The sequence below is a fragment of the Gymnogyps californianus genome, chromosome 14 (genome assembly GCF_018139145.2).
Source record: "Gymnogyps californianus isolate 813 chromosome 14, ASM1813914v2, whole genome shotgun sequence".
NCBI classification, from domain to species: domain Eukaryota; kingdom Metazoa; phylum Chordata; class Aves; order Accipitriformes; family Cathartidae; genus Gymnogyps; species Gymnogyps californianus.
This window is the reverse complement of record NC_059484.1, coordinates 15,037,767-15,105,088: the sequence shown is the minus strand read 5'-3', so window position 1 is coordinate 15,105,088 and position 67,322 is coordinate 15,037,767. Positions and strand designations below refer to the sequence as shown.

General features: G+C 55.7%; 4 protein-coding genes across 4 annotated transcripts in view; 2 read left to right on the top strand and 2 right to left on the bottom strand.

Annotated features, from left to right (window-relative positions):
• Positions 1–7,484: 7,484 nt before the first annotated feature.
• On the top strand, positions 7,485–29,062 carry TCOF1 (treacle ribosome biogenesis factor 1). Its single transcript, XM_050905458.1, has 17 exons — positions 7,485–7,595; positions 8,181–8,236; positions 11,028–11,170; positions 11,896–12,002; positions 12,282–12,633; positions 13,457–13,551; positions 14,016–14,240; positions 14,866–15,135; positions 19,288–19,451; positions 19,613–19,769; positions 22,438–22,687; positions 22,941–23,020; positions 23,756–23,984; positions 25,085–25,651; positions 27,333–27,433; positions 27,991–28,027; positions 28,488–29,062. The coding sequence occupies exons 1-16, from the start codon at positions 7,485–7,487 to the stop codon at positions 28,021–28,023; spliced, it is 2,940 nt and encodes a 979-aa protein (XP_050761415.1). The 3' UTR covers positions 28,024–28,027; positions 28,488–29,062.
• An 863-nt stretch (positions 29,063–29,925) lies between these two features.
• Positions 29,926–34,651, bottom strand: CD74 (CD74 molecule). The gene is made up of 9 exons (XM_050905181.1): positions 34,571–34,651; positions 32,912–33,087; positions 32,706–32,797; positions 32,557–32,610; positions 32,229–32,324; positions 31,891–31,981; positions 31,277–31,465; positions 30,816–30,893; positions 29,926–30,619 (listed from the first exon to the last, which is right to left on the bottom strand). Exons 1-8 carry the CDS (start codon positions 34,639–34,641, stop codon positions 30,832–30,834), a joined length of 831 nt encoding a protein of 276 aa, XP_050761138.1. The 5' UTR covers positions 34,642–34,651; the 3' UTR covers positions 29,926–30,619; positions 30,816–30,831.
• Positions 34,652–40,314: 5,663 nt separating this feature from the next.
• RPS14 (ribosomal protein S14) lies at positions 40,315–42,478 on the bottom strand. Its single transcript, XM_050905246.1, has 4 exons — positions 42,327–42,478; positions 41,805–41,966; positions 41,228–41,304; positions 40,315–40,425 (listed from the first exon to the last, which is right to left on the bottom strand). Exons 1-4 carry the CDS (start codon positions 42,473–42,475, stop codon positions 40,358–40,360), a joined length of 456 nt encoding a protein of 151 aa, XP_050761203.1. The 5' UTR covers positions 42,476–42,478; the 3' UTR covers positions 40,315–40,357.
• An 18,849-nt stretch (positions 42,479–61,327) lies between these two features.
• Positions 61,328–67,322, top strand: part of NDST1 (N-deacetylase and N-sulfotransferase 1) — a 9,705-nt gene continuing 3,710 nt past the window's right edge. Inside the window, 11 exon segments of the mRNA XM_050905428.1 lie at positions 61,328–62,167; positions 62,775–63,257; positions 63,388–63,475; positions 63,704–63,858; positions 65,005–65,190; positions 65,577–65,705; positions 65,882–66,064; positions 66,424–66,520; positions 66,674–66,742; positions 66,745–66,796; positions 67,293–67,322. The exon segment at positions 67,293–67,322 is cut by the window's right edge and continues 145 nt beyond it. Of these exon segments, the coding sequence (XP_050761385.1) occupies positions 61,658–62,167; positions 62,775–63,257; positions 63,388–63,475; positions 63,704–63,858; positions 65,005–65,190; positions 65,577–65,705; positions 65,882–66,064; positions 66,424–66,520; positions 66,674–66,742; positions 66,745–66,796; positions 67,293–67,322 (1,982 nt within the window). The 5' untranslated portion in view covers positions 61,328–61,657.

The following is a 67,322-nucleotide window of genomic DNA, read 5'->3' as shown; positions in this document are numbered from 1 at the left end:
CAAGTCATTCAGATTGGGTTGCTTTAAGGCACTCCTTCCTTCCCAGTTTAGGTGGCTGGAAATCTCCTACCCAATTCCCAACCCACCCAAATCTCAGCTAGAAAATCAGGCCACACCAGCCTCTAAGACAGAGGGAGATTCATTCAGCTTTATTGGAAAGCCTTTTCAAGTATGTCCAGATTCCTAATGAAACTTGGATAAAACCCCAGAGATTAATAACAGTGCAGGGCTTTTTTGGATACTAGGGTTTTTTCTGTTTCCAAGAGAAACATATATATGTGCTTTGGTGGAATCTCTGCATACATTTTTTGGCAGAAAAGCAAAAATAAATCCCTTTACTGCAATAACCCTCGAGCAAGATAAGGCAAGAATCTGTTTGCAATTCCCATGTATTGTTGTCATACGCAGATAAACAGGCATCTCTGGCCGTGCTGTCCCCTCGGCAAGGCAGGGAGGACAGGGACTAACATTGCTCCAGGAGTCCACCTCTGCTGTCCACATCGGCGCAGGTCCAAGCCTGGTCCTCTTCCATGTTACTTCTACACAAGCACGTGTGTACGTGTTGTTCCTGCATGCAACTTGAACTTTTCTGGTACTTCAGAGTTACATCAATCTGGAGAACGTGGCTGGAGCCAGTGTGGGGCTGCATCCCACCCGAGCAGAGGCAGTGAACCACCTCCCCTCCTGTGGCTGCCTGTCCCAGGCAGGGCCAGGGCGTTCGGTCTGCAGCTGGCCAGGATGGCTCGGCACTCACGCTTTTGGAGGATGAGGATGCTGTAAGGATGACCATCACCCCAGCCTCGGCTGCTCATGCCGCAAGCATCAGGAAGGGCTGGCATCACCACGGCATGAGGCAAGGCTCGTGCTGCATGTTCTCGCGCACGTCTCCCCTGCCTTCAGACTGAGCCCTGCCAAACGAGGGTAGACCTTTGCAGGGTCTCATGTCCCTTGTAGGTTTTACCCTCAACCCGCAGCCGCTTGGACAAGGGGTGCAGGTCACGGGGAGGCCGTGTTCTTCACAGCCCTCCTCCTTCTGAGGCAAAGCACCTAATGAACGGGCCCTTCGTAACTGCCCAGAGCACTAATGCATCTGGCATCCGTCCGCTCCCCTCCCTTAACCACTGTGGCTTTTTCCATCTTCATAAGCAGGGAAAGCAATCACCATAACGAATGTCTCTAAAGCTCTCACCACGGCACTCGGGATGTGCTAAACGAAATAAACACACATCAAGAGCCCATTAATGGCGCTCTCCTTGTGCCCAGCAGCCACGGTCAGGCACGAGGGGGACCGGGAAGGGATGCTAATGTACAAAGCAGAAACCCTCCGAAAAAGAGAACTGAATTTTTACCTATTTTTTTCCCCTTTTTTCTCCTGTTTTCAGATCGCTGCATCTCCACCGCTGGCACATGGCTGCACCCATGCCAGGACGGTGCTGGCAGGGGAGGGCAGTGGGACACGCTGCTGCAGAGTGATGCTCCTCGCAGTGCACCCTCCCCTGGGTGACCCATTCTGCCCAGCCATCCTACCCTGGCAAGCTTTCCTCTCTTTCCCAGCCTCCCAGACATAATGCACGGGGGATTTCGGAGCAAACTGGCTGGCTGTGGGTGGTGGTTATGGTCAGGGACTGTGGGGCAGAGACCCCCGGGCTGGGGGAGCATATGCTCCTGGTCTGGTGGGAGCATGAGCAAGAGCCGACTGTTCCAGGGCAAAGTTATAGGGTACAGCCATGCTAGCAGGGCAGCTCACTAGTGAAAAACAAGGGGTTGTTCCTCCTCTCTCAGGCTCGTATTGGGCCACTTAACCAGGAGCAAGAGTTTTGATCTGGTCAGAATTGAGCTGAGAAAGCTCAGGATGCTGGAAAGGCACAAGCCATGGTGCAGGTCCACAGCACGACCCCGGTGTGAGCGCTCCCTGCCTCTTCCCGCTCCCTCCTTCCCCTTCTTTGCCTGCTGCATGGCTTTTGACTTAAGTTAAAGCAGCAAAGGATGCCTGACGGGAGAAAAATAATACCCCAGACCTCTGGCTTCGTGAACGCAAACACAGCCCCCTTCCCCTCTCCTCCCAGGTACAGCTGCTGAAATCTGGATAAACGCAGCGGAGCTGTTGTGGCTGTTGGTGTTGGCCGTGCTGCACCGCGAGGCTGCCAGGCCTTTTAACGGGGATACGCTTACAAACGAGAGCAGGAGCCTGGGGGAAAGCAGGACTGGGATGGGGGTTGATTAATAATAACAGCCCTTCTGCTCGCTGCATCAATGTATATCAGATCTACTACCAAAAAAAAAAGAGAAATTAAATGGCTTAATGCTACTAGCTCTTCAGTGCCAGCGCTGAATAACTGCCATGTTAGTAGACACACAGGCAGTTAGACATAGCCAGAGATACACTTCCTATCTAGATTGTTAAAATTAAGCATATTGCAACCAAATTTGAATGTCACGTCTTCTGCTTGTTGGAGTTCTCAAATCTGTTCTTTCAGCTACCGAAATTAAAAGACTGCTTTATATTCTGCAGGCTTAGAGGTGACTTTTTTCCCCACAATTAATTAGTTTGAAACTAACAGGGCTGGGTCACTATGAGTTTCAGTGATGGAGCTGTTGGGATATGTTTTTAATTTTTTTTTTTTCACTTCTGAGCTGCTCCTTCTCATCTGGCAGCAGACTGCCAGTGAATGAGCCAATATTATTCGATGCCTGCCTGATAGCTTAGGTGAAATGATCTGATCACCCCAAGCAAAGCCCCAGCAGCAAGTGGCCACATCACAGAAACCCCCCTCAGCCTTGGCTCCGTGGATCTGTCCCGGCCATGGGGCTGAGGAAGAGGCAGGCGTGGGGACACAGCCCGGCTTCCAAGAGCGGCCAAGGGCTAAGCTGGAGGTGGCAGGAAGGGCTGTGCTGCACCAGGTCGGGTTCTCTCAATTCTGTTCTTCCACCTTGTGCGGAAATCCTATTAACGTAACATGGGAATTGAGTGTAATTTATAACCCCTACATCCCCAAAGGCAGTGGCGGACCAGATGTTTCAAAGCTAGCTGCTGGTTTCGCCACTGGTAAAGCACTGCAGGTTCGGTTTTGCCTCCACAAACGCAGCTGGTTAATGAATTAATATGACTTGAACACCCAGGTCCTGGAGGGCACCTGCCACCAGGCTGGCGTGGATGCCTAAAGCACCCTAAGTGTATTTGCAAAATTGTAGGCAGAAAGCTGCCCAAGCGAGGCCGAGCCGCAGCGGGGCCGTGTACACAAAACAATGCCATGATTCATCCGAGATTGCCATAACCCATCGCGTTTCATCAGGATGCTGTGGCATTTAAAATGGCATTTCCTCCCATCTGCTGTGCATTAGCAGACAAAGAAAAAGGAGGAGGGGGGAGAGAACAGCAAAACAAAGGGGGGGAGAAAAAAACGGGATTCCTGACTCAGACTGTTCCCAAAGCAGCTCCTCGTCCTTGCAAAGCCCTAGCACACCCCGCCGGGCAGAGGGCAGTGCAACTGGCTGTGGACAATTTTGCCTCCAACACTGCCTGGGGCCTGGCGGCAGCCCAGGACGCATTCCCTGGGCGTGTGGTGAGAGATGCTGATATCAGCGATGACTCAAAGCCCCGCAGAGCAGCACCTGGCAACCCTCTCTCCGCACACCCAGAGCTGCCAAACCAGGGGCACCAGTGAACAAATCCCCTCAAGCTAACTACTGTGGTGGCTTTATTTTTCCTTGGTCGTTTCCTCTTCTTCTCCATCCCTCCTCAGATTTTCCTTTGCTTCCTTCCTCCCTTCCCTGCCTCATCTTCCCTTGGAAATGAGAACCCCTTCCTCTGTCCCTATGTCTCCCTTCACCGCTCCCCCTCTCTCTGCCTGTGCTCCCACCTCCTCTCCTCACTGTCCCTTCACACCTTTCATCTCCATCTCTCTCTTGCACTCCCCCTGCCCTGACCCATCCCCACCTCCTCCGATACTCTCTCCTCCTCAGCCCAGGTGGCACCCCCAGGGTGCTTTCCAGGAGGGAGAGAGCTCAAAGCCCTCTTGGCAGGGCTCTCAGAGCAGGGAAATTCAGCTCAGCTTCTGAACCGGGCCATGAAGATTATCCTCCTAAACGTGGCTCACACTTTCAGCCAACGGTCTGACTCGTGAGTCACATCGCAGTTACCTGCTGGAGGTAACATGGGTCCTGTCCCTGGTCACCCATCTCACCCCTTGGCTGGGGGATCCTGCTCTGGAGCTGAGGCAGAAGGGGCAACGTGCCTGCAGCTCACGCTCTGGCTGGTATCAGCAGCCATGAAATGGGTCAGGCGAGGAGCTGCACCAGGTGAGAAACAGCTACAATGCCTTTTCTGTTGTCTCTGCTCCACCACCACGGTGTAAAGACCAGCAGCCAGAGGCAGAAACTTCCTCGGCAAACAGCTTGGGATCCCCCAGTATCCAGACCCCATAGGTGCTACATACTACCCTGGCATCCCTGCGGATCACAGTCCCTTCATTCTGCAACCCCAAACAGGCATAAGCAACCCCATGTGCACCAAACAAAAAGGTTGGACCACGATGTGTCCCCCGCTGCTACAACACACTATATGCCAAAAACTTATGGGTGGACAAATACATTAAACTGAAGCTTGCAGAGCAGCAAAGTGTCCCTGCAAGCCCAAGGGTCCAGCAGACGTGCCTAGAGGCTGTCAGCTCCCATCGGGCACAACGGAGGAAGGACAGCGCTCTCCAGCCTGCAAGCACGCTCCCTGAACCCGGGTTTGGCCCGGACACAAGCAGTCATTCAGAACGGAATAGGTGTGGACAAGTTTGACCCCAAGCAATAACCAAAGAGCATGTGAAAGTGGCAGCGAGCAAAGCTCTTGGCTTGTACAGCTGAGGGCAGGGACGGGGCTGTGCGGTTATTAGCAGACTGAGCTGAGCTAGCTACTCAATTACAGCTGTTTTATCCCCTGTCTGGATTTGAAACAGCTTCCTCCAATCTCTTCGTGACTCAGTGTCTTGGCATGGAGAACGCATGCCCGAGAGGTTAGCTTTTGAAATCCACCAGGGACGTTTCACCTTCCTAAAATAAAGAGTGGGCAAAGTATTTTCAACCTCCCTCCAAAAAATGCACACACACAAAAAAATCACTCCTTAGTAAGTGTATGTTGTTGGGGCTCAGCTGGCTTTGGGCTGGGGTAGATTTTCCTATTTATAATCATGCAGCTGTTTGCTGACTGAATAGCTCTATTTATTATTTGGCATGTTTACTAACCGCCTCAAATACCTTCTCTACCTGTAATTGTGGTGCAGCATACATTTTTTTTGTTTTTCCCCCAGATTTCTTCATTCAAGTGGGTTGTGTTACTCCCAGGCCCCGCGCTGTGGTTTGCTAAGGGTATTCATGGTTTGAGGGTATGAAGCGTTGGACTCAAGTGACCCTAAACTGTAGCGGACCTGCAAAGAGACACTTGGGGGAAAAAAATGGAGTCAATTTTTCAAGCCGTTTGTCCATGGGCACTCAGGGCTTTAAGATACTCTCTATTTGCCTTTCTTGAGAGCAGTCTCTCCTGAATGTGTTTCCTCCCATCTATGCTCATCTATCTTCTTCCCTTCCATGCTCTACTGAAACGGGTCAAAGCCAAACCCTTTATGCTTTCTAGAGTATGTGAGTCCTGAGTCTCGGGAGAGGAGAGGAGGCCTTAAAACGCAACACGGCAGGGGCTTGTTGGACTCTCGGTACCCCAATACTAGGGGAAGCTAATGCAGCCGGTTTCCCCAGGCACCCCACAAAGCACGGAAAGAACGGGGAGCTCTGGAAAAGCTGGCGGTACACCTCCCACCCAGACCCAGCACCCTGCCACCATGCCCTGCAGGACTTTGCTGCCCTGTCCTGCCTGTAACACGAGCTGATGGGTCTGCCTGTATTGTCCCACCCCTGAGAGTCCTCAGGACCCACTCGCCCTCCTTTGTCTCTGTGCTGGCATCTTGATGACTTGCTAATCCGGTCACCTGCCATCCTCCCAGCCCTCCTCCTGCCAGCGCTAAATGTCCCATCCACCCTCCATTCAGACCGATCTAAACAGCGCTGTTGCCATTCCCTGCAACCACGCAGGGCTCCTTTAATGGTGTGACATTTGTTTGGGAGAGCTTCATTGCCCAGGAGGGACCCTCAGCTTCTTTCTGCCTGAGGCCTGGGCAGCACCTCCTGTAATCACCAGGCTCCTGGTGGGAGCTGGCAGAGATAGGGGTGGAGGAGGGTTGGTTTGGCGTTAAGATTTGGGCTTTTTTTATAAACAAAGCAAACTGAGTGGTTCCTGGAGGTATAAAACCACTCCAGACCATGTCAAAGTATGTCCAAATCTCTTTATCAGTATACCTGCAGCAGGCAGTGCCCTTTGTGGACCACAGGGGCTGAATCTCCACCCAACCTCATTTTCAGAGGCCCCTGAAGTCAGCTTCTCCATGCTCTGCCCCAGGCAGCCTCTGTCCGCTCAGCCCTGGCGCACAGCCTCCCCAGGAGACACCCTGCACTGCTCTCTGCCCCAGGATGCTTTTCTTGACTCTTCCTCTCAGGTTCGGAGAACCAGGTCTCCAAACCAGGCCACCGGCTGATCAGACCTCGCACCTCAGGTTGTCTCAGAGCAGCGGCAGTCGCGCTAGGACACCGTCCCGGGGCCAGCCACCCCGTCGCGGCGTGTGCCGCGGCCACATTTACGCCGAGCGTCAATGACCGTTTGTGCAGGGGGAGGTCAGTCCCAGAAAGGACTAGCCAGGTCTGCGTTTCATTTACAGGAGCTGTAAAACTGCCACCTGGCCAGCGGCTTTACGGCTTTGGATGATGCTGGTGTCAAAGATGTTTGGTGCAGGAGCCAGCTGGAACCCAGCCAGTTTTATATTTAATCTTGCCTATGAATACAAATAAAGGGTCTGTATTTTGAGTGAGCAACAGGCGCACCACGGACATTATTAAACCTTCCAAAAATAAACCTCTGCCAAAGTGAAGGGAGCCAGATTTTTCCTGGAAAGTATCAGCGCGGGCCGGGGGGTGGTAACGGCACAGCCCCTCTGCCGCATGGCCCCCCTCCAACAGCTGCTCTGCGTCAGGAGCTCCTTCTTCCCTCTCGCTGTTTGCTTATTTTAGCCCCAAAAATGCCTAAGCAGCTCCTCAGAGCAGCTTAATGCCCACTCAACACTAAATCAGCCCTGAGGGTCCAGCTCCGGAGTGCTGTAGGAGCGAGGCCCCTGTGTTCACTGCTGGAAAACTGAGTGGATGTTGCTGAAAAGATCACCGCCCCGTCCACCTCCCGTCGGCTAGCGGCCCGTCCTCCTCGCTGCCTCTCTCCTCGCCCCCATCTCCCACCGGGGAGGCTGTGATGGAGCCCAGGCCCAGGCGCGGCGCCGCCATGAGGTGACCACCCCACCCCCGGCACTACATTTCCCAGAGGGCCGCGCGGGCGGAAGCGGATGTGACGTCGCGGCCGCACGGCACGCGGCGCCCCCAGGCTGCGCCGAGCGGGCCGCGCCATGGCGGCGGACGGCCGCGGGGGGCGGGAGTTGCTCGCCCTCATCCACCAGCACCTGCTCCGCGGCGGCTACGCCCGGGCGGCCCGCGAGCTCCAGGCGCAGATCGGGCAGGTAACGGGCAGCAAGGCCCGGGCCGGGGGGAAAGGCAGCGGGGCCTCGGGGGCGGGGGGGGGCCGGCCCCGGAGCCCGGCCCTCGGCGGGGCCGGAGGGCCCGGTCCCCCTTGCTCCCTCACCACCCACCGGGCCTGCGCTGGGGGTGCCGGGCCCGCCGTGGGCCCATGGGCCCGCGGCTCCGCGCCAGCCCAGGGCTCCGCGCTGGCCCCACGTGCTGGCCCGGCCCCGAGTGGGTCCCCCCGGTGCCCGCGGGTTGGCCCGGCCCCGAGCCGGCCGGGGAGAAGGGCTGAGGCCGGCAGCCCCCCGGATAAAGCCGTCCCGTACCGGGGGGCAGCTGCTCCCCGAACACGTGCTGCTGCGGGTGAAGTCCCGCCGAGAGGAGGACGCGGCCTGGGTGCAGCGGGACGGGCCGCCGGCGGGGAGCGGGGGGGGGGGCTTTACTGGGAGCGTGTGTCTGCGGGGAGGTGACGTTCCCGTTTTCCTGGGGACTCCTGGAGGGGCCTCTGCGGTCTCTACTTCTGTCTGGTGGTCGCATCCTGAAACAGGGCCGATGCCTGACGTGTCTTCCCTCTGCTTTCACAGAAATTGCTCCCTTCCCTCTCGACCTCTCTCGAAGACATCTTTACCCACTGGGAAAAGTAAGTCGAAGGAGGAAACGGCTATCAAATAGATTCCAGAGTGTGTTAACATCCAGGCTGCATGGCACGTGTGATCTTTATTTACTGGAATTTCCCTTTGTCAGAGTATTTCCGGTGCTAACTGTGCTCAGCAGACTTTCCTCCTAGCCTCTGGTTTCAGACCGATTCGTTTCAGATGTTAAAGATTACTTTGGTTTAAAATTTCCTGAGCTTGGAGATAAGTTGTTATTTTGAGCAGCTGATGCTGTTCTTGCTGGTTGGGGTTAATACTGGAGTATTGTGAGGCTCAGAGTCGCGCTTTACTGGCAGAAATCTTTTCCCCGGTTCTGTTTCACTTTCTTTTTAAAGCCACGTGCTTTGCAGGTATATTGACCCAATAACAGAGAATTGGAGCAGATGTTGAAAGGCCAAGGCTCTTACAGGGACTTAAACCTTGGCATAGATCGCGTATCTTCTGACTCAGAGAAAGTCTCTTGGTTTCAGCATGTCCTTTCAAGCCCTTACATGCTCAGCCTGACACCTTCCCGCGTAGTTATTCCACCGAGTACCCCACGTGAAGGTCTGCAGTGTGGAGCCTTCCCATCTGTGGGGTGAAACGACCTTGGCACCCACCCTGTGCACTTCTCGCTTTGGTTTGATGCTGGAGCGCAGCGCTGCGGAGGTCTGGTGGCAGCCGCAGAGCCGGGTTATCGGGGAATCAGTGGAGCTGGGCTTCTGTGCCCATGTTGAGGAACGCTGGAGTGAAGATGCTCCTCAGCATGGCCATGCCAGCAGCCTCGGGAAGCAGGTGTTTGCTTGAAAGGTGTCTTCTGCTAGAACGCCTCGTGCCTTGGTGCTACCGTGGTTCTTGCTCTTGTGTCTCCATGATTTTCTTACTTGAGCAGGAGAAAGACTGGATCCAGTCGAGGATGTGGCAGTGTAGAAACAGGCTTGTAGTTCCTCCCTTTAACAATTTATTGCTCTCTTGGGTATTGATGGTGACCTTTCTCTGTGCTAGTTATCCTGGGTGCTACAGCAAACCCTTCCAGAAGCTATTGCTTTTAATGCTTGGGGGGCAACAGGGCACTCGCATCACATTTAATTCCTTTTTCTGTAGTGTCACCCTTCTGTTGTGGTCCCACCCCACAAGTACACCTTTTATTCCTGGTCCCTCTGAGTTATGCCTGGTTTGGAGTCAAAGTGAGGGATGTATTGACCAGTAGTTTTGTTTATCCAGAAGGTTCCCTGCCTAGCTGGAGTGCTCTCGTGTGGGTGAATTGTGATTCTTTCATCTTGTCGCTTCGTAGGCTTTTAGCCCCAAAATGCCTTTCCTCCGACTGCGCTGTGGCTCTTGCCCATCTAACTGAGGCCGTCCTTGGTGCTCTCCTTCAGAAACTCTTACAAAGTGAACCTAACTTGCAGTTACTTAAGAGTGGCTTCCCTCCAGGGCTACGTTTATTCTCTGAGGATGCTGGGAGGGGGCGGAAGGGTGCCTGGGGGCAGGGGGAAGCTGGACCACCTCAGCCCCAGGAGCAGCTGGAGCCCTGCAGCCCTCAAATGCTCTGGGCTACTGTAGGGCCAGCGCCTGCAGGCACCGCTGTTTTCCCCCACACAAGTATCCCTGAGCCCCTGGTCACTCACGACAAATTCTCAGAGTAGTCTCTGTTGTGCTGTCAGTTGCCACTGAATCAGGAAGGCGTTGGAGTGTCGTAGCTGCCTGTGTGGCTTGCTCTATTATGTTGTTAAAAGGGATTATTACAGTAGTTCACAGCACTTTGTAATAGCAAATGTGCCTTCGGCCTAGCCTGCTTGCAAAAAGCTTGCCGTTACAGCTACACTACTGAAACACTCATAATAAGCACAATCTCTACTGGCCAAATCGTTAAACTAACCTTATTTTTAAATTAGATGAACAAATAAAATAAGCTAAACTGGCAGAAAAGCAAGGGTTTTTTTTTCGCCTCTGATAATTGTGGGTGTCTCGGGGCTTTTACCAACTTAAAAGTACTGCATGTGTGAATCACTCACAGACGTGTGCCCAGCCAATGTTATGCTCGTAATAAAGTGAATGTATTACCTATGTTTTCAGTTGAAAATTAATGATAACTTTAGCCACATCTGTTCTGCTGGTACAGGCAGGATTCAGAGTCTGGAAGCATCTTTCTCCAGCTTCATGTTTTAACCCAATTGAACAGCTTAAGTGTTTAATGCTCGTCTGTGGCCTCTTCCTCCCCTTCTTTCAACACATATTCTGTAGGTCCAGCCACTTCCTTTCTTAAATCTCTCTGCAGCCTGACTTTTCTGTCCTTTTGGCCTGTAGCCCAAGTTCAAATGGCTTTTGCAGCCTTTAGATTCACTTCTCATGGCCTCATGGAATACCAAGACCTGTTTGGGGATTGCTGCCCTAGCCCTGGGACTCCATTGATTGACTGTCTGGCTATAGCTGCCTCTTGGAGACGGAATTTGTTCTGTAGGATGCCTTTGCTCTGTGGTGAGCACTAGCCTGACCAAATATGTTTTTACTTCTCTGCTAAAGGAAGAAAGACTCTGCCTAGGACACAGGAAAAAAGTCTATGTTCAGTATCTCCTCTGAGTATCGCAAGGATATGTTGCTCTCAGGAGTTGCCTGAGGAGGACTGGAGATGTCCCTTGCAGGTTAGAGAAGTATTTCTCCCACCCCCTTAGGAGCTGTAGAGGAATGACAGTGCGTGTCCTTAGGCTGGAGCCTGACCTGAGAGTGGATGAATAACTTTATTCCAATTTGTTCGAGATTTTTTTTTTCCCCATTTTGACGCAAATTCTGTTCCCTCAGAACTCCCTCGAATTCCAGGAGAAGAAAGGTGAGTGATGAGGAGGCAGCCATCCCAGAAAAGATCAGAGTTCCTGATCCTGTGAGCAGCTCTGAGAGCTCAGAGAAAGAAGAGGATGAGAAAGAGAAAGCGAAAGCTGCAAACGGTAGGAGCCTTTCATCTCGCTGGCGTTGACAGAGTAGGACTGGAGGGTTGTGTAGGAGCAGCCCGACTTGTTTGGCTAGAGAAAATGATTGTAAAGTGATGGCTAGTCCCTTGTGCCCTTAGAAAAATAGGACAACTAATTTAGCACCCCCTTCTCATGTGGAGTTTCTGAAGAGCGCAGATGTCTGCTGAAGCTAGAAAAAACCTGTTATGATTCATTGGGAAGGGATGGGTGTTGTCACTTGGATGAAGCCTTGGGAACCTAATGCTGCCCACTATGGAGCACCTTCTAGCTGGCGCCAGGTGTGTGTTGGGCCAGCAAAGGCAGGCCTGTTTCATGGATGAAGGAAGGCCTTGTTGGTCTGGAAAGCCAGTGCCCTCTGTCTGAGGCGGGGATAGATACCTGGTGCAGCTGATGTGGGAGGCGTTGGCTTGCATATTCTTAACAAAAACCCATGTGTCTGATACATTTTGGCTCAGTCTTGTCTGCTGTAGACCAGCCATTGGAAACATGCAGATCTTGGCAGGTTCCTTGTCTTGGTGGTGGGGAGAAGGACGGGGTGGAGGAGCAAGGCACTCTCCTGTCGCAAGGACAGCGGTGGTGATGTTGGGGCAGGTGTGGAGATGGGACCCTGCCCTGCCTGCTGGGGCCTTCCTGCAAACCAGAGGCCATCTTGATGTGAGAGATGCGCTCACACGACTTCTCTGTGGCTCTCTCCTGTGCAGCAGCCAGCCTTTCCCTGGCCACGAACTCAGGAGTGACTGCAGAAAGCAGCGAAGATGATGACTCCTCATCAGAAGAGGAGACACCAGCTGGAAAAGATGCAATTACGGTAAGGCAATTCTTCTCTTGGCTTTGAAGGCTGATAGTACTCTGAGGCCAGGACTGTCCCAGAGTCGTTGGCATGTGTAGAATTGTGGGCTGGGGTGGAATTCATGTTTAAATGACCCTCCTATGCTGGCATAAGCCTTCTCTTATATATCTGTCCCCCAAGTGCTTCCCTAAAGAGCTCTATGGCTTGCCCGGCTACCAGATTGCTGTTTAAGGTATGTTGTGTCCAATTTAGCTCCTCATCTGTCTATAGGCTTCTAATTTCTTTTGTTTCCTGTAGGTGACACCAGCTGTGGTGAGTGGCAAAGCTGCCAACTCCCTGCATTCTCCTAACAAACCCGCTGCCCCAGCAGGCAAAGCAGCGGTGCTCTCTGCTGCGAACAGAACTGTGGTCTCAAATAAGCAGCAGCCCAGTACACCAGCTGTGTCTGCAGCTCCGGCCAAGGCTGGGCAGAAACTGCTCAGTTCTGGGAAGCCTGGACATGCCGCAACAGCCGTGGCCAAAATAGGTCAAAGCAAAGCACCAGTAACGACCAAAGCACCGGAAAGCTCCAGCAGCAGCAGCAGCTCCTCATCAGAGAGTGAGGAGGAAAAAGAGACACCGACTGCAAAGGTCCCAGCCCCGAAAGTGGGTAAGGAGCCTGCGGCGTGTGGTAAATGCATGTGTGCTCCAGCTTTGCTGCGAATCGGGTCTGAGCTGTGCCTTCAGCGTGTTCCTTTCAGCTCCCTTGATGGAAGGCTCAGAGCAATGCTTGTTCCTTGGGGAGGCTGTAAGAATACTGCAAAGCAGCCAGCTCCGGAGCTCTGTGGGATGAATCCAGCATGCTTGCTCCCATTTCAAGCGGTAGATTCTGTGCTAAGATGTCTGTCTGGCAGCACCCAGCGCTACCGAGGTTGGAGGTAACAGCGTAGTGTATCTGGAGGAGATGCAGTACTAATACTGCAGATGCTTTCAGCTTTTTGGAAGGGCACTGCAGCATCTTCTCTTTACTGCCAATTGCAAAGTGATTTTTTGGGGGTTTTGAAGTCTTTAGGGAAATCTTCTACTGCTTTGAAGTGTGTGTGCTGGGGGGGGGTTGAGGAATAGATCGTAGAAGCTCTGAAGATGGTCCTTCTCTTGGCTCTTCTTCAGAGGAGGTCCATCCAGGCTGGGTGCCCCTGCAGGGAGCTGTGTGTGGCTGGGCAGCTCCCTGTAGGGTCAGAGGGTGGCCAGGAAGGATTTCCCATCTCTGCCTGCACTCGAGGGAGTGGTGTTTGTGGGCCAACGTTTGTCTGGAGAAGCTGTTCCCAGCAGGCCACTGATGCTTTCAGCAAGGCTAGGCCCTCTTCCCTGCAAATCCCCTTAGCCCTCTCTGCAGCTTGTTTTGTTTTCCTGACTTCAAAAGCTGCATTAGCATCACGCTCTGGGAGCTCAGAGCAGGCAGCAGCTGTGACATCGCCTCGCTTGTGTTTCAGAGCCGAAGCAGGCGGCTGGGGCTGCTGAGAGCAGCAGTGAGGAATCAAGTGATGAGACATCCTCTGAGGAGGAGCTTGCAACTCCAGCGGTTCAGGTAACCTCTCCAACCCAGGGTCCTTGTCTCTAGGAAATCACTTCCCTTCCCTTGAAGGAGAGAGGAAATGCTGCAATGCTGTCGTCTGATAACACCCCTTCCCTGGGTGTGTGGGATCCCCAAACCCAAGGCCAGAGAAACACGCTGTGTGGCTGAGAGCCTCGCTAACCCCTGCCAGCATCAACCATTCCATCCCAGTTTCTCCTAGCGCCTGAAGTTGAGGGAGATCCTTTGATCTGTAGGAGGTGATTGGTGTGCAACTCCACAGGTGTAGTCAGGCAGTCTGTGGAGGAGGTGGCTTGCTTCAGATACTCCACAGCCCATGGGTCTGAACAAGCCTATCCTGGTCAAAGTTAGCAAGATAGCCTTCTTTAAAACAGATTCCATGCAGTTACAGCTCTCAACCGTTTTCTCCTGAGATGTTACCTGATTCTCCTGTTCCCTTTTGTTCCCCCTGTTCCCAGGCAAAACCAGCTGTGAAAACAGTGCAGGTTAATGCAGCACCTGTGAAAAGTGCACCTGCTGCTCCAGCATCCCTCAAGAAGAATGCAGTGAAGCAAACAGCACTGACACCAAACCAGGCCAAACCTGCATCTACAACGGTTCCTGGGGCTGTAAAGCCCGATAACACATCAGAGAGCAGCGACTCATCAGACAGCGAAGACGAGGAACCCCCATCAGTAACCCAAGTGCGTCTATCTGAGAGTCTATCTCTCCTTGCACGCCTCTCCGGGGCTAGGAATTGCAGTGAAAAGAAAATTTTGTAAATGCATGTAGTGTATAGCAAAGTCATGTTGGGAGTGGGAGGAAAGAGGCATGGGGTGTTTAAAGGCACCTCAATGTCTTTGCTCTGAGCTTTAATCAAGCCATTGTGCCTTTCTTAAAAAAAAATTTATCAGTACTTTTAAATAAAAAAACCCCAGCAATTCTTTTCCCACCTGAAGAGGCAAATTGTAATGGTTGAATTTGCCTCTCAGCTATAAATTGTAATAAATAGTGCCTAATTTGTCAAACTGTAGTGCAGCTTAGCTTCCCTGCTGTGGAGAGTGCAAAGTGCTGCAGTGTACCTCACTGGAGGGGACTGGTGGTATCAGCAGGCTGATGAAGAGTGTCTGGTCTTGCTTTCTCATCTTGGGAGACTAGCCCCGCACAGCTAGATGAAAGGATGCCTTGTGTCCTGCCAGTTGCTAATCTTCCTTCAGCATTTGCCTTTCCCAGGGGGCTCTGAAATCTCTTCCCTTGATTACAGTCTGAGCAAATGAATTATGCTGCTGTGGGATTTGCCTTGTTTCACGCTATTCTTGTCTTGTCCAGACAAAGCCACCTCAAAAATCCTCACAGGCCACCCCATCCCCAGCGAAACCCACGCCAGCAACATCACTCTCCGGCAAAGCGGCTCCGGCAAAAACACTTCCACTGTCCCAAGGGAAGCCAGCACCAAAACCAGCAGTACCAAAGCAGGCCAAAACCACACCAGGAAGGACTGCTGCTCCCATGAAGCCTGCTGAAAGTACGAAGCCAGTGGAGAGCTCTGAATCCTCAGGCAGTGAAGAGGAGGATCTCCCTGTGCCTGTCAGCCAGAAGGTAGGTGATACCGCATTCAGCTCAGTGCCAAGGGATGGGATATGCAAGACAATTGTTCAGCCCTTAAACGCTCCTACTGATCTCCTTGAAACACCAGTAGCATGTAGTCTGTTGTATCTCAGTCCCTCAGAGAAGGAAGATCTTTCTTTCTATTTGGACACGGGTATAGCCTGACTCTTCTCAGCCAGCCATACCAGAGGAGGGTGGGGGGTAACCTATTCGATACCAACTGTTTCACTCCACTCATGCCTTGCCCCTCTGGAGTGGGCCTTGTGTGCAGGGTCACAGATAGCTTGATCTTGGCTCTCCTGTGAGGGTTTGTTTAGACCTCTCTTGAGAGAAGGACCATGAACTCAGACTGGACTCAGACTTAGGTGGCTGAACTCATAGGGAAGCAAATCCCTTCCTGAGAGCATCCTTAGGCACATTGTACAGAGACCTTCAGCATTGACTCTGAGCTGCAGGGCCCTTTGGAAAGTGCCCTGAAAGCGGCATTTTGGAGATGGCAGCTATTATCTGCAAGGGAGGAGGGGAAGCCGGGGGCAGAGCCTCACGTGTCCGTGCAAGGAGGCTCTTTGTCAACACGTCCTTTCACTATTGACAGGCAGGAGCCGGAGAGGCTCTGCATTTTTGTCTTTATAGCCTTGGTCTGCTAAGGTGGGTGGTGGGGGATGCATCTCTAACAGTTGCCTCTGTGCTGCTCTCTTCCTGCGTGATTATATGTGAAGATTCGGTTCTGGGTGGCAGGAGCAGCTATTCTGATAGCTGTGCCATGGGGTCCCGCTGTAAAACCATTGAGACTCGTCCGTTCTAGCAGGGTTGTAGGTGAAGGACATGCTGGGGTAGGTTTGTTTCCCCTCAGTGTTGATTTGAAGCTAGCACCAGCAGGTAGCCACCTTGCCGACAGCTATTTAACCACTTCAGCATCTTCCCTCTTGCAAACTGGTGATTACCCCTCAACAGCCAGTCAGCAAGGAAGAGCTTGTCGTCAAGGGAGCTCTATTTTTGCCAAACAGGCTGTTTCTTCCCGTGTGAGTAGCCTACGGGCAGAGACCACGAGTGAAGCCTGAAGATAAACCATTAGGCTTAGCTGTGTCCACAGTCCTGTCCTCCCAGTCAAACTCTTCTTAGCTCATCCTCACCATCTGCTACTTGGGCATATGCTAACCACTGACTTACTGTATCCTGCAACTTCCTCTGGCTTCTGTGCAAGATCCAAACAGATACAAAGCGTTGGAAGCTGCTTCATCTTTCCCTGTGGGGGTGGATTAGCACAATTAAAATGAACATCATGCCTAAATTGAACTGCTTAATTGGTATGTTTACCCCTGAAGACTCAGGAATATTTAGTCAAAGAAGTTGACAAGGTGTTTGCATATTTGGGGGGGGGAAGGATGGTGATGGGGGACAGTCTGGATTGACCTTAAAGAAGCTGCGAGCTGCTTTACTTTTGGAACTGCTAATTCCACTCTGCTTCCTGTTTCCTGGACGTTTTGGGCCAAAGATGGCACTCAAGCCCTCTATGGACAGGCTTTGGCTTCTGCTTACCAGGACTCGGTGTGAGATGCACATGCTTGCGTGTGGTGGGAACCTGCATCTTCCTTGAGCATCCCAGGAAAACCTGTGCAGGCTGCACTGGTAGAAGTTGTGCCTGCAAGTTTTTATCTTGGACCACAGGCCCTGCGGGGAGAGGCCAAATCTCCCAAGAGATGGAGGGTCTCTTTCCCTCCCTGAACCCTGTCCCCGCTCCCTTGCAGGTGACAGTTGTACCTTTGCTGTGTCGTGACACAGCTGAGATGCTGGTCCCAGTCCTGATACGCTGGCCGTGCTTCCGCGGTGCACAGGCAGCGATGGAGTGTGATTGTTACAACGTGCTCAGCGCACGTGGCTCAGTGTTGTTTCCCCCTCTTGTCATGCAGTGCTGCATGATGCAAATGGACCCAGCGGAGTGGCAGATGGGTTGTGCAGGAGCTGAGTCATCACACTCGTACTGAGCCGCAGGCAGCTCCTGGTTTGGGGGCTGGAGAGGGAGCAGGAAAAATGATTTCCTCTTGAATTATTTTCCTCCTCTCTAAGTTACTTCAGTACCTGTGACTCTTAAGTTGTCAGAAGCTCTCTGCCTGTGTTGCCCTGCTCCCTGGGTGTAACTCAGCCACGCTGCTGGCCTGATCCCACCTGGGGCCACGCCATAGGACGTGGCGGCTGTCAGCCATCTGGCAGTGACTGAGATGAGGTGGATGGAGGGACCTTGGCCTCCTCCCAGGAAGATCTGAGGAGTCCTGAGGCTGTGTAAAGCTTGTGGTGGTTTCTCTGTGGATGCTGTTATGTTCTTTCTGTGTCAGGATGCCTCTGTATGGCAGCTGTTTCCCAGCCCCTTGCTAAGTTAGGAAACGAAGCAGCCCTTGTGCCATGCATCTGAGTAGGGGGAGAAGCCAGTCCCGTTGCTATGAAGGTCTTAAGAGTGAGTGAGTGGGGTCTGATCTCGGTAGACTCTTCCCTTGCACAGCAGTGCTTGGGACAAGAGGAAGAGGAGCTAGCGCGTTCCAGTGGAGTGTGTGAATTCTTGTGTCTGCTTCACGTAGTTCTCTCTCTTCAGCATTGCGAATCTGGCCTCTCTCCTGGAGATAGTGACTCACTGGTATCAAAACAAAACAGACAAGTGAGGTTTGCAATCCCCCCCTCCCCAAGCGCTTGTGGAGGTTTCTGTTTCTCTAAGCAGACTCAAAATGTGCTTGGCTTGTTCGGAGAGCTGTTCTGTCATGGGATAAACATGCAGATGCTGTTGTCTGTTTAGTGTTTGGCTTGGAGATGATAAACACTGCCCCAGTGGCAGCCCTTGGTGGGGCTGTGCCAGGAAGCATGGTAAGATCCATCCTCCCGGGAAGCTGCGAGGCTGGTGCTCTCGGCTGCTGGCCAGGAGCAGTCCCCGGGTGGGCTGGCACTGCTGAAGTCCTCCCGGTCCTCTGCTGCAGGCTGAGAGGGTATCGCTGCGTTAGCAGCATGGCAGGGTTGGGAGAGGGGGGTGGCAAGGGCTGTGCAGCTGGGCAGGAGTCTCTCTTGTCTTCTTGCGGGAGGCCCGGAGACGGAGCGCTGAAGCGGGCCGCTGTCATGTGCGGGTTGGATGGGGTCTGCCTGCCCTGGCAAGCGTGATGTACTCTTTGGCAGAGCAGCCCGGAGATGAGCGATGAGTGGAGTAAACTTGAGTGGGTGCAGAGCACTGCGAGCCTGGAGAATATCTGCGGGTGGTGAAGTTACCAGATCTCTCGGCAAGCACTCCCTCTGCCACCACTAGCCTTCAGCAGTATGCAGGAGGGGTGTCTGCAGCCCTCGGCCCAAGCCGGGAGAGGGGCCAGGAAGGGATCATCTCAACTGGCAGTTGTGTATCTGGTGCTGCGATAACTGTGGCTTCTTAGCGCTGACACACTAGTTGCTTGGGGCAGTGGCTTGTGGCCTGTCCTGGGACATCAGAGTGTTGATGGGTGCTGTAGAAAGGCACAGCCCAAGTGAGTTGCAGGGTTTTTTTGTTGTCTGGAGATTTCTAAATTCTTAGACCTGTTGACAGGTCAGTTTCCAAGGTGGGTCCCGGTCTGTCTCTGCCTGCCCTCTGTGTTCCCAAATGCTTGTGTCAGCGCTGTGTCTATGCTGAGCTCTCCAGCAGCTCTGGGATGTAGCTGCTCTGATACTGTCTCTGAGTCTTGCAAGTGGTGTGGCACAAGGCTTCCCAGCTCCTACTGATTCCCCAGGCTGGGGGGAGGTCATGCTTAAATGAGAGGCTTCCTTGGAATGGGGGTCTTGGGGTTGTGGTGCTTCTCCTTCCCTCAGGCTCCTGTCCAGCCAGTGTCTCGGCCTCAATAAGGAATTGCTGTTAGGAACTTATGAGTGCTGTTAGCCCCGCATGCTTGTGCGGTAAAACACGCTCAGGCTTCCTGTCAAAAGCATATTGCTAAATGCAGTGGTATGTGTCCTCAGCAGCTCAGTCCAGGCAGTAAGTGAAGCCCCTTCCAATCTTGACATGCCAAGGATGGAGTGAGTGTTAGTAACAGCTGTGTTAGGGTAAAACAAAACCCAACTTGAGCTGAAACTGCACTTAAACTCCTAAACAACACCTGTACTAATACAACATACCTGGGCCTGTGTTTCTTTTTTGTTAAGAGGTTAACAGAACAGCCTGGGCCTGTTCCCAACCTGAGCCAGGCTGCTAAAGCTGGGCCGCCTGAAAAAGCAGTGGGAAGCACCTTGAAAACCCAGGTGTCAGAAAGTGGGAGCAGTGACTCGTCTGACAGTGAAGAGGAGTCCCCTGTGGCACAGACACAGCCTCCACAAGCTGGTAAGTCTCCTGGTAGCGGCCAGGATCCCTCACCTGCATCCTCATGGGTTTCTTTCTCTCCCCTGCACATGGAACAGCCCAGCCTGTTGTGATAGCTCCTGCTCTGGACAGCCACGGAGAGCAACTCTTTCTCATGGTGACAATCTCTCTTGCTTTTCCTGCAGCGAAAACAAATGCTGTGCCCCAGCCAACAAATGTGAAGAAGGCACCGGCTCTGGCACCAGCCCCAGCCCCTCCACCTGTGGACAGCAGTGATGATTCCAGTGAGGAGTCAGATTCAGAGGAGGAAGTAGTCCCCCCTTCTCAGGTAAAGAGCTGCTGACCCGCTGAGTGTGGACACTGTTAGTCCTGCACGCTCAGGAGGTCTCAGGACTTGCGAGGTGGTAGTTGGATGGGTGATGAGCGGTGCAGAGAGGAGCCCTCCCGTTGGCTGGATCCGGTTTTCTTGGCGGCGTCCCTCGGTCTTGCTGACCCCGGCTCTGGGTGCATGTCTCGGCCACAGCAAGCTTGCAGTGTGTAAGAGCAGCGGAGGGTGTGAATATTTTGGCAGGAACATGAGTAGACACACGAGCCCAGACCTCCTCTGGGACTCCGTCCCCTTTGCCCTGCTCCAGGGAGTTAGACTGGAAAAGCAGCCAAATCCTTGCAGGCAGAGTCTTTCCATGAGCTGGGTAGCTCCAAGGCAACCCGCCCCCTGGTTCCTCCCAAACCCCTGGGCGTGGGGTGCGGCTGGAGCTCTCTGGACTCCCCCTCCACAGGCCTTGGGAGGCTGGAAGGATCTGCCCTGAAGGGTAGCACAGTGGTCCTGCCGCCTGTCAGCTGAAGGAGCCAGACCCCAGCCTTGGAGAAGGGAGATGACCCCATATCTGTGCCGAGGGCGCTGCTGAGTGTCAAGGAGTATCGACTCTCACCCAGCTCTCTCACCCGAGTCTCTTCGTGTCACGTCTCTTTGTGCGTCCGTGCCAGTCCCGCAGGGCCGTGACTGAGCTCCCTAGGGCCTGAGCTGCCTCGGTGTGAAGCTGTCTTGGGTGTCTCTGCACCTCTGCTGCGGTTTGAGCCCAAGAAAGAAACCACGTGAAGAAGCATTGACTGAGGAACGTGGCCACCATTCCTGTGTGGTGGTGGCTTGGCTGGTGCTCTAAGCCCAGGGCTTAGTAGTGAAGTGCGCTTCTTGTCCCGCACATACACGTCCCCTGTCTGGCCAGTGCCCTTGTTGGGAGAGGGGGATTATGTGCACTCAAGGAAACTCTTCCCCATGTTGGCCTGATGCTGTGGCCAGTGGAAAGGCTGCCTCCCCTCAGCTGGTGGGCGGGCAGCCAGTGTGAGCAGCCCTTGATTAAAGCGTGTTTATAGTACCAAGATTGTATAAAATAATGCAGTTGCTGTAACTTGAGCTTTGTGCAAGACGGCTGAGAGCTCACGTCGGATTGGCAGCTCTCTGCATGGTGGAGCGTTGCCTTCCTTTCTGAAGGCCAGATGTGTGAGGGAAATGTCAGCCCACAAAGGCCCAGCTTGTCAGAGAACTGGAGAGGGAGGGCTGCTCACGTAGCCTCGTTTGTAACACAAACCAGGAGGCTGAGCACTCCTTCGTCGCTCCTGCTCCCTCCTCTGCTGGCATTTGTGTCTTGGACCTGATGTCAGCGTCTGATTTCCATGCCCCCACCTCTTCTATTTTTAACCCCTCTTACGTTTAGTTTGATGGGAAGTTTCAAATGTGAGGCAACAAAATTGCTTCTTGTTAATTTGCTCTCTAATCTGTGGCTTGCTTGTGGACCTGAAGGTAGATTTGCCCTGTGGTTGGTGTCTTTGCTTTACCTCTGTTGCCAATTAACTCTTGATGTGTGATTTTTTTTTTTTTTTTTTTTTTTTTTTTTTTTTTTTTTTTAGAGTGTAGGAGACACACTGGAGTCCAAGTGTCTGCTTTGCAGAGTAGGGTTTGCAACTGCAGTCTTGCTGGTGCTGCAGCGGATAGGGATCTGACAGCCTGCAAGCACATCACATTTTGTCTCCCTGCCCTCAGGATGGGTGCCTTTGGGGCACTGAGCTAATGCTTTAGGCACTCCCGGGGTGCTGGGCCTCACTTCTCTGCTCCTGGCTGTGCCAGAGGCCCTGCTCAGAGGCTCATAGGAGATAGAGCTGGCCTGTAAAAGGGGGGGAAAAAAAAAAAAGAGCCTTTGTGCTGTGCTGGAAATGACGGAAAGGCTCAGGAGTTAGTGGTGGATTGGTATATGCTTGTCTCTTTTTCCCTCCAAGTTGTGCTCTGTCCTGATTTTCTTTCTCATCTATTTTAGAGTCTGTCCCAGCAGAATGTCAAAGCAACCAAGGTTTCGACCACAGTGGCTGCCAAGGCTGCTGCCAAGGCTAATGCCACACTGCCTTTGGGGAAGGGGATAAAAGCGCCTGCTGTCCCTCCAGTTAGCAGAGTGTCCGAGAGCTTGAGTAGCGATTCCTTGGAGCGTGACGTGCTGGCAGGAGAGGTAATGATGGCAGAGACTAAAGTGAGGAGCTTCCCTGGGGAGAGTGGGCAGATGGGTCTGCTGGAGTCTGAGGCTGGTGCTGTGTCCCCAGCTGAGGGACCGTGTTCATGGAGGGGGGAGAGGGGGGCTGCTCTATTTTAACCACTGTTATCGCACCATAACGTGAGGCAGATGAGCAGAGGGTAGCCCTGGTACCTTTGCTGTTCCTGCCTCCCAGCTGGCTGGCTGGTTTCTTCCTTCTTTGTGATAGCAGTGCCCTGTACAGTCAGGAGTTGTCTGCTTGGCCACAGCTGCCTGCTTCATCTGTGGGCTGGGGGGAGATGGGGTCTCTGTGCCCTGCATGAGAGGTTCTTGGGCTAACCTTGACATGAACTGGAGCAGTACGGCTGAAGAAGGGCCGAGGTGGTCCAAGCCCATCTGCTCTGGGCTGCTTCTTATAGTTCATGGGCATGAGCAGTTATTCCTCCTTCCAGATGCATTTCATCTTCCTCTCCCTAGGCCCCCACTCCTCCTTGCCTGAAGCAAACGGTTCCTGTGGGAAAAGCTTCTCCAGCCAACACTGCCGCCCCGCAGGCAGCTTCGCTCCTGGGAAGTCCCACTGCCAAGTCGAGGAAGCCAGGCCTGCAGCCAGTGCAGGACACCCAGCTGAGCCAGGCCGTGGTGCCCACCCAGGCAGAGGAGACCTCGGACAGTAGCAGTTCCTCAGACAGCGACGAGGAGGAGACACCCAAGCAGCCCCCCAAACCTGGTCAGTTCTCCCAAGAAGATGCTCTCTGTGCTGCTGGCCAGGCCAGGGTGGGGACAGCATTTTGTTACTCCATGGGAGGTGTGTCACCTTCACATAGTGGTTGGAGGGGGGTTCCTCCTCTCCAGCTTGGCAAAGCACTCCCCTTTCTTTGGAGGCAGAAGGCCTTTTGGTGGCAGTAACTGTGCTGGGTAGGTGAGCTCAGCCCCAGGCAGCAGCGGTGGGTTTAATGAGATGAACTCTGCTCTTCCAGCAGGCTCGCTGCAGAAACCTGGAGGGACCCAGCCAGCCCACAGCTCCTCCTCGGAGTCCAGTGAGGAGGAGGCAGCATCGCAGGTATGGTAGCTGAGCGGTCTGGGATCCTCTCAGGTCTTGCAACTGGCTCGTAAGGACAGAGAGAGGATTGAATTCTCAGTCATAGCAAACTGGGTGCTGAGTGGGTTTGCCAGCACCGAAGTGGGGGCTCGTACAGAAGTGCGAGCAGGGCCTTTTGGTGGGGGCAGAGAGAGGCTTTTGAACCTGGAATGCTTCCCCAGGCAGCCGGGCCTTGGGTCCAGGGCTTATGGTGCCTTCCCTGGGGGAAGGGATGGGAGGAGGTGGTGCCTTGCAAGGGTTAAACTAGGAGAACTGGTGCACAGTGCCTATAGCAGCAGGATTTTTTTCCCCACTTTTATTTGGAACTTAACCCATGTCCAAGCTATTAAATTCCCTTTGTAAGTAACGTGCAGGGCGTGCAGCACATCTGCAGTGCATTAGCTGTGCTTGGGTGCATGCTAATGGCCAGGAGCCTCCCCCAAGCCTGCTTTACTGGGCGAGAACAAAGAGGAGAACCTCTTGCCATCAGCTCTTGCTGCTGTCAGCTCAGCCAGTGTCTGTCAGTGCTGGCCCCCTCTCCTGGCAGCCCTGGCCTCTCTGCAGGGCTGGCTGAGCCGCGCAGGATCACTCTGCGGGTGGCCAAAGGTGGGCCCTTCACTTGGAGTATAGGGGCAATAGCAGCAGAGACAGATCTGCGTGTCTGGTGTGTGGGAGGCTGCCCTGCTGTCACTCCTCAGTGTGTCTGTGCTGTTTCAGTCCTTCCTCACAGGCTATCTGGGCCTCTCCAGGACTCCAGCAGCACCCCAGGCACCAAAGACGGTTCCCCCCCAGCCTGTAGGCAAAGTGGGGCAAGGGAAAGCAGCCGTGACTGCTGCAAACTCCCTTGCCAAGGCCTCCGTGAAGGCAGGCCCAGCCGACAGCTCCAGCAGCGACAGCAGTGACTCCGACACACACGTTGACCAGGTGGCTGCAAACCACAAAGCAGGTGGGTCTGCTTTGGCAAGGTCGGGAATCCGCTTCGCCCAGGAGCAAAGCCGTGCTGGCATGGGAGACTGACACTGGGACAGGGCCCTGTTCCCAGCGTGTCTCCACCTCAGAGCCCAGCAGCGTGGAGTGCTGCTGCCGTCTGCTGGCTTCCCTTGGCCACGACACAGCCCTCTCCTTGAACGCTTCTCTTGTGCTGGCTGGCTTGCGAGGCTCTGTGCCTTTGCCTCTTCCAAGTTCTGCTTTAACTGCAATAATTAATGCAATTAATGGGAGCAGGTAGGGCTCTCCCTGAAACTGATGCACACTGCATTGGTGTGCTGCGGTAGTGAGGGCTTCTTCAGAAGGTTTAAACATTGGCTGAAGAACATCTGCTATACAGTGCTGGTATTCAAGCCTCCCCTTGGTCTTTCTGGGCTCTGTAGCGTGTCTCGGGGGCAGAGGAGTGGAAGCAAGTGGGAAGACCTATGGAGAAACTAAATGTCCTGCCATTTCCCTATCGTCCTGGTTTGTTGGCAAATTGTAAAATTCGGAGCTGGAAGCTGCTTTCTGCTCTGGTGTGACCCTGGTGCCTTCAGACGAGCTCTGGTCTGGCTGTGAGCTCTGGCCTGCTGTAGAGGCTCAGATGGGTCTGTTGGCCTCTTGGGCACATCATTAAGTTGCGCAAAGGGCTGTTGAGGAGGTCAGAACTATATATAGGTTCAGGAAGGCCGAGGTGCTGAGGGATAGGCCACTGGTGATGGTTAAATGTGGTGGTGTGGACCCCCCTTCCACCTTGGGAAGTCCCTCACTTACTGGGGTTGGTGTCCTGGGGAAGGACTGCTCTATCTATGCTCACCCATCTTGTGCTACCGTTTCCTCTAGTCAAACAGCCAAAGCTGTTGTGGCTGTTGTCACCCACTTCCCTTGCCAGATACTTGATCTCAGGCTGAGGCATCTTTCTTTGGCTCTGCTGTAGTTGGGATGGCCAGCAGGCTTTGCTTTTGGGGGGAGAACTGGATGCTCCTCTTCAAATGCATATTTCCATCCTCCAGTAACTCTGTGGTCTATGTAGTAAATGCTCCCTGAGTTGTCTTCTTGCTGTTGTCACTGTTTCTGCAGAAAACAACCCCCTTCCAGGGCAGGAAGCCACAGGAGCCTCTAACAAAGAGAAGGTGGCAGGAAAAACGGAGCCAGATCATGCCAGCCTCAGCCCTTCCCCACTCAAGAAAGCCCTGGCCGTGAAAGAGAATGATGTTGAGGCAAAAGGGGCACAAGTGACCCCAGCGTCACATGCGCTGTTCTCCATCCCACAATCAGAGGAGTCAAGCTCGGGGAGCGAAACTGAGGTCACCACTGCTGCCAAAGTTCCTGCAGTGCAAACACTGGAAGGGTTGGAAGTGAAGAAGAAGAAGAAAAAGGAGAAAAAAGAAAAGAAGGAAAAGAAGAAACCTTCCTCCACAGCAGACAAGGCTGTGAAAACATCTAAGAGCAAAGACAAGGAGAACAAGAAGCAGAAAACGTCTCAGAAGCGGAAACTGCCAGGAGAGGATGGAGCTGTCGGGCAGCCCAAGGAAAAGAAGCGGAAAGGGCAAGCTAACGAAGAAGTACCCAAAAAGAAAAAGAAGAAAGCGGCTGGTGACCTGGAAAAGCTACCAGGCAGCAAGGAAAAGAAAAAATCAGCTAAAAGTAAGCATCCCTCACTTGGGGCTGCATTCGCAATACATTCTTGCGGCTGATGCATGTTCAGCCTCTGGTGCAGGGCCTTGTAAGTAGCACCCACTTTCCCACTAGCTTCCTGCTTGGCTACTTCCCTTGTGGCCCACCCAAAGTCAATGCCAGATTTTTAACACCCCACTTCAGTGTTTTTCTGCGGTCTCAGCACCAGGTTGTGTTGCAGACGCCAAGCTGGGCTCTCCTGCCTCTCTGTCCTGCATCCAGCACAGTGGGAACTGTGTTAATACTCATGCTGATCCTTGCTGCTTGCAGAGCAAGCTGGTGTCCCCGTGCATCTTCTCTGGCATGACCTGTCCCTCCAGGGCTTTCTCCTTTCCTGGCCTTTATCCTGGCTCGAAGCAGCTGTCTAGCTGAGGGCTGGCAAAGGGTTGAGGTGAGTCTGCATTGAACCCCCTGAGGCTTCTTTGCCCGCCTCGCGTGGCCTGCCCACCTGCGCTGGGCTTGGGAGAGTTCCTGCTAGTTGTAAGCCACAAGGCCTGCGTTCTGCGCTCTGTGTGGTGCCCTGCTCTGTGTCTGCAGTGCAGAACAGCTCTGCTAGCCCAGCTGGCTCCCCTGGCTCCTCTGTGGCAAACACAACACATGCTAGCAGAGAGCTAAGGTGCAGTGTGGCTGGGGATGGCAGGCAGAAGGTCCCTGACATGCTGTCGACATGGCAGAGGAAGGCCAGCGTTCACATGCACAGGGCTTTGTGTTAGTCAGAGCTTCCTGAACATGGCCCCTTGCTGCTAGCCTCTTTAAAAGAGATCAGCCTTGAAATCTGCGCTGTCATCTGCCGTGTCAGCCACTGCTGTTCCCCGTGGGGTGACGGTGCCCCTTCCTGACCCTGCCTGATCAGTGTCTGTGCTGCAACACGGTGAGCAGCTCATTCAAGAGATTTGGCTCAGGGCTATTACTGCTGCTTTCAAACCCCTGGAGAAAGAGGAGGATGGTACCAGCCTCCTGCTCGTTGCTCCCAATTAAGAGTGTTTCCTGCCCCTCTTGTCTGCACACCTCTCTGTAATGCTCTGTTTGCTGCCCTAATGCAAAGGCAATTTTTTTTTTTCTTTGCAGTGCAGACTGCATTTACAAATCAGAGCTAGTTCTGTGCTGGATCTTGTAGGCTTTTTCTTTTTTTGGGGGGGGGGGGGAAAAGGGGGAGATGGAATGAGTGGGCCAGATCTGCTGGGGTTTCTGTTCTGCAGAGATGCAGCCCTTCATTTTGGAGGAGACAGACTTGTCTGTCAGCCCTTGTGTGGGCTGTTGCACAGGGGTGAGCTGGAGCCTCTTGGAGCAATTGTGCTGAGCTGACCCTTGTGTCCATCCTGTGGTAGTAGCTCCCCTTGCTCTGATTTCTGGCATGTGCCCAGCTACTCCAGCACTGAAGCGGTTCCTCAGAGTAGGTGGGCAGCAGGAGGTGGAAAGAAGGGGATCCTATGTAATTCTGCCCACGCGTGTGCGTGGATCGTGGGATCAAACGGCTCTGGCTCAGAGGTACTGAGGCTCTGCCCTCACCCAGTTACTGCTCTGGAAAGCTTGCTCAGGTTCGAGTGTGATCGAAAACTTACTGGAGATGCTCCTACCACTCTGTGCTCCATCTCCAAGGCTAGCAATACCAGAGTCCCTCTCTTAGTTGACTTTTCTTTCCCTCTCCCAGAAAAAAAGACTGGAAAAGAAAAGAAGAAGACCAAAAAGGTGTCTTCGGAAGGGGAGCCTATAGCAGATGGCTCTGCTGAGGTTCACAAGAAAAAGAAGAAGGTATGTGCAAGACCCTGGGATGGGGTACCGTGCGGAGAGCTGTTCTGCACTGCGGTTGTGATGCTCATCCTGCAGCATGCCAGGCTGGAGAGGAACAGAGCTGTGTCCTGGCCTCGCTGGCAGTACAGAGGAGGCTGCAGTTAATTGTGGCTAGTCTTGAGACAGCCTGACCTTTGGTTGGTTGGGATTGGGGTGGCTCGAAGAAGGACTTGTTCCTGTATTGCTCCCTGAGGAGAGATCTCTTTCCCTGGAGGGGTCAAACTCAGGGGCCCTTTTGGTGGCAGAGAACCTGCCGAAGGAGTAAGTGCTCTTCTTCAGCTGTCTGTTCATCTAGTTGTTTTCAGCAGAAGCTGGAGCTCCTGAGGCCTTGGCAGGCTGCTGCACCCTATCCCAAGGGCTAGGAAGGGGGGCAGAGGGAGACTATAGGATGTTCCTTGTAATGGATATGTCCCTGTAGAGATGGTAGCCAAGAAGCCTCTGTGGCTTGTGGCTTTGCTGGGTTCTTCATGTTTGTGGTGCAGATGATACTGATTTATTTTTCACCCTTTTCTTTTTAGAAGAAGAAAACGGCTGAGCCTGAAGGATTGTGAGAAGGTACATGGCCTGTGGGGACTATCAGTTGGTACCTCTGAACGGCAGTAACCTTGGCCAAATTCAGTACTCCTGGGCCAGTCTTGGGAAGACAGTGTGCCCTCTAAACGCTCACTGAGTCAGCCTGGCCTTAGATTAGAGGGCCAGGGAGTGGAGCGGTGTAAGGAAAGTCATGCAGCAGTGTGCTGGCTTCTCTGGATGTGTTTGACCTCAACTCTTTAGCTGCTGAGAACTGGATGTCCAGCCTGGACGTTGCTGTCCGCTGTCATCAGCAGAGATAAGCGGCCTCTGGCAGTGTCTGTCTGTCCCTGCTGACCACAGGGAGCTTGGAAAAGTAATGTGGATTAGATGGTGATGTTGTAGCCACCTGAAGTGGACCAGATGACTCTGCCCTTGCTCTGCTCAGCTGTAAGGCTGTTCTCCTCCTCCCCATCCCTAACTCTTTTAACTCCTCTCCCCAAAGGTACCGCATCCCTGTGATTAAGGATTTATGGGTGAAGATCAAACAGAAGAGAGGAAAAGGAAGCTCATCAGGAGAATTCCAACTTTTTTTTAAATAGTAATTTATAACTTCTTTTAACTGTGACTTTTAGAGCAGAGCAGTGTAACTTTCTGCCTCCTCCTGTCCTGCTGGGGCCCAGAGACATGTTTATTGCCCCTCCAGATGGCTCGACTGTTGCACAGAAACTGAACTGAAGGAGGCAGTTTGACCAGAGAGGAGCCAGCTTGCATAAACTGCTTTCCTCCTAGTTGACACCCAGCCATCTCTTTCTCTTTCTCATCACAGAGCTATATTTTTAAGAGAAACTTTTACCTTTTCTTTTTTTTTTTTTTTTTTCCCCCGTTCTGTGATTTGTGGTGTCAGTCCTTTTGCTACTATGGAAGAGAGCTCTTGGGTTTACTTTTTATTCTAACACTGACAGCAGTGATTATCGTGTCCCTGGAGTTGCACTGAACAGCTGTGTCCAGCAGCTGTTCTCGGCCACGGCGGCGTAATTTTTTGTGGGTTTTTTTATGGAATACAAAATAAAAAAAGAATGGTGAGTTGTTGCTTCAGCTGCTTTCAAGGGAAGGGAGGTGACCAAGGCCAGGCCAGGGAGGCAGGGTAGGCGCTGGGGCTGAGCCCGGGGCAGGGCTCAGCCGTCTCTGGAGGATGTTGCAGGTAGGAGAGCAGAGCCCAGCATCTACCCAGGTTCACAGGCGCCGCTTCAGCCCCTGGGGAAAATTTTGCTTTCTGCCTGCTCTCTGAGGACAAGCAGACACTGTTGCCCCTCAGCTTTGAACTGTGTGTTCTTGTAGTGTTGGTTTATATTTTTTTTTTCCCGTTACTAAGTGCTGAGAGCAGGTTTGTGCATCGCCCTGCGTGGACCCAGCCTGCTGCCTCCCTGGCAGCTGCTACCCTGCACGTTGTACTGGGCTCGTGCCTGGTTTCCTCGCTTCGCTCCCAGCCCTGGGGTTTAGGAGACAGGAAAAAAGGGACCGAGGTCCCCTTGTGCTCCCCCCTCCCATGATGTGCAGCCTGGCTCCAGGCTCTGTTGGTCAGGGCAGAGCTCTCCGGCTGCCACCCTCATGCCGGCGCAACCTGGGCACAGGAGGGAGGTGGCTCCGGGCGCAGGGGGCTGCTCTCCTCCTCTGCCCCCATGCTGTGACTCACTTAAAGGTGACTTCAGCCTCCCAGGCTGTGCTGGGATGCAGGGGGACCCCAGGGTGCCGGGGAGATCGAACAAGTGATGGGCCAGGAATGTGGCAAGGAATGTGTACGATCCTGAATGGGGGCACAGATGTCCAAGTGTCTCTGCAGAGATTTTTCTTTTTCCCTTTTTTCTTAAGATTCATTTATTTTTAACTTAGGACAGCTGCAGACTGTTTGCAAACACTGGCCTGCTAGAGTTGCTTACAAGGCTTTCTTATTCAAAAGTTTATTTGAAATAATTAGCTTGTGAGGTCATTTATAAAGGAACTATCAGATATATTCAGAAAAATTAGAAGCCCCTCTGCCTCCAGTATCAGCCCCTCTGCCCACTGTTACCCACTGCTGCCGCTGTTCTTCAGCCTGAAGGCAAAAGGTGAACATCTATCTACAAAACTGAGCACTCTGCAATAAAACCCCTCTACTCTAGTAATCTAACAGGGCTCCATCCTACGGGGGTCAGTTAAGAAGCTGGGAGAGGTGGTTTTGCTGCTTTTAATGTTCATTCAGTGTAAGAAAGCATTAGTGGCTCGTTCTTCAGCAGGGGTGAGCTCTGCGCCTGCCGCTGCCTGGGTGCTGTGGGGTGCTGATGAGCAAAAGGGAACAGGACTTATGGGTCTGACATCGTTGAAATAATTTTCCAGCCTGCTTTACCCACCCTCTGAGGGAACACTTTGCCTCTAGCCCTGATCCTGGTGGCAGCTCAGCCCTGTCTGGTGCCCTGCAGCAGGGGAAGGGTCACAATCGATGCATTGAGGGGCAGGGGTGCGCAGGGGTGCCCACTGTTAATCGCCTTGGAAAAGCAATGTAAGAGCAGAAATGAAATAGAGCAAAAAAAAAAAAAAAAACGTGAGCTGGGATGCTGAAGAGGGGACAGGCATCCGCTGGCATCCTCTTCTACTTGGCTGTTGGGGAAAGAGAGGAGGGAGTCAGTAAGACGGCTCCAGGACCTCCCAAAGCCCAGGCTGCTTTTGCTGTGTCTCCATCGCAACGGCTGCCTCCCCAGCAATGCTGTGGTGCTGCCCTGGCTCTTGGGGGTGGACCTGTACCTCCCCCAGGGCTTTCGCCTTCCCAGTCCCACGACCACGCTTGGACTCTCACCTTTCTCTGCACCCAGCTAGGCCACGTCCACCCTGGAGGTCATCTCCTCCGGCTCCGTGGTGGCAGCCACAGCAGTACCTGCAGAGGGAGGGCAGGACGTGAGTGCTGGACCCCTGAGGGGTGTCTCCCCATCACCCCCACCCCTCTGAGGGCAGCGGGGGAGAGCCTGCACCCACCTGCTGAGCTGTGGGTTTGGGGGCAAGGGAGGCTCATGGAAAACCTTAAGTGCATGCCTCTGCTGTAGCTGCAGCTACCCAAGGAGAGCTGTGGTTTTTAGGGTCCCCTCCAGCCTTAACATGCTGGCATCAAAGAGGGGTGAGGGATGCTCTCTACAGCTTGGCTACCCTCCTCTCCTCTCCTCTCCTCTCCCTGGCAGCTCTCCTCCCTAATCGCAAGCAAAACGAGGGGGAGCATTCATGCATGCTGCTCGTTCCTCTCCCTTCCCCTCCCGGGTGACCTACCAGGGCAGTCCAGCTTTTCCCGAGTAGCAGTGCCCTCAATCCTGGTGCCATTTTTGTAGGAGCACCAGCAGTAGCCCGTGGCGGCATTGCACTGCTTGGGCAGGTAGTCGCCGTTCTCATCGCACTGTGGGTGGAAGTGACCCAGCTGGACACCCCCAGAATTGGCCTCCGCCTGGCACTTAGTTTGCACTAGGGCAATAAAAACAAAGGGGAGACACCATGAGCCCCCCGGGCCCTTCTGCTGCCTGGCAGCCTCCTCGGCAGGAGCTTTTATCCAGAAGCAGTTAAATTAAATTTAAAAAGCGAACAAGCCCCACCCGGGTGACCTTTCTAAAGCTCTTGGGCTAGGCAAGGACTGAGGATTTGGTGTGGTGCTCCTGCTTTTCAGACATTTGCTCATCCCGAATGCCCTGCAGGCAGCGGGCAGTGGCTCTGTGATGTCCTAAAGGCCACCAACCAGAGGGTCCCCATGGAATGAAGAGGTCCCTGACCAGTCAGGGGATGGAGGGTGCAGTTGCCTTTGGGAAGCCCCGTGCTGGCACCTCCCGGGGGGTGGTTGCTCCTGAAGGGCCAGTCCCAACCCTCCCCAGCTCAGCAGCCCCCATCCCTGATACCTTTCTCCGCTGGGATCGCCTTACGCTCCTCTGGGTTGGGGTTCTTGGCCATTTCAAACAGCAGCCACTTGTGCATCCAGGATTCAAAGGACTGCAAGAAGGGGAACCAGCATGTTAACTGGCGGGGGGGGGGGGGGGGGGGTGCACCACAGGGGAGCCGTGCCGCAAGCTCCAGCTTGGCCCAAGGAAGGTTGTGAGCACCACCACCTTCTTTGGGGTGGGAGTCACCCAAGCCTGGCTCAAGCAGGACTTTGTTTTTCCAGGTGGGGACACCCCAGTCCCTCCCCGAAGCGGGGTGCCCCTGGAAGGCGAAGAGTAGGATGGCAGCAAGCACTGACCTTCCAGTCCGTATCAGTCATGGTGTTCTTCAGGCTCTTCAGGTTGTCCATCAGGTTGTCCTTCAGATCCGGGAACGTCTTCCTGGGGTCTGCTTGCTGCAGAGTGACCACCACGGTGAGACAGGGCAAAGAAAAACGAGGGAGGGGGTAAAGCTCTGCTTATATCAGCCAGACGGACACTGCAGGAGGCCAGGAGCTCCCACCAGCTCTGAGCGCCCCAAGAGACCCCAGACCCAGCCAAGAGACAGCGAGCTGGGAACAGAGGGTCCCATCACCTCCTGCAGTGCAGGGGGCAGCTATGGGTCGGTGGGGGAGCGGGGGACCTCACCAGCAGCAGGTGCTTCACTTGGTCCTCGGTTTTGTTGCTAGCGGGGGCCATGTCCTCAAGAGAAAAGGCAAAGTGAGCGCGAGGGCTGGCAGCAAGCCCTGAGGGCAGCAGGCAGCAGCCAGTGCCAAGCAGTGGTGGGCATCTCTTACCGTGTTGCCTACAGAGGGGGCAAGAGGCAGGACCCGCATGGCCACGGGCGTGTTCACCATGGCCATCTTCATCTGTCTCACCGGCTTGGCACCTGCCAAGGAAGGAGCGGTGTGAGGGGTGCCAGGTTGGGTGGTCTGGGCGGGGGGACCCGTCCCCTCTCCCTGGCCACCCCCCCCACCACGCTGGTGCCCGTGGGGCTACTGACTGGCGGGCAGTTTCCTCTGCAGTGCCTCCAGCTGCAGGGTCTGGGAGGTCTTGGTCAGCTTGCTGATCTGCCCGTTCTGCTGGTAGACAAAGTAGACGGTGACAGCCTGGCCGGCGATCAGCAGGGCCACCAAGATGGAGAGCATGGAGAGGGCGGCTTTGCGGCCCAGCGCGGACCTGCAGGACACGGAGAGAGAGCTCAGCCCTAGCCACTGGCAGCAGGAGATGTCCTCATACCCTGCCATCACCGCCTCCCAAAAACCCCTCCTGAAGCCCATGTCAGCCCCCTGCACCGCCCCAAACACCCCTCTCTCGGGGGGGTTGCAGCCAGACAAATGCAAATTCCCCCGTCGCGGCGTGCAGAAGTGAAATCTCAGGGTGAAGGTCACTCCTCCGCACTGGGGGAACCGAAACCCACTGCGGGGGCAGGATGGGGGGAGGCACGGGAGGGGTACCCGAGGAGCATGTGGGCACACGGCGGCTACGGGCAGGGCGCTGCCAGGGGATTTTGGGGCACGGCATCGCTCTGGGCATCGCCTTTTGCGGGATGATGAAGCCACCTGAAGCCTCACTGGTCCTGGGGGGGGCAGAGGACATATCCCATGGGATGCCGGACTGCTCTTAATTTTTTAAATTTTGTGCAAAAAGTGAACACGCGGGGCACCCCGAGTGCGCAGGCAGGACACAGGCAGGCCAAGCAGGTGGGTGTCGCAGTGTCGCCATTGCACTCAGATGCAAAGGGAAGGCAAAGCCAAACACCACGCGGCCACCTGCCATGCCACCAAGGCCTCCCCGGGCCAGGTCCTGCCCCGCTGGGGTGAACGGGGCACTGGCAGGTGCAGCAGCACCCCAGGAAGCCACCACCTGCCTCCACTGCCCGACGAGGTAGGGACACCCATGGGTGCTGCCCGGCTGCCGCTGCTGCTGCAGGCAATGTCCAGAGCTGGACTCGCTGCCCGGATGTCTGCCTGGTGACTGATGATGTCAGAGCTCCCGGGTTTCTGATTGGTTGGAAGTGTTTGGGGGGGGGCCCAAGGGGGTTGGGAGATGGGGGCTGGTTGGGACACGGGGAGTGGCCCCACAAAGTCCGCCGGGCTCTGGGTCTGCGCTGTGCCCTGCCCGCCCCATAGCCACGTCACAGCCTGCCCGCCCCATAGCCATGCTGTGCTCCCATCCACCCCATAGCCACACCTTGAGCCTGCCTGCCCCATAGCTGTTCCCCCGTCCAGCCCATGGCCATGACTTGAACCTGTCTGCGCCATAGATGTGCCATGCCTTTGTCTGCCCCATAACCACACTGTAAACCTGTCCACCCCATAGCCATGCCATGTCCCCATCCGCCCCAGAGATACAGTGACCCCTCTCAACCCCATAGCCACCCCATGCCCCTGCCTGCCCCACAGCCATGCTCCGGCCCCGTCCACCCCATAGCCACGCCACGGCGCCCTTGGCTCCACAGTGCTCCATAGCCACAGTGTGACCCCCACCTTCTGCCCCATAGTCACTCTGTGCCCCCTTGGCCTAACTGTATCGCCTTCCACCCCACCGCCACGCAATGCCCCCTCTGCCCCACGTCCCCATCGTGCCTGCTTTGCCCTCCCCATGCCCCGTTGACCCCACACCTCCGCTCCCCCCATCCCCGTGCCCCCAGCAGTGGCACCTCTGGGCGTCCCCGACATTGAGCACGCCGCTGCTGCGGTCGGAGATGAGGTCCCGCTGCTCTTCAGCCATGGCTCTGCTGTCGGCACCCCGATGGGCAATGTGCACCCCGAGTGCTGCTGCTGGAAATACCCCCCAGGCCCCCACCCTGCCCTGCCACCCCGGGGCGGGGGGGGGCAAAAAAAAAAGCCCCATTGGCTGCCAGCAGCTGCATCACTTGTTGCCAGGCAGACCTCTGCTCAGCAGGTCTCCGGTCCAGAAACTATGCTGGATCCAGCTGTAAGCATCGCAGCCACTTTGTGGGGCATCGCTTCCCACCCCACCGCCACGGGCAGGTCATGACACCCTGCATGGTGACACCCGGTGCCATGGGCCTGGGGGCTCTGGTACCCCTTGGGGGGGGGCAGGAGGTGGGATATGGGGGGCAGGATGCGAGAAGTGGGATATGGAGGTGGGAGGTAGGAGGCAACGTGTGAGGAAAGAGGTAGGAGGTGGGATGCCGAGGTGGGATGCCATGGGGAGGGCTCCCCACACCAAAGGCTGAGCAGGACCCTCCGTGGGGGCATGCCGTCAGGGTACACCCCTCCTCACTCACCTTCGCTGCCATGGAAAAGCTGCACTTTGGCCCAGATCCCCCCCTCGAGGGTCACTTTGGACCCCCCCCCCCCGGGTAGGGGTGCTTGGCCAGCACCTCTCAGGCTGAGAGGGTAACGATTAAAGGACCACCAAGTGTTTTCAAGCCCCCCTCCCTCCTGCAGCACCCCCCCTTGCCCTGCCTGCAGCAGCTTCAGGGGGCTGAACCCCCAAACCCAAGAGAGGAAAAGCAGCCCCTCAAGATGGGTGACCCCCAAAGCACCAGTGGGAACAGGCAGTGTGGGTCCCCAGCCCACCCCACAGCCCCACGAGCACTACGTGGGCAAGAGCAGCCACCCACCCCCATAATGCTGATTTTACGTGATTTTATACAAGGACCCGGGGCAGACTGGGGGTGACAAGCCCCCGATGCCAGCGCTGTGCCATGGGGCTTGGCCTTGCCGGGCATGCCGCACCCAGCACCGAGCCGACTCCAGCATCAGGACCCAGCACGGCCACGGCCCAGGGTTCCGCCAAAAGTGAAACTCCGAGTGTGAAACTAAAAACAATCCATCCGAGCATCACCAGTTACCAGGCAAACCTCCCCACACACGGCCCAAGGGCCAGAAAGTGGTAAGGCTGGGGCGAGCACGGGCAGGTTTCTTCAGGGACTCCATCCCTTCTCCCTGGTCAGTCCCGGAGCCATCCCGCCGGCAGGGACGGCACGGCCAGCCCCCGGCAGCGTGCTGGGAGAGCAGGGTTAAGGAATAATGTAAAAGCATTTCCAAGCAGTGGGGCAGGGTCTCCCCGCAGATGCTATTTCTGGAGGAGCAGCAGGCGCTGGTGGGACGATGCTCTGGCTTCCTGGGTGGGAAATCACAGCCCTGGTGCAGGAGGAGGGCTTCAGGATCATGCGACCCAGCTGGGAAAGGCCCAGGGCACCCAGGGGTGCACAGACCCCCTGCCCAAGGGTTTCCATCCTTCTCACCACCTGCGTCCCCAGCTCCTGCCCCCACCTGCATTCTTCCCCAGAGGCTATTTTGAAGACAAATAACTTATCCACTGCTTTTTAGGTGATGCTGCATTTAGAAACCATCTGAGGTGTTTAAAAAAAAAGGAGGGAGAAAAAAAAAGAAAAAAGCACATAAAACCCTTCCATAAATTTTGCAGCTCTCCCCTTGCTCTCAGCCCACAGCAGGCACCAGGGGGTTTGGGGGACACAGTTTTTTTTCTCACAGCCCCAATCTTTGCTTGGCTCCTCACTGCTGCAAGCCCCCCACCCTGGGGGCACGCTCTGGGCACGTTCCGTGACCGGCCTCAGTCCTAAGGGGAACTAAGGAAAGTCTGAACAGGAACTTGGCGAGCGAAACCCCCAGCGATTTCATGGAGCTGGACCCGACCCTGCAAACCACAAATGCAAGCGATAAACTGGGGGGTGGGGGAGAGCCCCGCTCCCCCGCACAGGCAGGCTGAGCCCCCAGCCCAGCTGGGGACTGTCAGCACCAAACCAGCCCTTGCTCTGCACCCAGTCATTTCCATTAACTTCTTCAGTACTTCCCCCCAGTATACCTTCCTGCACAGGGCCGTGGCATCTGAAGTGTTGTAAGTCTGTAAATTGATTTTCCTGGGAAGACGCAGACCTTTTTACAGAGCAGCTTTCAGCCTGCCTTATCCCCCACGCTTTCTTCCATAACGTGAGGACGGCACCCGGACCCAGCACAGGCTCATCACCACCCTGTCACCCCCAAGGCTTCGTATTTGTGCACATTCTGTGCTGCCCATGAAAAACTTGACAAGCACCGTTACAGGAGGCTGGGGAACCAGCTGTCTTTTGCTGGGAAAAGCAGCCATCTGGAGCAAAGGAGCAGTTTCAGGACTCAGCTCAGACCTGCCCGTTCCCCGGGGACCTCGACCCAAACCAGCAGAGCAATTATTTCAGGCAGGGAGGCAGAAATAACCCCGCGGGCATTCACGTGAAGCCATTCATTACCAGCCCAGCCTCCGTCTTGCAGCCCTCAGCCCGCAGACCCTGCGCAGGCTGACGTTTGGTGAACAAACCTGTGTTCCTCGCTGCCCATGAGATGACACCCTCGGCAGCACAGGATCGGCCCTGGGCAAACCCGAGGGGAACGGCTGAGCCGCAGGGCTCACCAGTGAACGCAGACCTGTCTCTGGGGACTTTGTGGGCTGGGGATGCACTGCAGCCCCCGAGCAGCCCCATGCCCTCGGTGAGATGAGCATCCCTGCTGCGGAGACACAGGGTGGGCAGCCACACGTGTCCCCCACCCACGCAGCCGGGGAGCAGTCACCCAGCTGCAGGGGGTTTGCAGGTGATGCAGTTCCTCACCGAATCACACAAGACAAGCCGGCTGGGTAGGGGCAGGAACTGGCAAGAGCCATCAAACTCATCCACGCTGCTCAGCCAGGAGAGTCTTTCCCTCCAGACAGCCTCCAGACGCATGCCGGCAGCCCGCTCCATGCAGGCACCTGCCTGGCTCTCCAGTTTCTCTTCCTCATTCACCATTTCTCCTCTGGGGGGTTTCACACTGACGCAGGAAGTTGTTTCAAAGACGTCAGGTCGGCTAAGAAATAAAAAGCAATTTTTGCCATTAATTGTGCAGCGAGCCCAGGAAACACCCTGCCCGCGGCACAGCACGGCGAGGGCAGCAAGCGGCACTGGCTGGGCTTACAGCAGCTCGGCCGGCCCGGACAGTCCTGTGCACCCAGCAGAGCTCCTGCTTCCAAAGACTAAGGGCTAATAAAGCAAATCCACCTTCTTGTGCTGGGCAAAGCTCCTGCCACCTGTGCAAGCCCCAGAAAACCTCCCCAGGGGAGGATACGTCACGCAGGGCAGTAGGTCTGGGTTCCTCCTGCCTCAGGTTAGACATGAACGTCCCAGCTGGTGCTTCAGCAACCTCCTCTCCAGAGCCGAGCAAGGCCAATGCCACCGCAAAGCTCATCGCCACCGGGTGCCAGCCAGGTCCGTGCTGCCTGCAGGTCGGCCTGACCCTGCTACACACGGGGAACCCACCAGCCGGATGAAAAGCCGCTTCCCTTCTCGTGCCCTCGGAGCGGTACTGAGCAGACACTTTCCCTTTTCCACATCTGCCCTTAAAAACAGCAGGGCTAAACTAGCCTGCGCCAGGGTGGCTGTGCCCTGCCTCGGTGGGCAGCGGAAGGGAGACGGAACCGATCAGAAACCATCACAAACTGCACCCAAAGAGATGAGCGGGGTCTGTTAAATTTGTCCCGCTGCAAAGGTCCTGCATTGTATTTTATATTCCTGTAGAGCTTTCCCCAAACGCACCCTGTGAAGTAGCCACGTTAATGTCACCTGGCACAAAGTAACACATAGCCAGAACAGCAACAGGTCTCACCCTATGTAAGAGTATATGAAAAATACTGACTAGAGCTGTAACACACCGCACCTTCGCCTCCCGCAAAGAACATCCCGCTCCCCTGCCCTCTTCCCTCTTCAGTTCAGCTCCACGTCAGCTGAGCCGCTGCTGGTTTCACGTTTTCAGCACCTTCTCCACACAGAGTTCAACGAACACTTCAACTACAGGAAAAAAGTGATTTGAACTGCAAATAGCGCACTTTTAAGACAGTTAGGGGGAAGTTTATGCTAAAGTTTTCCATGGTCACATATAAAATTACAAATAAAACACTATGGCTGCACCAAGGGAAACGCTGGCTTAGGAACATCTGTCCAGGCAGATTTTTTTTCCACAGAAAGGGGAAGTCATGTATTAAGCAACAGCTTGCAGAAAACCCAGCTTGCTCACAAGCCCAGCTTTCTTTTCCACAGCAAGGACACCTCCAAGAGATCATGACTCACTTTGAAACCACAAGCATCCAAGTAGTTTTCACTATGAAGACCGAGATGCACCATGGCTTCAGACCGGACAGCCTGGTTTCCTCCGCTGTGAAACACATCCCCTTTTACTGTGCAAGAGCTAGGGCTCGAACAACTGAAGACCAACCTCGACAGGAGCAACGTGCCCTCGATCCAATCCAGGCTGACTTTACGAGAACAGAGACTGCTTGGAGAGCAGAGCACCACCACCAGTCAAAGCATTCTTTCCCGTGAGAGGAGGGAGCCTCAGGAGGAGCGGGCAGGTGAAGGAATCCCCTGTAAAGCCTTTCAAGATGCAAAGGTGTTGGAAAGAGCCCACGCGAAAGCAGTGAGGTTCTCAAGCCTCAGAATCTGGAGGGAGACCGTGTCCGAGAGCCCAGGACGTCAGAACACCACCTTCCAGCTTCATTTTATAGGTCACACATCATCATGTATAAGACTATTCGTATTTGCCATATAACTGTGCTAAGAATCCTAAGGTTTTTCAACCAATTCTGATAAATAACCATCACTTAAACCTGACCACAAGTATTCCTGGACAAACACTTTACCAGCTCCAGATGAGCTCCCTCGCTCATTGCGAAGAGTCCCACTGAACAGGACGCAACTGCGACTGAGGAGGCAAAGCATGACGCGTTGTAGCTGCCTCTACAATAAACTCCTACCTACCCATCGCAGGATAGCACAAAACAGACCCACGTCGAAACAGGCACTACACCGTATGAGGGCTGACATCACCATTGCACAGGAGGAATTCTGACAATTTCTCTCGAGCTGCAGAAGCCACAGCTATTTTAACCACGAGCACAAAGAACCTTGACACCACGAGCGTACAGAACCCACCTATCTTAAACTATACTTCTCAAGTCTTGTATGCCTGTGAATCTTCTCTTGGTCTAAAAATCTTGCTACAGCCAAGGAAGGGACAGGCACAGGAGCGATTTCAAACCTGGAGAGCTAGGAAGAGAATATTGGCAAAGGTGGAAATGGGCGTTTATTCCAGGTGATGGCAGCACATTCCGTGGAGGGCAAACATCAGTGCAGGAAGCAGGGCCTGACTAGGAATTGAGGAGTCATTTTTCTTAAATACTTCTGGAAGTATAAATATATAAACAGAGCAGCTGAGGGAGCTGTAATTCCAGTGCTTTTAGAAGCTTTTCCCACATATATTCAAAAGCACCTCTGCTGCAGCAGTACTAACAACCCCAACCCAAACCAGAAGCCCAGCTTCAGAGCGTAAGCCGTTCGTGGATGTAATTACACTGAAGCCGCTCGACTTCTGAGCGTACCTCAGTAAGAAAGCACACAGCTGAGAAGAGGTTTAAAAGAGAGCTTTAATAACGAAAGGTGCAGCATTGTTTACAGACGACGTCCACGGCGACCACCCTTTCTGCGAGTGCTGTCAGAGGGGATGGGGGTGACATCCTCTGCGGGGAGAAGAAAACCCAAAACACACAGTTACCTTCCAGAGGTACCCCAAGAAACCAACCGGGCACAGCCACCCAACCCCAGCAGTCACCCCGACATCCCACGGCTGCACCTCGGCAGTCAGCCACCGCAGGAGCCACGCACAGGCAGAATGAACGCTCCCAGGGAGTGAAAATACTTGTGAACTCGCCACGGGCTGGGTACCCAGGGCTTTTAATGCTCAGGAAGCAAAAATCCCCATCTCCCATCCCGCTTAAACCAAGCGGCCACAGCGTTTCCAAAGAAACAGAGGGTGCTTGAGGTAACTTTCAGAGCAGCCACCACCACTGCTTCTTGTGACACCCCTACAAAAGTCTGGGACTCTCCCTCAAACAGTTGGAGGAACTCCATTATTACTGAGTTACAGTCTTAAACCAAGACCAACACAGTATTTCTGGGTGACTGAACAGCTCTGGCACAAACGCTGTTATGTCAGAGGAACATCAGCGTCCTGCTGTGCGGCTGGGGTTTATTGTGCAGGCAGAAACTTGGTTTCTCAAGTCTGCTCATGCCACCTCCTGGTGAATCGTCAATTTAAGAATCTGTTTAAATTAAACCATACCTTCAGTGCCATCTGACAGAGGCCAAGAAGAACATCCCAAAGTTAAATCATCATACCAAGTGGCACATCTGCCTACAAAGCTCCTTTTACTAAATAATCCCTCAAAACTGGTTTTTGTTTAAAAAACCCAAAAAGTAGCAACGCTCTGCACTGACATACAATGACATACGCATCTAGCTATCGCCTTCTCCGTCACTCACCAATGCGGCCGATCTTCATTCCAGATCGGGCCAGAGCTCTCAGGGCTGACTGGGCACCAGGTCCAGGAGTCTTGGTCCTGGAGGAGAGAGTCAGAACCCATAATCCCTTAAATCATTCAGAAGTTGAACACAGTTCACAAACAACTGACAGTGTTAAAATCACAGTTTCCCCATCCCAAAACATCCAGATACCAGAACTCGCCCCCCTCCTCTCCCCAGACCCAAACCATTCACAATCAGCCACCAGACAGGCACTTCACCGTCATTCCAAGGTAACACATCTCCAAGTTTGACAGCACCTCCCCGTCCACTACCAGATAAATAAGCGCACACCCCAGTTCCAGTCAACTGAAGACGCCCATTCAGTAGGAGTTCCAGATGCTCAGGGAGAGATGACATCAGCCAGTCACCGTACAAAATGACAGACACCCTTCGGGTCAAGTTTAAAGTCAAGTTCACAGGGTGCATCTACCTTACCAACTGAGGCAGTGCAAAGAAGGGATGTGGTACAACCTGACACGGTTCCAAGACCGGACACATCCTCTGGGAATCGCCAGGCCCAGCCCCTCCAACGTACCTATTCCCACCGGTAGCACGCAGCTTGATGTGCAGGGCAGTGATGCCCAGTTCCTTGCACCTCTGGGCAACATCCTGGGCTGCCAGCATAGCCGCGTAGGGAGAAGACTCATCTCTGTCCGCCTTCACCTTCATGCCACCAGTCACACGGCAGATGGTTTCCCTACGAAAGGGAAAGATGACATTCAGAAAAAAGCCCTTCCTCTTTCCTCCCTGTCCTGGTTTCGGCTGGGACAGAGTTAACTGTCCAACTAACCCACAAACCAGCTTCTTGGTACAGACAGAACCAGGTATTTTCAATGTTATGGGATGAACAAACTGCCATCCAGTACCTTGAGCACAATATTCATCACAGACGAGCACAACAAGCCATCTGCTCTATGGTCACGTACGCACACCATCTTATCTTACAGCTCAGCAGAAGCTCAAGGACTTTGGTGGAACCTCTAGCCAAATCTAATTTCTGTTTTCAAAACCGAAGGAGTCAGGTACTGCAGGGAGGCGACCAGTGTTCAATACTCACTTGCCAGAGAGATCAGTCACATGGACGAAAGTGTCATTGAAGGAAGCAAAGATATGGCAGACGCCAAACACATTTTCTCCTTCAGCAACCTGAGGTCCCAAGCTGATGACCTGCTCTTCCTTCTTCTCCTTCCCCTTACGAGGTGCCATTTCTGAACAACAAAAGAGAAGTATGAGTGATGGTGGATTTCTCAGCATTCTCTTACAGGATTTTATGAAGCTCCCTGCTACTGCAACCTTTTACCAAGCAAGATAAATGAGTTACCGTTGGCCAAACGCAGGCAGTAATTCTGGGGTACAAGTGGACTTTTTATAAAAGCCAAGATTCCCAGCTTTGCTGCATGCTGGCAGACAGGTCACCACCCACAACTGCTTAGTGCGGTCTCTCCTGCTGCACTTCACAGCAGGAGCTACCTAAGCTGTGCTTCGTGGCAGCTGATGTCCCCAGGCACCACCGCAGCAGAGCACAAGGGAGTCTCTTTCCTTGATAACGAGAAACGCTGAGAGCTTCCCCTTGCTTGTTTATATGACTTTATGGAAAGAAAATACCTAACCAAACAATTATTAAAGACCCAGGTACTGTCATGAAGCTCTGACTCTGCAGACCTTTCAAGTCCTAGCTTGGGTTCTTCCACATTATTGGTCTCCTAACCACATCTTTGGGACTAGCCCAGGTAAGTCTTCTGCATCTGAAGCCTACACCCAGCTATGGAAGACGGCAGCCGCGGCACTCAGCAGTGCTTGGTTAGGTGGCTGGGGATCCCGTGCATCCGCTCCTGAGCGCAGAAAGACGGTTCCCTATTGCCCTCTCCTGCCAAATACCAGCTACAACTGGCGCCTCGCACAGGAGAAAAGTCTAACGACTTCATTAAGGAAATCAATCCAAGCACAACCTACCTTCAGCCACAGGTCTTAATCCCTCTCCACAGAAAACAGCACTGACCACCGACTGTTAAATCAAGGCCTACACGGCCACTCTAACACAGCCACATCCCCCTCCTGACACGGTCAGCGAAAGGCTCCATGGACATCACTGTCCCCATAAAGCCCAGCGATACCGACACGACAGACAGAGCAAACGCCAAGCCCTGGGCGCTGTAACGCCGATACTGACCTCAGAGCAACGAACCCGCTGCTCTTCAGCGCTCACCTGAAACCGCACCGGACACAGCCCCAGCCGCTCAGGGTCCAGCGGGCAGGAGGAGGCTCGCACCGCCAGCGGGGCCGCTGGAGACCGCCGCCGAGCCCGGGGGTGGGCCGGCCCGCAGCCGCCTCCCGCAGCCTCGGCCCGAAATCCCCGCTCCCCCACTCCGCCAGACCCAGCCGCCCTCCACCCCCGGCCGGGAGCATCGGCCCTCCCCGGGGCGCCCAGCTACGCTAGCCCCCGGCTCACCTGCGGCCTAGCGCCCCGCTCCGCCGGGCGCGCCTCCCCCACGCCGGGCGCGCTGCCCCGCGGAGCCCCGGGCCCGAGGAGGCGGGCGGCGGGCGGGGAGGCCGCGGCGGGCGCGGGCGGGCGGATGACGGCGGATGCGCCGCAGCCCCGCACTCACCTGCTCGTCTCCTCCGGCGGCCGCCGCTAGAAAGGAAGCGGGCAGGTCAGGGGGCGGAGGTCACCGCCGCTCACCCGGAAGTGATGGCGGGAGGCGGCCGAGTGCCACGGGGGAAGCGGCGTTTCCCCCATCGCAGGCGCAGGACTCTGCCCCGATCCCGATCCCGATCCCGATCCCGATCCCGATCCCGCCGCGCCGGCCGCCGCCCTGAAACTGTGAACGGCGCTCCCGAGGGCAAGCCGGGCCGACCTCCCCAAGATGGCGCGGCCACCTCCGCCCAGGTCCCTCCCCAAGATGGCGGCAGCCGCTTGCCGAAGGTCCCTTCCCAAGATGGCTGCGGGCGCGGGTGCGCGGCTGGGTAGTTGTGTTCCTGGCAGAGGCGTGCTCGGAGAGCTTTGGAAGCGCAGGCCTGAATCGGTTTAAAAAAAAACAACTGGAGGAAAATCGGTGTAATGTCAGCACGCAGCCCGCTTGCTCCTGGCCACGCAACCGCAGTCGGCGCTGCCCGGGCTCAGGCAGGAGTGCTGACTGCGAGGAGGTGTTTGGGAATTTGCCCGGTTTTAATATGTGGAAGTCTGGAGTATTTTCTCTTAAGGAGCCAACAGGAGAGGTTTCAATACAGGTCATCCTCCGATGGGAACTCAGGCGGCTGATGTGAGTGGCGCAGACTTTGCAGCTGTGAGCGATGGTGCAGGGACTACCTGCCAGAGCCATTATCGGGGGAGATCTGTTCCACCTCTACAGCAAACAGAATGTAAATTCGTAAAGTTTTACATTAAGGTGGTCCCGCAAGCGAATATTTTCTGGTTCCAAGTGATTTAAAAAGCGCTCAGGACAGTAAGGATGGGAGACATCAAAGACCTTTGGAAAAAAGGCAGATTGAACCTGACTTCATAGCGCTTGCGATACGCTTCCTGGGCCTGATCCTGCCCTGCTTCCAGATGCCTCCCCGCAAGCACTGGGCTGCCTCCGGTGCTTAGCCCTCCGAGGAAGCAGGGAGCCCAGAGCCATGCGGGGCTGGGGTGTGAGTGACAGACCAGGAGCCCACCTGTGGGTGCCCACATGGGGAAGCTGGCAGGCCTTCAGATCTGCACCCAGAAGCTGTGTTCAGAGCTGATCTGACCAGAGGAGAAGCAGATGTATGAGGGAGGCTCCTTATAATGGCCCCGCTAGCAAGGCTGCACAGTCCAAAGGCCTGAAAACACATCTGAAAGGTCAGCACCTCTGCTCGACTGACAGCGTTTGCTGCTGGCCCGTGGGAAACTTCTGACCCCCTTCTTGCGCCCATCAGCTCCGCAGTTGTGGGGTGTTGCGTGTTTTTAGGGGAGCATCCACGTGCCCAGCCAGGCTGACGTCTTTCGAGGTACCTTTTCCTTTCTCTGGCCGAGCATCCTAGGTCCCTCCAGGATGCAAACCTCTCAGCTGCCACCAGGGAGAAGAGGTTTGGTCTGTAAGGCTCCCTGCTCCCCTGCACCTCTCTGTGCTCACGGGTGCCACCGTAACGCCCGTCTTGACCCCCTGGGCCACCCTCACCCACTCCTCTCTTCGTTAGCGGTTTGCCACTGCGTCAGGGATCTTCCTGTTTAAATATTGAAGGAGAGGCTTTTAAAATACACATTGGCGGGACTGCTGTAATTCCAGCCGGGGGCTCCGGTGACACCAGCTGTGGCCTGATTTGAAGGAAGGGGGAAGGAAGGGGCTAGCAGCAGTTGAGCACTGCAGAGGTCAGCCTGCGTCAGACCACATGTGCCGTGGTGGCTGTGGGTGAGCCGTCTGAGAAGGAGCCGTGGGGACGGTGAAGGGTGCGTGAGCAGCCTGAGCCAGGCAGGGTGGGTTTCTCCCCAAGGAGCCACGCGTGCAGGGCAGGCTGCGACGATCCTCCACGAGGCTTGCACCAGCCTACAGATGTTCCCCTGGAACAGATGCAAGCCAGAGGCAAGGAAACGGGCAAGCCTCCACTTACGGGGTAACAGGCTGAAATAACCAGATGAGCTTCTAAAAAAAACCCAACCCAGCGATTCAAAATCCAACGCTGCCCTCAGCCCCAAAGCAGCTGGGAGGCAGGCTGCTCCCAGTCCCTCCAGGCTCTGTGCGGGATGGGGCTTTCTCCATTCCCCAGGACAAATTCTTTCCTTTCGCTTTGCCTTGCACCAGTCCTGGTGTGTCTGCAAGGGAACTGCCTGCCCTGCAAAATGCTCCTGGGGTACGAATGCCAGCTCGGGCCAGGCTGTGCTGGGTGCCAAGGACAGCGCTGAGGACCTTCCCAGTCTGGGATGAGCTGAGAAGGGAGGCACCCGGCAGGGGCTGCAAGGATTGCGTCCTCAGCCTGGCCGGGAAGGATGCTCAGGCCATGGTGGGGTCAGTGCCAGAGATGATGTGTATTTGCTTTGAGAAATCCCCCCGATTTAGTTCCTTAATGGGTAATTAACATTCCAGCTGCTCCTTGGTAATAGCCTCTCCAGCCCATGGGAAACCCACAGACACAGTGACGCTGCAGGCGGATTTCATAACCCAGCTGGTGACTAAACAAAAAGGGAGCCTGAGAGCCAAGGCAAATGGAAACGCTGCTCTCGACCTCTTCTCCTGCCTGGGCTTTGGCCCTGGTGTAAACTGGTCCTGGCTGAGAGGGGTCAGTGGGAAGCAACTGGCCTGACCTGTGAAGGCCCCGGCTCCGGGCTTCCCGCAAGCAGGAATTTTTGGCGCTCGAACGTCATTGTTTCCGTAGCTGCGTCTTGTTCCCGTTAGCTACCAGACCAGTGGCCTTACTGGTGGCCTTGAAACAGAGACTGGAGCTGGAAGAGGCCAAAACTCTCCTCGGAGGCTGAACCCTTGCTGTCTGCCTGGTACGGAGCAGGGTCTGCGGTCGGGGCTCTCAAACAGCTCCAGGCCCCTCAAAATGGCATCTTTCCTCTAATAGCCCCGGCAAAGAGAAATTCAGGGCCCCGAATGCAGCCATTCACAGGTAAAAAAAAAAAAAAGAACGCTTTTCCATTCGGTTTTAAGGCCAGTTTTAGTTTCAGAAAGGCAGTTTGTGCATGCACACATGTAAATGATGTGTCAGAAACAGGCGTAAGAAGATTAAAAAAGAAATCTCCAATGCTGAAGTTAAAGCACTTAAGGAATTGGCAGAGACTTCAAGAGCCGGTTTCTGGTCCTAATGAAGTCGGTGGAAGTGCTGCCATGGACTTCAAGGGGACCATAATTTGGCTGTAACTCAGTAGGGAGCTGAAAGTGTTGATTAATAAATTGGAGACAATGCGGAGGAAAGCCGCTGAACTTCTTTCCGACAGATGTGCTGAAGAAGAGCCTGTAAGTTAAAGCATGCAGGAAAGGAACTGGTTTCCGTTGTGTTTGCAAACAGAAGATAGGCAAAAAAAAAAAGCTACCTGATACTCATGTAAAATGATAGAGCTGGTATTAATAAATACCAATGCCTTTCTGAGCAGCCTTCTGTTTCCAGCGAGTAGGTCATTCTTTTTAAAAAAAATGTACTAGCAAATGCCAGACCAAGAATTCAACAAATTCCTTTTTCTCAGAAGTAATTATTCAGTGGAAAACTTTACCGCTGGAGATTGTGGATTCTGCAGATTGTCCTTGGAGTTTGGTGCGTGCCTTTGATTAGTCATTGCTGGCTTTTTGTTCAATGATTTGTGCATGAATCTCCTCTGCTAAAACTCTGACGGAGGTTAGCATGGCCTCACAAAGCTGTTCCCGGTGGAGATACATTTTCAGGCTGAGTTTGCAAATCATTTAAGGCTGAAAAAAAAATCCCTTTAATACCCTTTACAGCAGTTCGCAGTTGAAAAACTTCCTGTTTGTCCCTTTTTGTTTTCTGAGCTTTCAAGTAACTTTGGTGTAGGCAAGATATTCAGAGATCTTCAGAGAAAAGGCTTGTGAGGGAAGTGAAATGTTTAAGGATAAGAAGTCTTTGACTTCAATGAATGCTTCAGAGTGCATTAGGAAATTTGCAGCCATAATTGTCTGCAATTCTCTGTGTCTCCTTCCCTACGATTTCCTTTCTTCTTGTCTTTTTGTTTGTTTATCTGCCCGTTTCATTTGATTGAAATTGCTTCCTCGCCTCCCTTTAAGTCGGAAGCTCTCCCAGAGCACGCTGCCAAAACCAAACCCAACAGACCTTCTGCCACAATCTCATCCCCCTGGGCTGGACATGAAACTTGTCCCCATGGGCTGGACATGAAACCTGACGGGGTCTTCTTCATGCACTGCATCCCTTCTCACGCAGGCGGTGAGATGGACCCGGGCAGCTCTTGCTGGCAATTAATGTGGGCTCCCTTCCCCGGGACCGGAGCGTGTCTCTGCATGCTGGCAGAGCCCCCGGCAGCCTCTGCGGGGAGGGCAGGCGCAGAGCGGCTGAGCCGTGTTAAGCTCATTTTTCCCCTCTCTGAGGAATGAAGGGAATTTTGTGTGTGTGCATGCAGGTCGGGGGGCAGCCAGCCCGTGACTCAGATGTGTACCTTGAGCTTGTCTTGGAATCGGGGTGGAAAAGCTGAAACGATGTGAGGTACTGGCGCTCCGAAATCACACCCGGGTTCTGCGGCTGGGGAGGAGGATGAGGACAGCATCAGGCTTAACTGGCTTCAAAAATCTGACACAAAGGGCGCACACACACTGGGAGAAAGATTAAAGGACTCTTTGTAGGAGACAGCGGCTTGACACCCCAGTTACACCGAACACGCTGCCTGGGCTTTACCCTTCGGGACACCCCATTGTGCTTGCCCCGGGGAACAGCCGTGAGAGCAGGGACCTGGTGGGAGCATCGCCGGGCAGATCATCACACGCACCCCAGGCCCGGGGGATCGAAGGAGCCCTCCTGTCGGGAGATTATTGCACGGCTCACGGTCACCCCCCGCGCCCCGGCACGACGGGGACTGGACACGGCTCTCATCTCAGGGCCGAGGAGCTGTGCTAGGCAGGGGATAAGGGGATGCCGCCGCCCTCCGAGCCCTGCGCTAGCCGCGTGTCTGCAGCCGGCGCGGAGCCGCGCAGGGGCGAACGCCATCCCGCCCTCCCCAGCCCCCGTTTTCGGGGTGTGCCGCCGCCCGGCCCCCGCCGCCCGTCACCGTCCGGGCACGGAGCCCAGCGCGGCCCCCGAGGCGGGCGGCGCTACCGGGCCGGGGCCTGGCGGGGGGCCGGGCCGAGCCGGGCCGGGCCGGGCGGGGAGGCGGTGCCTGGCCGGGGCGGCTGGGCGGGACGCGCCGAGCGGGGCCGGGCCCAACGGAGCCGAGCGGAGCGGAGAGGAGCGGGCGGCGGTGGCGGCCTGGCGGAGCGGTGCGGGCCCGGCCGGGCAGGCAGGTACGGGCCGACCGGGGCGGGAGACGGCGGCGCAGACAAAGGGCGGCCGGCAGCGCGGGCCGGGACCCGCCGGGCCTTGCACCGGCGCCGGGCCGAGCTGGGGCGGGGGAACCGGGCCCCGCCGCCCTTCTCGCCTCCCGGGCACAGCGGCTTCCCCCCCCCCCGCACCGCTCCTCCCGTTCCCTCGGCAGGTCGCCGCGGTGCCCGGTGTCCCTCGGGAGGAGCCGGCCGGGCCGGGGGTCCGGCGGGGCCTGCCCGGAGCTGAGCGGGGCGGCCGAGCGAGGGGTCCGGCGCATAGCCCACCTCGCCCCGAGCCGCCCTGCGAGCCCTCGGCTCCATCAGGCCTCATGTCCCCCCCGTATCTTCCCACCCGTCCCTCCTCCGGTGCGCTGCACGGGGGGGGGGGCTCTGGAGGAGGAGGCGAAGCCCTGCGGGGTGGCTGGGGGTGCTCTCGCCCCGCCGCTGCCCGGGCATCCCACCTCGGCGTCGGGCAGCGCCGTGCAGCAGGCAGGGATGCCGGCTGCCGCTGGAAAAGTCGAGGCCAAGCTGCAGCACCTGCACCGAGGGCGTGGGGTGCAAGGCCTAAAGCGTCCCCGCTCTGGATGAGCGTAAGTGGTGTTAGTTAAAAATACTAAAGGATTGAAGGAGATCAGGGCAGTGCGGCCGAGAGCCGGTTTGATGGTGCACGCCTTTCGCATGGCACAGCATGGCCAGCCTGGCTGGAGTCTCTGTAAAGCACCTTATCACCCCGTCTGGAAGAGGTCCGAGCATTTACCCAGCCACCCGTGAACTCCTGGGCCTCTCATGCATAGCTGTATTTATTATTTCCCCCAAGTCTTTTGTTTTTTGCCTCCACCGCTGCACAGGCAGGCTGTCCCCTGCTGATGGGGGCAGCCCGCGATGCCTGGCGGTGCAGAAGCCGTGCCAGCTTGGACACCTTTCGGCATCGCCTGGAAGGCTTTGCTTCCCATCGAGGCTGGTGCTCGCTCCCAGCACTGTGATTGCATCCCAGCGCCAGGGCTCTTCCTTCCCGTGGTCCCAGCCAGCTGCTGCCGCAGCACACCGTGGGGCTGTCTTCTTCCCGCTACCGGTGCTCACAGGGTTGGGAAGCCGGCGCCTTGCAATGCCCCATTGTCACCGACAGCCTTGAAACAGCAGATTTTCCTGCAGCAAAGCAGCATCTTTGTTACTTTAATCTCGAGAGTGTTTTTTACCGGGGCTGGGCTGGCGCAGACGGGCAGGCGAGCGGCCCCATGCCTGCTCCGCTCAGCTGCGCACGGGGACCGTGGCCGAGGAAGTCATCTTTTTCCAAATAAAACAACCAGGACGAATTCAATAGGAAATAAGTTCCTTGCTTCTGAGAGAACTTGCCTTGGGTGGAGAAGAAGGAAATTAAACAATAGAAAAAACGTGTGGGGCTTTATACGGCAGGAAAAAAAAAACCCAACCTTGCTGGCCTCTGGTGGGATGGCTGAGCATCTTCCCTTTGCCCACGTCAGTGCTCCTTTTTGGCACGAATGGCAAAGGCGATGGCGATGCTCGTGTTTCCCGACACCCATCTGTGTCTGGGGCGTCCGTGCATGGGTATGGGGAAGCCAGGACCTCCCGCGTTACCGTCCTGCAGGTCCCCAAGCCACCCCGCAGGGTCACCTCGCCCAGCCCTGGTGTGTGCCATGCCACCCCGCCAGCTGCAGCCCCCAAATTCCTCCCTTCTGACCTGAAGCCGCCGGCACGGGGCACGGATGCTGATGGGAAAGCTCACGCACGCGAAGCCTTTCCCGCTTCCTGCGCCTTTGGGAAGCTGATGGCTCTGGTCTGGTTCTGTTTGGGTGGGGATGGAAAACCCATCCCAGCCAAACAGACTTTTTATTACAAGTTGTTTTGGGTTTTTTACCCCTTTTCTTTCTGTGTGGCGCTGTCAGTACTTTAGAACAGGACATATTTAACGCGCTGTTGGTGGCAATTTAAACAGAAGAAAAAAGGTGCCTCACAAGTCAAAAACTAGGCTGGAACGAAGAAGGAATGATTAATATTTTTTTCAGTAGCTTGTCATGGTGAAGTACGGCACGGCCGAGCGTGTCCCTGCTGCAGAGTGTCACCGGCATCGCCTGCCCCTCTCTGCCTGCAGGCTTTTATAACCAGGTTTGATTTTGGGGGCATCTCTGGGTGCCTGGGCTGGGGACAGAGGGCTGTGGTCCCAGCGAGCATCCCATCTCGGGGGCTTCTGGCCAGGCGCTGGAGATGGAGCTGCTCTCTTGGCTGTTCGTGCTCTGGGGCAGGGTTGTGGAGGGCTTTGCTTAAAAGGGATTTTGTGGAATTTTACCTCCTAGATGTACCTTATTGAGTTGCTTTTTATTTTTGGCCGTTGAGGTAGAGCCTGCTAGAATGAAGTTAGGACTTAAGGCAGAGAGAGAAGCAAGATGTTATGCTCCTATATCTTGCGATCGCTTCATGGCCACAGAGAGCTGGGGTTCCCAGTCTGCCTCACCAATGTTTCCAGCCCTGCTCTTGAAGGCACTTTAGGACCCTAGGAATGCCCTTGGCTTCCTTGTGTGTTTTTGGCCGAGGTAGTGGCATTGCTTTGTGCATTTTTACAAGGTGCCATCGTCACACATGTGCCAGTGGCTTTGGAGCTCGAGATGGGGGAAGGAAGACCCGGGTGGAGGGAAAGCATGATGCTGCTTTCTTGGAGACCACCTGATAAACCTTGGGGGCTGTGACGACTCAGTCCCCGAGCGCCGGTGGGAGATGGTGCCCCCTGCACCCCCCTTCTGCGCCCATCCCCAGGTGCGGAGGAGCAGGGCAGCCCTCGCGCCGGGACCCCTGGAAGGGCTCGGTGAGTCACACAGTGCAGACGCGGGAAGAGGGTGGCCTGTAGCTTATGATTCATGTTGTTTTCCTGCAAAAGCCACCGACTGTAATGGCAGAGCTTGCAGAAGACGAATCAATATCGAGCCGTAAATCCCGCACGTGACTGCCGGCCGGGCGGCGAGGGGGCTGGGGTTGGGACCGCCTCGGTTGCTGCGTCCTCCCCAAAAGCAGCAGGACCTTGCTGCAGCCCTCTGCCTGGGGAAGGGGACGAGATCCTCGGCGCTACCTTCAGGTGGCACGAGCCTTCCTGGAGGGGTTTAGGAAGGTCAAGAGATCCCTAAATGTGGGATATCCCAGGAGGAGCTGCCCTGGTATTTATGTGAGAGGCATGCCTGGAGTTCAGCCCTGCCGCTGGTCTGGTCCATAGCCATGGAGATGCAGGTTGTCTTGGAGAGACCGAGACTCTCTCCCAGGGCTCTCCCCCGTTGTCCCCCATTGTCCCCCCGTTGTCCCTGTCTGCCAGGGAACCCAAAATGTGTTGGAAATCTCATCACTGACGTAAAGCAGGGAAGAAGTGTTTTCTGTCTTTCTGAGCTTGGGCACGTTGAGGGTTGGATGTACAGCGAGGGGTGTCCCTCTCGGCTCTCTCCGCTGCACAGGGAGATGTGCATCTCACCCGATGGCTCTGCGTATGGTCCGGAAGGACGACAGCCCCCGGCATGTCCCTGCTCCTTGGGGTAGCCTGCTGCTCTCTTGGCTCTGCCTCTCATGCCTTGGCCTCAGCAAAACCCAAATGCCTTCCAGCTACTTGTCAGCATTCACTGAGTATCCCCCTTCCTTCCCGACCACCGTCTGCTTCTTCACAGCCTTATACAGCCCTCCAGCCCCAGGGCTTGGAGCCTGAAGCGGTGTTACCAGCTTAAAAAAAAGGGATGCGTTAAAAAGTGTTAACGGCACAGTCCTGAAATACAGCTGCAAAATGCTGTCGGTGCCTGAAGTCTAAACGTATGGCTCAGGCCATTTTATATCTCCTCCAGCAGCCTCGATTCATCCCTTGGCTGCGCTGCTGTACTGCTGGCCTCGTGGATTTACGTCGGAGAGTGGGATCGAGGCCGGGAGGGAGGGAGGGAGGCTGTGTGTGGTACCTGGGATGAGGATGCTTTGCCTGATGGCTGGGTGGGAACATGGGAGCCCACCTGAGTGGGGAATGTCCCCAGGTAGAGAGGCCAGGAGCGGTGCGGTCCCCTGGCCCAGCTGGCCGGTGGGATGTGAAGCAGCACATGTTACCCGTGGTTTATTAGCTCTCACTGGCTGAAAGCACGGGCTGGTGTGCGTGGGGCAGGCAGTGCGGCACTGGGATGGAGGTGCAGGTGGGGCATCAGAGGTTGGTTCCTTGAGCATTTGCTTTGCTTGGAGCCCCTGCAGAGGAGAAGGAGAGGACAGGGCTGATGCTGTACCCTGGGAGCAGGTAAACTAAAGCAACAGGCTTTCCATGGACATGCCGCTTGGTTTGTGCAACCTCAGATACGGATCTGGAAACAGGGGAGGCAAGAGGCAGCTCAGGTGCCAGCAGCCCCGATGCTGCGCTTGTAGGGGGCAAGTGTGGGCTTTACCAGCGGTGTCTGAGAGGGTGAAAACAAAACAGATCTTGCAAGTGTCTCCTGTACTCTGCGCCTGTTCCTGCTCTCTGCATTTCCCCTGGGCTGGTGAGCATTGCAGCCTCTGGTACTTTTTAAGGGTGGCAAAGTTTGCGTGCAGAGGTAATGTCTTTTATTAGCCTAACTAATACCTTTAGGAAAAAACAGATGTGCTCTTGGGCCTCAGGAATGCCTGTGTGCCCAAAACGTGTCGGTTTTTCCAACTGTGTCCATTGGTCTAATAAAAGATCTGACCTCCGCCTGGCCCGGCCGCGACCTTGGAGCGTGGTGGCCCCGGGAGCATCCTGCCCGTGCTTCAGTGTGCGCTGCCCGGCCCTTCCCCAAAGGACCTGCCGGCCCAGGAGCCATCGCCAGAGCATGCCCGCACTCACAGCAGGCGCTTACCTGACTTCTAATTCAATACCGGCTGCAAGCATCCAGTGCCGTGGGTGCCTTGGGCTCCTGGTGGGGTCTGTCCTGGCAGACTGCAGGGAAGTGGAGGTCAGCTGTGGCTCAGCAAAGCATCAGGGCATCAGGCAGGATGGATGCGGTCTGGCAGGAGCATCCTTGGGAGCCCCTGGGAGGAGAGGGCAGCTCGTGCAATGCTCCATCCTTGCAGGGATTTCTCCCGAATGCAGGTGCCGAGGGGTCGATTGCTCTCCGTGAGCTGGTTCACGCTGTGGTTTTATGGATGCTGCTTTGCAAAAGTGCTGTTTTGGGGCCGGGTTAGTGCTCGGCAGGGCAGCCTGCACTCCCTAGAACAGCTGGCAGTTCTTCTGTGGTGGGATGGATCTGCTCTCCTACCGACTTCAAATTCCCCGTAATGGGAAGCTGTCAAGAAAACAAAGCAGCTGGCCCGTCCCGTGGGGCTCGCAGCGTGGCCGTGGCCGAGGAGAGGGAATTGCTGCTGCCCCGCAGCTTTCCATGACCCAGCACTACCCTCGCACTTGTGGCAGGATCAGCATCTCTGCGGGGAAAATCTGGCCAAGCAAAGTGTCGGAGGCAGCAAAAGGTGGCGTTGAGGGGTTTTCAGTCAGTGGTTTTGGGTAGGAGTCCTCGTGCGACCTGCCAGTGAGAGCGCAGGCTGCTGCTCCAGCGAAATATAAAAATTCACGTGAGATAATTTTCCCCTCATCCTTTTTCTTTTTAAAAATACTTGGGATTCAGGCCCTGCTTATCCAGAAGGGCTCTCGGGTGCTTGGAGAGCCGCAGGAACCGACACGGCACATTTCAAAGCAGGAAAACCCAATTCATTGAGTGGATTTTTCCCCCCCTGTGAACCCACTTAAAATTCATGGAGAGTTTTGTCAGTAAGAACCTGTTTCAATTAACAGACAAAAGAAACTCTCCTCGTTAAGTGCCTCTTTCAATTAAGGTTTGGGAGAATTCCCCCAGCTCCGCTTCCTCCAGAGCGAGGCTGTTCCTGAGGATTCAAGGGCAAAAAATACCTGTGAGGAGGAGCAATCTGCAAAGGGCTCCGGCTTTTTTGGGGGGAGGCAGTGGCATGACCCAAACTGTAACCTGGCCGTGGGGTGTCGGGGTGTTTGGTCGGGACCGTGTCAGGGAGCATCAGTGCCAGGGGGTCGGCTGCCCAGCCCAGCATCCGTGAAGCGTAGGAAAGCTAATGACTGCTGCTAATTGCTGGCCTAGTTTATGGAGGAGGCTGATTTCATGCAGGTGTTGGGAGATGGGGGGGAGTGTGGAGAGGTGATCTTCCAGATGAGGGTGCTGAGGACAAGAGGGGTGGCAGCCACCGGTGCCCAAGGATCATAAATGGGGTGATCTCCCTGGGGGATTCCTCTGTACAGCCTCGCTATCGGGGGGCTGTGGCACGTCAGGGCTGGGGAAGGGGCTGGGAGACAGGGGTTAGCAGGGGCAGGACCTGGGGAGTGGGGTTAAGACGTGGGGTTTGCTAGAGCTGGTCTTAAAAGCCCCGCCAGTCGGGCTTGCCAGCTGCTCTGCCATGAAAAAAGTTTTAATCATGGGCTTTCAGAAACCTCACCCAGTTCTTTGGGGTTTTGGGTGGGTTTTTTTGTTTGTTTGGGTTTTTTCTCCCCTAAAAATTCAGCAAATATTTGCAGCGATTTGCCACACACCAAACCTTGCCTTTCCATCCCTCTGCAGGGAAAGAACCGTTTTCATGATTGTTTTTTTGAAGAAAACCTGAGAAAAACATTACTTTTATCTTTTCCAGTAGAACTGAAGTGCTAACAGGGCTTTCTGGGTGAAAAACGTCTCTTCCAGAGCTAGGCGCTTTGGCCAAAAATAACTTTTTTTTAAGTGAAAATCTTTGACCGCTTTCACTGGGCTCATCGCTCGTCTCGGTTTCTTTCCCACAGGAGCAGGCAGGTGGTGGGCAGCCGGAGCCGGAGGTTTATTTCCAGAGGGGAGCGAGGTGTCAAGGAGAAACTTTGTTCAAGCAGCAGCAATCCAGGTGGATGCTCCGACTGTTCATTTCTGGCCAGGCTTTATAAATCAGATCTTAAAAAAAGTGCTAAGAAAAAGGGAGAATTTTCCTGCTGAAGTCCTTCTGGGGTGCAAACGCTCCAGACCTTGAATGAATCAGGGATAAATTTTCCCAATATTCCCTTGTGTTTGCTCCTGTCCAGACTGTGCATGGAGGGGAGAAGCCGAGCCGGGTGGGTTTGGGGTGGGAGCAGCGCCGGTGGCTGCCTGCCCCTGCCTGTCCCTGCCTGTCCCAAGGGCAGCTGTCAGGGCTGCCGTTGTCCTTCTTTAATTTTGCACCTTTTGGACACTGGGGAAACGCCGGTGTCCTGAGGAAAGCGGCGCTGGGGCTGTCCCCCTGCCAGCAGCAGGGTGTTTTTCTCCCTGGCATGTTGTAACTACTGTTTGCCAAGCGCTTAAGCAGCCCATGTAATCTACCGCTAAGATGCTCCTTATCTGGCATTGTAAAACCACGCCGGTGGTGTGCGGGCAGCCTCGGCAAGAGCGGGTGGCCGGGATGAGCTCGTTTCTGCTCGTTTCTGTCCTCCTCCTCATTTTCCCCTCTCTGTCTGCTCCGCATCCCTCTCCCCTGCTCAGACACCCTGGGTTTGCAGCCTGGCAGGAGGCAGCTGGATGTCTGTACAGCTCTTCCCTCTGTCCGTGTCTCTTTGGGCCCATCCTAAAGGCTCGCCCGGGCTGTCAGTAAGTGGGGATCGCCAGGAAAATCCCCGGTTTTGCAGCAGTTGAAGCTTTTATGCCGGGTTGCGACTTCGTCCCCTCCGGCACAGGGCTTCGGTCCCTGCTCGGGGAGCACCTTGGAGGTGGGATGCGCAGGGAGCTGTGACCCGGTGCCTCCTGTGCTTTGATACCAGTGTGCATCATCACACCACCGCGCACCGAAGCAAAGGAGTTCATCTCCTTCTGATTGTGCCTTCTCTTGGCCAGTGGATCCGGCCCTGGCTGGGGAGGGAGGTGATGGGGACAGGCAATGGTCCTTTGCACCTTGTGATGGCTCTTCTCCCATGCCAGTACTCCCAACTCTTTGCAGGTATTTCCAGTCACAGCTGGGATCGCTGCCGTTCAGAGTTGATAAAGGCAGCAGTGCAGAGGTAGGTGTTTAAAGGCAGGTTTTTCATGCCAGTTACTTTTTCATTTTCAGAGCAAGCTCCCTGTCTTAAGCTCGCTGTTGTCTCTTGAATAATATGGTGGTATTAATCTCCTCTCTAAGGACGTGCTTAGCTCAGTGGTTTTAGATCTGCAGCCCGCTAAATATTACCAGTGGAGTGAAGGGGATTCCCTCTAGAGGGAACTTAAACCTATTAATAATAATTCGGCTGCCTTTTGTGCATCTTTTACAGGTAGTTGTGATTCCCAGAGTGGCAGGGCACCGGTTAGTGATTGATGAGGATGCGTGAGGCGTGGGAGAGACAGCAGGCATGGTGGGCTGAGTGCTGTCACCCCGCTGGGGACCTGGGTCCCAGCCTGGCTGAATTTAGACCTTCCAGTAGCCTTTTGCCATCAAATGTCCAAGTGGGAGACAAAGCAGATGTGTCAGGGGGCCGAGCTGGCTGCATCCCCTGTGGTGGTCGGATATGGGAAGGGAAGCGTTGGAGCGAGCAGAAGCGATTGCAAATCGCTGAGCTGGGCGATGCAATTTAGCATCCTGCCTCTAAATCCTCCTCCATCCAAGCTTAACCCCCAGGGCTGGCTTATGTGGAGAAGTGGAGCTGGTGTGACGGTGACGAGGTGATTACCCAGCGATGCCGGCGTGGTGGGGCTCTCCCTGAGGCGATGAGGAGTGAGAAGCAGGGTTGCCCACCCGAAGGGTGCTGGCAGGAGAGGAGCGGGATGACCCATCTGGCTGTGGTGTTTAGGATGTGGCCCCCATCTCTGTGGGTTGAATGTTGGGGGTCTGTGAGCTACTAGTCAGGGGTTGAGGTCCTTGAGCATGCAAGGCCTTGGGGTCTCTTCTCCGTGAAGGTGGATGTTTGCTCCCTCCCTTGCAGTCCTTTCCAAAGCAGTGCGAGGGAGATGCATGAGCAATTTCTTGCCGTGTCACACCCATGGTTTTGAGCTCACCTTCCATCCCTGGGCCGTGGGGTTGGGACAGCTGATTTATCCGACAGCCGGGACTTACGAACTGCCTGATCTTCACTGCTTGCACCTGCAGCCGGATCTATTGCACTCCCTGATAAATCAAACCCTGCTGCGGTTGTCTGGTGGGACTGCTGACCCTTCCCTCTCCTCTGGATCTGCTTGCACTTCCTTGCTTATATTTAATCCTCCCATTGCATCCCTACAAAATCCCACCGGAGGTTAAAGGAAGAGTGCTGCAAGCCACTGATGGAGATGGTTTCATCCCTGCCTGTCCCCTCCAGTGCCCCTCTGGCTTTCTAGGGTGCAGTGGTTCCCCGGGGCGCATTTGTGGCCAATAACTCTAGCCAGGGGGAAACCGCAGCCCCCAAACTGCACTGGGGAGAGGATTTAGAAAAGCTTTTCAACCATTTTACCCTTCCTCCTGCAGCTGTCTTAGATTTGAAGTGCTGATAGTAAAGGGCTTCCCTGGCCACTGGTTGCGCTCCCTGCCTGCCCCGGGGTCGGATCCGGCCCTGCAGGTGCTCCAGGCTCCCGGCCGTGCCAGGGAAGCCGCTCGGATGCTGATTGTGTTTGTCAGGGCGGCCGGATTAAGAGCGCTGTGGCTAAGCCTCCTTGCCAAGCCTCCTCTCCGGTGGAGCCCGGGCCAGGGCTTTGCTCAGAAACCCACCAGAAAAGAGCATTTTCCGGGGTTCTTTCTCCTGTGGTCCTTGACGTGTGGCTGTGGCTGAGCACCTGTCTGTGCGATGGGAGCCCACCGGTGCTGTACGGTGTTTCTGGGGGCCTGAGGTCTGTGTGTGGGAGTCGGGCTGACATTTCCAGCTGGTGCCTTTTAAATAACCACTTTGGTTGTAAAAGGCACCTGAGCAGCTTCTAAAAATCAGGTTAAAAGGAAGTTTGACTCTGGCTGTCACCTTGCCAGCTCTTGTGGGTTTTTTTTCTATTTTACCATCGTGTTTCCCTTTTGTTTTAGAAAAGCTGTTGGTCTTGAGAACTTGTTTTGTGCTCTTGGACCTAAACCTGCTTCCTTCTCTGGCGTGGAGCTGTCAGCTCTCCCACCGCTGCTGGGGATGCGCAGGGGTTTGCTGGGCAGCGTGCAGCCAGCACCCAGTCGCGTGGGGAAAACCCTGAGCAGGAGCATCCCCACCCCACAGCATCGGCCCAAACCCCTCAGCATCCTCCCCGCAGAGGTTTTGCTCCAGCAGCGAACCGGCAGAGCAGGATTCCTGCCTGCTTTCTGCCTCGGCAGCGGGTTCGTGGGGTGGGATGCTGCCTGCCCGGTCCTGGCTCACACCTGGCTGCTCCGGGGGTCCGGCGCTGGCCCCCTGCCCAGGCAGGCGTTGCCTTCGTGCTTTGATGTGGCAGCCTGCCTCCCCGGGAAGAGTCAGCTGGCGTCTGCCTGGAGATGCTGTCTCCAAAGCCTGGTCGTTAAGCACTGTAATTAAAAGCTGTTAGAAGAGGATGGACTAACGAAGCCCCCTTGGAAATGGCAGGTGATGTAGGTGTGGGGCCCCGTTCCTGTCTCATGGAGGGTGGTGTGAGGATGGACACACAGTCCTGCCCATCAGCTGCCGGCTCCGGCATTTGGCATCAAACCTGCTGGCTGTCACTTGCCCGCCCATCACCATGGGAATGTGGCTGCCAGCACCCACCGCTCCTGAAAGATGAAAGAAATGGAGGGAGAACGGGATGGCATGGCTAGGATGCTTGATAACATGGTCCCGGCGCTCCGCATCCCTAGGGATGGTACCCGGGCAGGGGAGCCTCCCTCCACATGGGTACATCCCTAAAATCAGCATCCCCGCGTGCTTCTCCTTTTGGACCTGGAGGAGCGCCCTGTCCCGAAACCCCAGCGGGGGTGTTCTCCTGGGGATGCTGAAGGTCCAGCCCCGCTGGAGGGGAAGGAGGAGTGAGTTGGGGCAGAGCACACCTGGGGGGCCCGAGGAACGAAGGTGCATCCTCTCTTGGTCCTGCCTGGAGGTCATCCATGTGCACAGAGATAAATTACAAATCAATAAAACCGGGTGCTCCGCCATGCCCGGCACAGCTGGCAGCAGGGGTTGCCGGTGGGTGGCAGAGACAGTGATGGAGGCTGGCTGCCAGCGGCGTGCACGGGGGCCTGGGTGAAGCAGCGCCATGCTGGCAGGGTTGGGAAGCGGGGCCTGGAGCGGGGCTTGCTGCAGGGAAGGGCAGGGATGACAGGATTACCCTGCCAAGCCCCAGCCTGTAATCCACGGTACCGTTCAGCCGGCCACATTTAATCCCGTTACGTGCCTGGCTAGTGCCTGTAGGGCGGGTGCTCAGCCATGGTGCTGGTGGGGCGCAGGGAGCTCTCCCCGAGGAGGAGCGGGGACTCCTGCCCTTGTCCCCAGCACTGGTGGTGAGTTTGGGGACAGTGCTGCTGCGAGCCACCATGCCAACACTTTTGTTTTTCCCTTAAACACACTGGCCACATCAGTGTCCCCCCCGGGCGGCTTCATCTCCTGGCAAGTGGTGCCCATCCTTTTTTTTTTCTTTCTTTTCTTTTTTTAAATGGGTCTTTCATAGGGAAGGGAAAAATATTCCCAAGGTCTCTTCGGCTCCACGTGGGCATTCCCGCATGCCCGTCTCGGTGACCTTGGCTGGCGGCTCCCGGCTCGGCCTCGTGCCGCCTGGCTGGCCGGCTGCCCGCGTCCCTCCCTGCCAGCGGGGCTGGGCGATGTGGGGCTCGGACCCCCCACACCCCTGTTCTCCTTGCCGCAGCCTGGCTCCTGCTGGGCAAACAGGAGGAGTGGGGCTGCTTCTCCAGCAGCGTGGTGCGACAGGGACTCATGGGGGGCCGGGGGCTCCCCTCCATAGCACCCCAGTGATGCTGCTGTGCTCCAGGCACACACCGCAGCCGGGGTCCCATGGCACGCGTGCGTACCGCACTCCCCCCCCATCCCCGGCGCTGTCAGGAGCTCACGGCGCTCTCGCGGCAAGCCCTGGCACGCCGGCAAGCTCGCTGAGGGATCTGCCGGGCCGCCGCTCTGGCGTAAATAAAAGCGTCAGCGTTGGTACCAACACCGTCCCTCCCTGCTCATCCCGCCTCTCTCTTGCAGGGCGCCGTGCGGAGCCGGGGGACCGGGGCACCCCGGGGAGCTGCCATGCCCGCGCGCCCGCCGCGAGCTGCGCCGAGGCCGCCCGCCGCCCCCTCGCCCTGCTGAGGCCATGGGGCTGCTGCTGCCGCTGCTGCTACTGCCACCGCGGGGATTTCGGCTCGGCAAGGGGACTCTCGGTGCGTCTGCCATGGTGACATGAAGCGGACAGCGAGGGACGCTGGACTGCTGGAAGGGAGAGAGCCTGCACAGGCAGCCTGCTAGTATTTTAATTTATTAGTAGTGTTCAATTTTATTTTACCTTTTTTTTTTTGGTTGGTTGGTTGCTTCTTCCCCTCCCCGGGGCTCGCGAGGGGAGGGGGCAGGCAGGGGAGAGGGGCCCCACCTCACCCTGCGGATGCAAGGATGACTGTGCTGGCCAGGGCCCGGCGGGGTATCCGGCAGCTCTCTCCGCAGGTGGTGTTGCTCCTGCTCTTTGCCTTCTGCCTGCTCAGTGTTTTCATCTCTGCGTATTATTTATATGGGTGGAAAAGGGGCTTGGAGCCCTCTGGGGACGTGGCGGGGCCAGACTGCGATGAGCCCAAGGTTGCCCCTTCCCGCTTGCTGCCGCTGAAGACCCTCAGGGTGGCCGACTCCTCCCGCACAGACCCCTTGGTGCTGGTCTTTGTGGAGAGTCTCTACTCCCAGCTGGGCCAGGAGATCATGGCCATTTTGGAGTCGAGTCGCTTCAAATACAGGACGGAGATCGCCCCGGGGAAGGGGGACATGCCCACGCTGACCGACAAGGACCGGGGACGCTTTGCGCTCATCATCTATGAGAACATCCTCAAGTATGTCAACCTGGACGCCTGGAACCGGGAGCTGCTGGACAAGTACTGTGTGGAGTACGGTGTGGGCATCATCGGCTTCTTCAAGGTAAGGGGGTGGATGGGGCGAGCTGAGACCCCAAGGCCAGGCCGGGCGTGAGCGGGGGGCTCCGGGGTCCCGCTGCCCTGCAGACACTTTGCCTTCCCCTTGCTTTCTGCAAGCAGCCTGAGTTGGTGTGGAGCCGGCCTGCAGCCTGGCATGGGGCACAGGCTTCTAGTAGAGGGCACCATCTCAGCCCTCTCCCTGTGGAAGGGGTGTGTGGCCGCTGGGTGTTTTGGGGGTAAAAACACACCTCTGGGATCAGCCCAGTTGCTTTTAGCATCCCGTTTCCCAGCAGTGACCCTTGCTGGGGTTTGCCAAAGCATGAGCAGGTATTTTGCTCGGCAGCCCCCTGCCCTTCTCCTGCCCAGGGCTCACAGCCCCAGGGGGCTTTGCACGTTGGACGTGAGCAGGATTGAGCGTGCGAGGAGGACGAGGGCACCCTGTACTCAGGAGAGGAAGGAGGGGGACCCGGCACCCGGATCTCCGGGGGCAGTGAGCCGCCTCCCTCCTTGCCGTGGCCGTCGGTGCCCCCGGTGAGCCCCTGCCTGCACAGCCAGTCTGGGCACTCGTCCCCAGCGTCCCGTCTCCTCTAGCACCCATCTCCCCCATGCAGGCCAACGAGAACAGCCTGCTGAGCGCCCAGCTGAAGGGCTTCCCCCTCTTCCTCCACTCCAACCTGGCGCTGAAGGACTGCAGCATCAACCCCAAGTCGCCCCTGCTGTACATCACGCGCCCCAGCGAGGTGGAGAAGGGCGTGCTCCCCGGGGAGGACTGGACCGTCTTCCAGTCCAACCACTCCACCTACGAGCCGGTCCTCCTGGCCAAGACCAAGTCAGCTGAGTCCATCCCGCACATGAGCGTGGACGCGGCGCTGCACACCACTGTGATGCAGGACCTGGGCCTCCACGACGGCATCCAGAGGGTGCTTTTTGGCAACAACCTCAACTTCTGGCTGCACAAGCTCGTCTTTGTGGACTCCGTCTCCTTCCTGACGAGCAAGAGGCTCTCCCTGCCCCTCGACCGCTACATCCTGGTGGACATCGACGACATCTTTGTGGGCAAGGAGGGCACGCGCATGAAGGTGGAAGATGTCAAGGTGCAGCTGTGATGTCCTGGCTGGGTGGGCAGGGGATGCATGGGGCTGGGCGCTTGCGTGTGGCCTGGCGTGGCAGCCGTCCCCATGGCTGCGTGCTGAGGACATCTTGCTTTCTCTCCCCCTCTCCCAGGCGCTGTTCGACACGCAGAAAGAGCTGCGCACCCACATCCCGAACTTCACCTTCAACCTGGGATACTCAGGGAAATTCTTCCACACGGGTGAGGAGGGCGAGGGCATCGCTTTGCGTGTTGGTGCCATACGGCTGGTGTTGGGGCACGAACCGGTGCTCAAAGAGGCTGATGTTGGGGCTGCAGGAGGGTCCTCAGGCATCCCACCCTGCTGCCCCCCATCACCCGGTCACCGAGAGTGACTCCCCCTCCTTCTGCCCTGGCTGATCGCGCGCGGCTCTGCATGCCCGGCGGTGATGGTGAGCGTCGTGCCCGCAGGTACCGATGCCGAGGATGAAGGCGACGACCTGCTGCTGTCCTATGTGAGGGAGTTCTGGTGGTTCCCCCACATGTGGAGCCACATGCAGCCTCACCTCTTCCACAACCAGTCAGTTCTCGCCGAGCAGATGACCTTAAACAAGAAATTCGCTGTCGTGAGTAAGATGCCGCCGGTGGGGGTGCTCATGGTGGTGGGAGGACGGGAAAAGGGGGGCGAAGAGGCTTCCTGGGGGACCTGGGTGACGGTCTCTGCTTGCTGGAGCAAAGGGACCTGGTGGCATTAAGTCATGTCCCCCACGTTGCAGCTGGGCGGGTAAATCCATTTATACGCCAGTACCTGGAGCAAAAGGATTTATCTACTCCAGCCAACGTGCTGCTGTGGCAGCGAGCTGCCCCGGTGCCTGTTCGAGGGGAGACGTTGGCTGTGCATTGCTGCCGTGCCTGCCTGGCCCGGCACCATGGGGGATGCGGAGGTCCAGTCCAGAGGGATGCGACTTGGGTGCTCAGCCCGGCGCGGTTTGATGCTGTGCTGGGCAATGGTGGGGGATCCTGGAGCGGTGGCCGTGTGCCAGGAGGCTCTGGCTGATGGAAACTCCCTCTGCAGGCCGAGCTGTTGGGGACATGTTTGGTTTATAAAGGCAAGCTCTGACCTTCAGCTTGGTAAGGGGTTGTCCATCCTCTTGGACTGTCCTTTATGTGGCCCTGATAAAGCCAGCATTGAGACCAGATCATGTTGTGATCGACTGGTTTGCTCACAGCTGTCTTGAATCCAAACGAGTAAAGCCAGACCCAGTACTAATAATTGGGTCCTATGGCCTAAGAGAGGGATCTTCAGGCTAACTTGAATTTGTTGTCTGATAATTAGAGGTGCTTAATTAGAGAGAGACCAGACCATCCCTACTTGGGATGGGCAGTTGTCCAGCTCAGAATTTCCAGGCTGTTTTATATCTACTGATATAAACCGATTTACAGTCCTGTATAGATGTATCTCCTCGTTCTCCACAGAAAAGCTTTGCTGCTGTTGTTCTGTTGGTGACAGCAGAAATGGCAGGGATGAGGATGGTCCACGTGAAGCAGAGGAGCAAGTGTCCACCCAGCATGTCTCCTCCTGGGCTCCCTTTCATGGAGAAAGCCCTGGTTAGGAGAGGATGTGCTGGCACAGCCCTGCCCTGGTTGCTCTCCAGAGGCACAAATAAACAATTTGTGGTTGGGAATGGGCAGTCCGTAGGGGAGAGATTGGTTTGGGATGTTGTGGTTTTGGGGTCTCCACGGTCACCCACTCCCTGCTCTCATCTCTGCAGGAGCATGGCATCCCCACTGACATGGGGTACGCTGTAGCCCCCCACCACTCAGGCGTATACCCCGTCCATGTGCAGTTGTATGAAGCTTGGAAGCAGGTTTGGTCAATCAAAGTGACGAGCACGGAGGAGTACCCCCACCTGAAACCCGCTCGCTATCGCCGTGGCTTCATCCACAACGGCATCATGGTAGGTGGGCAGGCTTTATTTCTGGTGCTTCTCTCCTCTTGCCTACCCCACCAAAACCCAGAACCTCGGCGGGTGGTTTCTGAGCAGCTCGGATGCTTCGATTTGAGGGGGCTGTGCCCTCTGCTCATCCTGCATGGGGGAAGCTCATGGGAGGACGATTTCTGGCTTCTCCATCTGTCCACCTCCATCCCTTGTGGGTAGCAGGATTCAAGTCGAGGGTGGGGAGCGGCAGTGGAGCTGGTCCTGACTTCTGAGGGGTTGAGGGGACCCCCTTTTCATTTGGGAGGAGAAGGAGACCCAGCCCTGGATGCCTAGAGGAGGCCATGTGGCCATTTCATTGCCCTGGCTCCTCCGCCTGCTCCATCCATATCTTTTTCCTGCCCCAGGTACTCCCCCGGCAAACCTGTGGCCTCTTCACGCACACCATCTTCTACAATGAATACCCCGGTGGCTCCAGTGAGCTGGACAAAATCATCAACGGGGGTGAACTGTTCCTGACCGTGCTCCTCAACCCTGTGAGTACTGCCGTCCAGCTGCCCAGGGACAGATGGACAGGCGTCTCTTGCAGAGCTGTCCCCCAGCGCCGCTGTGGGAGATGTCCCTGATGTCTTCAGCCAGGGTGGGAGCCATTTGCATGGGATGGCTGCCGAGTGAGGCTCCGCTAACCCCTGCTCCGTCCTCTCCGCTTCAGATCAGCATCTTCATGACCCATCTGTCCAATTACGGCAACGACCGCCTGGGCTTGTACACCTTCAAGCACCTGGTCCGCTTCCTCAACTCCTGGACCAACTTGAAGCTGCAGACGTTGCCACCCGTGCAGCTGGCACAGAAATACTTCCAGATCTTCTCCGAGGAGAAGGACCCATTGTGGCAGGTACCCCCCGTGCCTGGAATGGCGGGGAGCAGCCCCCTTTATTGGGCTGGGAGAGGGAAGTGGGGTATAGCTGGCCCCGCTCTGAGCAGGAGGTTGGACTAAATGACCTCCTCAGGTCCCTTCCAACCTGCATTTCCCTCTGATCCCCTGGGTAAGCAGCGGTTTTTCACCTCTCTGTGGTTCTGTCAGCAGTGCCAGGAAGGAGTTTGCCCCGTAGCCCTGGAGATAAGCCCCGTCTTTGCCTTGCCTGCTGAGCAGCCTGGCCTCCCCGTGTGTCTGCTCGGGCTGGAGGGGGCTGAGCAGTGGTGTGCGGTCCCGTCCAGGCTGCCCTGTCTCTAATCCTCCCCGCTGCATTTCAGGATCCCTGTGAAGACAAACGACACAAAGACATTTGGTCCAAAGAAAAGACCTGTGACCGATTCCCAAAGCTTCTCATTATCGGGCCTCAAAAAACAGGTGCTTCCCTTCACCCTTGGTGCTGTGAGCATGCCGGGAGGCTTGCCAGGTCCCCCCACGCCCCCAAAGAGCCTCTCTCAGCCCTCCTGCCCTGAAGCAGAGCTCGGAGGGAGGTTTGGCCCAAGTCACCTCTTGCTTTCTGTCTGTCCAAAGGAACGACCGCCCTTTATCTCTTCTTGGGGATGCACCCGGACCTGAGCAGCAACTACCCCAGCTCAGAGACCTTGAGGAGATACAGTTCTTCAACGGACACAACTATCACAAGGGCATCGACTGGTAGGTCTCCGCGCTGCGGGGGCTGAGCTGGGAGCGCCAGTTCCTTTGGGAACAGGAGCAGCAGTGCCGTGGGGTTTCCTGTCGGCCTTGCAGCCACCAGGCTCTTGCTGGAGGGCACCTGGGTGCTGCAAGGTGGGATGAATCCTGCACAGGCTCTGCCCTGTGCCTTCAGGCCATCACACCACCATGGTTTATCCCTGAGATGTTGTCCGTAGGGCAAAGGCCACTTGCCAGGACTCAGAAGTGCCCTTGGCAGAAGTCAGCCTTGTGTGCATCTGCTACCCCCTGGTTTCAGGGTCTGCCTGGGGAATCTGGTGAGGCCTGGCCCTCCAGAATGGCTGGAGGGGATTGTGGAGCCCCAGGCAGCGTGTCAGACCTGGGGCGACTCTGCAGGGTTAGTGCTTGGTACAGAGTGTCTGAGATGTCACCTGCAAGGGGGAGTGCCGGGGACATCTTGTCATGCCCATCCGCCTGCCTCACGCTGTGCCTCCCCCAGGTACATGGAGTTCTTCCCCATCCCCTCCAA

Coding starts and splice junctions, on each gene's coding strand:
- TCOF1 (XM_050905458.1), top strand. CDS start 7,485: ATGGCGGCGGACGGCCGCGGGGGGCGGGAGTTGCTCGCCCTCATCCAC. Junction 14,241..14,865: donor AACCCCCATCAGTAACCCAA/GTGCGTCTATCT, acceptor TGTCTTGTCCAG/ACAAAGCCACCTCAAAAATC. Junction 27,434..27,990: donor TTCACAAGAAAAAGAAGAAG/GTATGTGCAAGA, acceptor TTTTCTTTTTAG/AAGAAGAAAACGGCTGAGCC.
- CD74 (XM_050905181.1), bottom strand. CDS start 34,641: ATGGCTGAAGAGCAGCGGGACCTCATCTCCGACCGCAGCAGCGGCGTG. Junction 32,798..32,911: donor GCAGAGGAAACTGCCCGCCA/GTCAGTAGCCCC, acceptor CTTCCTTGGCAG/GTGCCAAGCCGGTGAGACAG. Junction 32,611..32,705: donor CCCCCTCTGTAGGCAACACG/GTAAGAGATGCC, acceptor TTTTCTCTTGAG/GACATGGCCCCCGCTAGCAA.
- RPS14 (XM_050905246.1), bottom strand. CDS start 42,475: ATGGCACCTCGTAAGGGGAAGGAGAAGAAGGAAGAGCAGGTCATCAGC. Junction 41,967..42,326: donor GTGACTGATCTCTCTGGCAA/GTGAGTATTGAA, acceptor TCCCTTTCGTAG/GGAAACCATCTGCCGTGTGA. Junction 40,426..41,227: donor AATGAAGATCGGCCGCATTG/GTGAGTGACGGA, acceptor TTCTCCCCGCAG/AGGATGTCACCCCCATCCCC.